The following is a 72,089-nucleotide window of genomic DNA, read 5'->3' on the forward strand; positions in this document are numbered from 1 at the left end:
CATGACCTGAGTTCCATCCATCAATGATGCCACATGATGACAGGAAAGGAATCCCAGGGGTTTTCCTCTGCCCTCTACAGGCACACTGTTGCATGTGAACACACACACAAAATAAATACAATATTTTAAAACAGTGAATTGGGTGGTGGTGGGCAGCAAATGGGTAAAAATGCTTTAGGTGCAGGCTTGATGATCTGAGTCCCATTCCTAGAGTTGTAATAAAGGTGAAAGAGAAGAACTAACACCACACGATTGTCCTCTGGCTTCTACATATCCATCCATGCACACATACACACTTCAACACTCACATACACACATGTGATGTACACACACACACACACACACACGTGGAACACAATATTTAAAGTTTAAAAAAATTAACTGATTTAATGGAAAACTATTAAAATGAAGAAGTTCATAATTATTTCATCTTGTGTCTTAGAGACTGTATTAATAGAAATCTCTACCTCTAACTTTCTTTGTAAAAGTTTCCAATTTACTGCTGGGCGGTAGTGGCACACGCCTTTAATCCCAGCACTTGGGAGGCAGAGACAGGTGGATTTCTGAGTTCGAGGTCAGCCTGGTCTACAAAGTGAGTTCCAGGACAGCCAGGGCTATACAGAGAAACCCTGTCTCGAAAAACCAACCAACCAACCAACCAACCAAAAATTTCCAATTTACTTTTCCAATTTACATCACATATTCCTGCAACATACGTGCACCTCTATCATTCATATATATATATATATATATATATATATATATATATACATACACACACATATGTATACATATAATTATATAGTCAGTCTATGCACATGTATACACAGATCCATACTTCATGTTCCACCTCTGTGGTGGTTTGAATATGCTTGACAATGGGCACTATTAGGAGATGTGGCCTTGTAGAATAGGTGCAGCCTTGTTGGCTGAAGTGTGTCACTATATAGGCAGGCTTTGAGGGTTCCTAGTGCTCAGAGTGGAAGGGACCCTCCTCTGTGGACGGTAGTCTCTTTCTGGATACCTTCTGATTAAGATGTAGAATTCTCAGCTCCTCTGGTACCATGTTTGCCTGGACGCTGTCATGCTTCTCACCATGATAATGTACTAAAAACTCTGAAATTGTAAGTAAGCCCCGATTAAATGTTTTGTTTATAAGAGTTGCCTTGGAGCCGGGGCGTGGTGACGCATGCCTTTAATCCCAGCACTTATGAGGCAGAGACAGCCAGATTTCTGAGTTCCAGGCCAGCCTGGTCTACAGAGTGAGTTCCAGGACAGCCAGGGCTACAGAGAAACCCTGTCTCAAAAACCAAAAAAAAAAAAAAAAAAAAAAAAAAGAGTTGCCTTGGTCATGGTGTCTCTTCACAGCAATACAACCCAAACTAAGACCACCTCTTATCCCTCCACCTCCACCAAATACCCAATAAAGACAGCTACTGGAGTCTTGGAATTTTAAATGCTACTGGTCTAAAGAGTAGATTCATTGGCTTGTCAGCAGGCACTGAGAGCTTAATGCTGTGGTCACTAACAGGTCTCAAGAAGGCAGTACCTAATAGACTGATCCAGCAGGTGCTGGCAATCTGATAACACTGGGGTGCTGCTTTTAAGGGAGAGCCAGAAGCATTCAAGAATGTGGGGGTATCTTGAATCCGTTTGGGAGAGACCATGAGCCACGATAGAAGATAGATGAGGAAAGGCTGGACGCTTTGGAGCTTGATATCAAGATTGGAAATGGTTTGTTTTTTCTTGGCAAAAAGTAAATTTGGGGCAGACACTGGTAAATGGACTTACAACTACTTCATTCAGCTTTACAAAGATTTTTTTTTTTTTTTTTTTGGTTTTTGAGACAGGGTTTCTCTGTGTAGCCCTGGCTATCCTGGAACTCACTTTGTAGACCAGGCTGGCCTTGGACTCATAAATCCGCCTGCCTCTGCCTCCCGAGTGCTGGGATTAAAGGCGTGCGCCACCACGCCTGGCAATTTTTTCAAGAGAAAGATTATTATCTGGAGTTCACTTGAAGACTTAGAACGTTTCCACAAAGCTGATTTTCAGATGTATTAACAAAGTTTGTTTTAAAATAAAAGCAAACCACATTTCTCTGTGTGCACATGTATGTACACCTGTGAGAGTCAGATGATAACTTCCAGGAGCTGGTCAGTTCTCGCCTTGCACTGAGGTCTGGCTGTCAGGCTTGGTAACACGAGACTTTACCTGCTGAGCCAACTTGCTGGCCCAGGGGACTACTGATGTCATGTCTTAATCCTGACAATGCAATGTGTGAAATGTCTCTGGGCCGATGTGTTGAAATTAAAAGGCTTTCTTCTAATAACCTCATGTAATTTGACAAGAAAAACTTGCCAAAATTAATTTAATGAAGGATTTGAAGTTTTCCAAGAGTGGTCAACACCCCTGTGCTGCTCTGGAGTGCAGCAGCATCAATTTTCCTAAAACATGTTTGGAAAAGTCAGGTGAAAACATACTAGGTGAGGTACAATAAAGTAAACGTGACAGAAAAATAAGGTACAAACAGTGCTTAGTAAGTAACCCCAGACATATATACTGAATATATATGAAGAGTCAGGAGCTTGTGAATTGGTTAGTTTTTAGAGATCAAATACGAACAATTTTGTTTCCTTTTGCGTAGAAGTCTTATTAGTGTTTCTACTGCCGTGATAATCACACTGACCAAAAGCAACCTGAGAAGGAAAGGGATTACTTCAGGCAGGAGGGACTGATGCAGAACTTAAGGAGGTTGCTGCTTACTGACCTATTCAGCCTTTTAAAATAGATATAAACCATTAAGGACCAAGTGCCCTAGGAGTGGCACTGCCCACAATGAGCTAGGCACTCCACACCTATCCAAAGGCTTGCCCACAAGCCAGTCTGGTTGGGGAAGGGGTATTTTTAAATTTGAGGATCCCTGTTTTTAAAATGACTATAGTTTCTAGTTGGCAAACTAACCAGGGCATAATTTTTTGCTTAAAATAACTTCCTTTACCGACTGGCAATCTATTAAAAGCTTTGTCAGTTAAAAAATTTACAGAAAAGGTCTGTGTGCGAAGTGGCTACAATGCACCAAGAACGTTAATGCTACTCTAATGCTACTTTAAGAATTAAGCCTTACACCGAGTGGCTAGGAAGAGCAACAAAGTTTCAGATATGAGTAGTGCTTCAAAGTTATTTTAATTTGTATTATGATCTAGGCTTGGATAGAGGGTACCCAGTGCTTCAGACTCAAGAGTAACAACTGACAAGGTAGTTTGTAAGTAAAAGGTCAGTGTCCCTTATAAATTTTCCATGCTCCAAATCCTGGAGCCTGTGTGAACAAAGAGATCGAAGATGTGTTTAAGGATACTGAGGTATCATCTTAGTGTATGTATTCCAGTGGCCCAATGTCACAGAGATCTTAAGGAAAAGTAGGGTCCGGATGAAATGGCTCAGTAGGTAAAGGGGCTTGCCACCAACTGGGACCTTCTTTCATAAATACAAAGTAAAAGCAATTTTACGTGTATGGGTGGTATGCCTGTCCATGTACCACATACATGCTTGGTATTCTCCTAGAGGTCCCAAGATTGGGAGTTACAGATTGTGAGCCGCCATATGGATACTGGGAGTTAAGCATCTTCTGGAAGAGCAGCTAGTACTTCTAGCCATCTCTTCTGTCTCTTTGGGTTTTTAAATTAAGACACAAAGGTAGATCAGTTTTCATTTTATAGGCAACTGGTTTCCCTCAGAGGATAATAGGTAGGTCTGACACTTTGACATGACCCAGTGAGGCCAATGCTGGGCTTCTGGTTTCCACACCCGTTTCTGCCTGTAGACAAGCAGAAGCTATTTTCTATTTTTGAGTGTTAAGACTAGCCAATTTTGTGTTCAAGCTACAAGAGAGTATCTGTAGCAATGCCAATTTTCTGCAGAGAATGTAGCCATTCTCGTCTTTTCTTCCTCCCATGTACTCTTTCCTACCCATGCTTATCTTGCTCCAAGACTTCAAGTAGGTGATGAGTCCATGGACTCAAAAGTACACCGCTATGATGGTAGGTGGTTTTGTGAAATAAAAACAACTTGGCTGCAAATGGTGGCACACACCTAAGATAGCACTTAGAAAGCTTCAAAGCAAGTCTGGACTACAAGTATTCCAGGAAAGGGTTATCTACTAAGACCTTGTCAAAAACACACCCCCTAACACTGATAAAGGCCACCAAGTTGTTTGATTTTAATTTCTTTGAGGCAGTACTGAACCATCACTATTCCCCCAAAACCTGGAAGGCTCCAGCAGCTGGGATATGCCTATACTTCAAGGAAGTAGACACACAAAGACAGGCACTCTTTGACAGATGCTTTAGAGATCAAGAGCTTACTGCTCTTGCAGAGGACCCAAGTTCAGTCTTCAACTACCATGTTGCTCAGTCAACCTTCACTTACAAGCACAGATGAACGTGTGTACACCTTCTTGTCTTTAGACAGCATCTCACCATTGTAGCATGGAATTCAGAGGTTCATCTGGAATGCTGAGATTAAAGGTGCGCAGCACCACACCCAGCTTAATGTATTTAACGAAGTATCAAGATTACTCTCCAGAACTCACTCAATTTGATATTATCTAGGACCATCAACAAGAGAAATTACTTCATAACCGGACAAGAACTTTCCACCAACAGTACCCAAGGCATTTACTTAACATTGCATTAACAACTTTACCTGTGTTCATGTAGGTAACGTAAATGCAGCGGGTAACACAAACATGCAAATGCAAGGACTTGTTATATGAAGGTGTTTAGTGGGACAAGACAGGAAGACATGTTTAAAACAAAAAAACACCCCCGAGGGATGGTGCACACCTTTAATCCTACCACTTGGGAGGCAGAGGCAGGCGGATTTCTGAGTTCAAGGACAGCCTGGTCTATAAGTAAGTTCCAGGACAGCCAGGGTTACACAGAGAAACCCCCAAAAGAAAAACAAAAACCCCAAAAACCTCCAAGCTTTTAGGTTTTGGTCTATCTCACTCCAACTGCCTAAGATGCTAATAAGTACTTATGTATTTAAAATGTAAAAAGTACTTTTAGCTCACAAGGGCCCAGCAAGTCTCAATGCCCACATGGTGTCTCACAACAATCAGTAGCCCCTTGATTAATTAGTTGCATTAATTAACATGTGGTAGTCACATGCAGGCAAAACATCCACACATGAAAAAAAGGATGCATTCATGCGTAGGCCAACAAGTCCATGCCTGAAACACGGAACTGCAGCAAATTACAATGTCTTTTACAATTTCCTAGAGATCACAAATGCTTATCTAGTTTGATACACTCAGCATAGCTTATATATATATATATCTTCTCAGAGAAAAGCCTTTAACAAGTTGTCTTTCAAAAACTATAAACTGGAACTTTGCACATCATAGGCTGTTGATCTGACTGAACACTCCAGGATTAGCCACTACAGTGGTAAGCAGGGCAGGGGCAGGCCAACAAAGACTCCGACACATTTCAATTTGCCAAGCTGTGACTGTTTATTAACTGACCAGATTACAAAAATACAATGGGTGACACCTGAAAGGGAAAAAACACACGAGTTAGAGACTGTCTTCCAAGCCGCACATCAGCACCCCCCCGTAAAGGAGCACACTTCCATTAAAGACACATTTCCCCAAAGTAAAATGTAATGTCTGGTCGGGCGTGGGGGCACACGCACGCCTTTAATCCCAGCACTTGGAAGGCAGAGGCAGGCGGATTTGAGTTATACAGACAAACCCCCTCTCAAAAAACACAAAACAAAAAACACTTAACAATATACCCAATCCGCACTCAACAGAAAAGCCGTCAATCAAGTTTTGAATTCAAAACTAGGTGAGTCTACACATAGTTTTGCGATTGCCAGAAATAGATTCTGTCTCAAAAAACAACACTAACTTCTTACCTTAGTTCATCCGTCTAATAAGCCTGTTTATCTGGTCTTCCCTGTTGCCAGCATCTCCACCTTCTACAAAGTGAGTTGTCTTTTTCTTCATCCCACCTCGTGGGGAAGATAACTTGAAGGGCCACAGGAAGTTATTTGCTTCCTTGAAGCGTTTCCCGACTGTATAGATCTCATGAATTAGATCCTCCATGCAGATGATGCCAAACTTACCTGAAAAAAAATTGAGTCCAAGATCAAGTTTTTAAAAGTATTCCAAACACAATTATGGGCAGAACCATCAAACAAAGACAAGCCAGGTGTGGTAGCACATGCCTTTAATCTATCAGGTGGGAGCCAGATGAAGGCAATCTGAATTCCAGATTACAGACAAACCTTGTCTCAAAATTAAGGATGCAGAGCCTTTAAGGATGTATGTCAAGATTTGTCCGAAGTGAAGCCAGGCTGGGAGAAATGGCTCAGGAGAGGGAAGTGCTTGCTGCTTAAGAATGACAGGAGTTCAGATCCAATGACCCAAGCTCCAACCTAAAGGCTTGTTTGTAATCCCAGCATATAAACAGAAGGGACAGTCAGCTAGGCTGGAATGCAACTCTGGGTTCTGGGGAGAACCTAGCCACCGTGTGGTGGGGTCATTAAGGAAGACACATGACATTTGGGCCACCACCCACACGTATACAAAATAAAAGTAAAAAAATAAATTTAAAGTCTGGCCAGAAAACATGACCTTGGACTAGTATCAATCCCTCCCTGAAAAATCATTACCTACCAAGAGACCGAGCAATCAAGGAATTATCTGTCAAGGCAATCCGCTTCTTGTTGATTTTGCCGTAGCCTCGCTTGTAGATGAGCTCGTTTACTGACTTCAGGTTGGGGTACCTGCACCAGGAAAACCAGGTAAGTTAGAATACAGCCCAAGTGTCTAACATTCATCTCATCATAAAAGCCAACCGACTAGACAGAAAACTCACCCCCATGCAATGTATGGCTCCACAATCCGCAGCATGTTAATTGAAGCCTTGTTGAGCTTAACAAAGGTGCCATTGAAGATCTGTCGAAGACGAAGGAGCTGCAGAACCTTACGAACCTTTGGGCTTACTCCATTGATACTGCCAGAGAAAAAAAATAGATCCATACAGCTTTTATTGTAATTTTAAGTAATACAAAACTTAGTCACCACATAGTATGTGTGTGTAATCTCAACACGCTATCACTACTAGCTTGCCTTCTCTTGATTCCTGTTTTATCATAAAAGATGACTGAATGATACTAAGTAAACTGTTTTTAAGCTCTTAGACAACTACAGGACACTGAAATGCAGTCAGAGCAAGCAGCTTAGGCACAGGTTTCACAAACAACTTCCCGCCCCCCGTAATTCTCGGCCCCCTTCCTAAGGGCAGGCACAATACAGCCATTGCTGCCAGAACACGATGCAAAGTGAACTCACCCTCGAATTCTGATGACAAAGGCCAGCTTTGGTTCTGCGGGCACATAGAAGTTGCCAGCTTTCCTTGCCATCCTGGCCATCCGAATCTCAGTGCGGTACATCTGCCTGTACTCCTTGTGATAGTGCTTTGCCTTCTCATAGATGAGCTTCCTCCTTGCCTTTCGAAGCTGAAAAACCAATGGCCAGTCAGTCATAATTCTTGGCTCTGAAACAGAGCACAGCATCAGTTTTATACAAGGATGACTTGAGAATATCAAACCAGGAAGATCTCTCTTCAATCTCACCCCACGCTCAGTCCCAATAAGCTCCCTGGCCCACTAAAGACCTCCAAAGTTTACTTACTGTCTTCAGGGCAAACTTCTTCCTCAGGCGCTTCACCTTCAACTCTGCGAAATTCCTTCGCTTTTTCTTGAGGGTTTCTGGCACAGCGGGAACCTTTTTCTTGAGAGTTTTTGGCCCAGCAGGAACCTTTTTCTTAAGGGTTCCTGGCACAGTGGCAACCTTCTTTTTCTTCTCTCTGTTGTTTGTAGAGAATTACTAGTAGGTCAAAAAACTTCCTGGTGATGTATCACACACACTAGGTGCTCAGAACTACGTTAAAACTGTCACCCACTCAAACCGGCAGCATCTAGCATCTCCGTCGTTCCCGAAAGCTCTACTGGAGATGCAGCGTTCATGCCCACAACCTTCACGTTATACACACCTTACTTAAAGGTAAACATGTATGACATTAAAGAGATTTATGCCTAACCCCAGCCATCAGTCCTGGCCTGTGAATTGTTACAAGTTGTCAAGTCACACTGAAAAAACTGTACTGCACACTTTTTGGGTTCCAGGACTCACTGATCCTCGATCAAGTCTCAAGCTCCATATGCAGGAGGCTGCCGGTAAGCAGCCGGCTAAGATAACTTTAGCTACAAAGGATCTCGTTCCATGATTCCGCGGAATACATTCTACCGAAGAACGGACCTCCGCCCAAGTAGCCGGATCCGCAGTCTGCCCTCAGTTTGCTCCTGGTACTGCCAAGGCCTCCGCGCGGAGGCCCCCCGCACTCCCTCCTAGTACCACACGGCGTCACAAACACCCAGACAGGCAGGCAGTGGTTCCAGGCTACACTCAGATACAGGAAAAGTGAGACAAAATGCCTCTAGTTTGGGGGATGGAGAAGGATTCTGGGGGAGAGAAGAATCGACTTACGGAACAGCCTCCATGGTTCCAGCCGGAAAAGAAGAGAGAAAGGTGGCGCATGCGCACTGTCTCCTTAAAGGTCTCAGGGCGCGAAGCCCCACGCCTTATAGCTGTCCTGAGATAAGCCGGAAAATAATCTAGAATTGAGATTTTTGCACTTTGCTGGCGCAAAATGAACAGCTTGGCTTAGTCACGGCCAGCCAACTTTATGGTAAAACTCATCGGAAAACAAATGCACTGAATACATTTTTTTTTTTTTTTTTTTTTTTTTTAATGAATAGAGTGGGGACACCTCGTCAGCTCTGGGCTTAATTTCTCCAGGTTGCGTTGACAACCCTAGGGTCAGGCTCTGCGGAATTCGTTGGACCCAAAAGGCATGTTCAGGGATGTGAACTACAAGTCCCAGCATGCGTCGCTGCATAACCCGCGGGGCTGGAGGGCGACGTTGACCGACACTCTGGGCAGCCTTCGCGGCGGTGATTCCCATTAGGCTCACTAGAGTATGAGGCTTCACGTCCTCAGCGGCTAGCTGAGCTATGAAATCACTGTCTGTCACCTCCTCCGGCTCTCTGCGGCCCGTGGCCACGCAGCCCTGCTCCCCCACCTCGGCTGCGCTGCCGAGGTCCTTTTTCCGCCCGACTGCCGGGCTGTCTTCCGCAGCGCCTGATCATCGGCCGCCAGGTCCACAGTCCCTCGGTTGGCGAAAGCAGCGAGACCGGGAAGAGTGATGACCCGAAGGTCCGAGGAGGATGGGGGGGTTCGCTGCTGCGGGACCCGGCAGGCGCAAGCCACGGCGACCCTCAGCAGGGGGCGTGAGCCGCGAAGAGTGGCACGACGAGGGCGGGAGCCTTCGGCCGCGGTCGTGGAAGAGGGGCTGCCCCGCGCGGTGGGGCGGCCGGCGGGAGGGCGAGCGGGGAGGGGAGGCTGGGCCGGGGGCGGGGTGCGACCGGGGGCGGGGAGGGCCGAGCTGAGGGAGGGCCGATGCCACTGCAGCGGCCGGCGCTTCCCGGCGGTGGGTTATATAGCGCGGAGTGTGGAGCTACCTCAGAGCCGGCTGGGAACGCTCAGACGCTGCGGGGCCCCGTGCCCGAGTGACAGCGGCGCGAGTGCAGGGCAGGGGACCCGAGTCGCGCTGGCAGCTCGAGCGGTTGGCAGCCCTCGCGTGCGCCCCGCAAGTCGGCCCTTCCCGGCGCTGCCCGCACCCTCCCGCAACTTGAGTCAAGTTGACAACTCCCGCGTCCCGACGCATCCGCTCGGCGCACCCCTGTCCTAGGAAGACGGGGAGCCGCTGCAGCAGCGCCGGGGACGTTCGGGCGGCGGCGGCTTGGCCATGAGGGCAGCGCGCGTCGCCTAACTCGCGGCTGTCACCGCCGCTGCAGCGGGACTGGACGGACGGACGGACGCTGTGGGACAAACAGGCGGCCGCCAGCAGGAGGCGCCGAGCCGGGAGCAGCGGCAGGCACAGCCCGTGGCCACTGCGCCGAGCCCGGGCGGAACTGGCCCCGCGCAATTCAGCCCCGCAGCACCTCGGGGGCGGACTCCGGGCGCAGCCTTCGCGTCCGGATCGCGGTGACAAGCGCCTCCGGGGCCAGGAGCTGGGCTGTCTGGCGCAGGGAGAGTGAGGACACGGTGCTGGGCTGCTGCGGGACCCGGGGCGTCGCGATGAACATCGTAGTGGAGTTCTTCGTGGTCACTTTCAAAGTGCTGTGGGCGTTCGTGCTGGCCGCGGCGCGCTGGCTGGTGCGGCCCAAGGAGAAGAGCGTGGCCGGCCAGGTGTGCCTCATCACGGGCGCGGGCAGCGGCCTGGGCCGCCTCTTTGCTCTCGAGTTCGCCCGGCGCCGGGCGCTGCTGGTTCTCTGGGACATCAACACGCAGAGCAATGAGGAGACCGCAGGCATGGTTCGCCACATCTACCGGGACCTGGAGGCGGCCGACGCTGCTGCTCTGCAAGGTAATGCCTGTGTATTGTTGAGTCAAACATCTCCCCAGCCCGGAGGGTCTCCACTGCCTAGTGTCATGGGCAGCCTCGCTCTCCCGGAAAGGAACACCCCGCTGGTCTTCTGGAAGGCGAGTGGAATTTGCCCCTTGATAAGAGAGCAAGGTTTTCTGTGTTAGAAGACTGAAAGCGTGCAAAACATAGGAGATCCTGTTTCTTCGGTCCCAAGCTGAGGTTTCCTAAACTCTGCGAGTAGTGTAAGACAGGGGGAACTTGCTACCGCAGGTTTGGGTCCAAAAGTAATTTCTCAGTCTGATTTGCATGTGGCATGATGGGAAGATAGAGAGTCTTGAGAAGTTGTTTCCACAGTGGACTGAAACAGTTATCTGTTTCTGTGAGGTCTGAGCTGCTTAGACTTGGGCGCTATAGATCCTTTCACTATAACTTTAGCTCCTGGAAAATAATTACATTGTTTCCCCAGCCTTAAGTAAGTGCTTTAGTTACTAACCCTGAGTAAATATGAGTGCTTCCCTTCCTCTTGAGAAAGTGCTTTCTCTCGCCCCCCCCCGCCCCCCCCCCGCCTTTTGCAAAATTTCTCTCATGATTTGGAGGCACCCCAATCTACATCTTATGTGTTTAACAATTAGTTTGCGCCTGAAACTTTTTTAAAGCCTAAGTAGAGATCATGACCCACTATAGATACTGTTCTAGGAAAATTGGTGGCTAAATTGACTTGGGCTCCATTCTCCCATATACCTGTCATTTGTTACCAAACTTACCAGAAGCTGTGTGTTTTATGTAAGGTTCAAAATGTTACATTTTCAAAGCTAGTGTGGAGAGGCAACAAATTTGGGCATTTGTGCTCCCTACCCAATCTTAAAAGCAATGCTTTAGAGAAGAGATTTTGATTTCGATGCTGTTTGGACTCTAATGTGGTACACTTGCATATTATTAACCTCTAAACTTTATCTGTGAGATTAATTCTTAGGGGAATCAGTTTAAAATTAAACCAGTGACTTGCATTCTTTCATTAGAAACTGCTCATTCATTGCTTGGCTTTGAATGAGTTTAGATTGTTGCTTACAGTTTGGATTTGTGAGCCTTAAAGTGAATTTCTGTTTTGAGAGCAGAGCTCTCTCTGGCCACCAGCTTCCTCCCCACCCCCATCTGCAATGTGTGTTATTCTCTGGGCTGAGATCAGTTCTTTGCAGGTGTCTAGCTCCAGCAAGTTGATCCCATGTGGTCTACTTGTATTGGACTTGCCACAATTACATGACTTTCCCCTAAGCAAGGTTGTCCAGTAAATTGCTGTAATTCCCAAAGACTTTCAGGGGAGGAAGGCAGCTGTAAGCTGAATTATTGGCAGGCATTACAGTGTTAGAAATTTGAAGCTCACTGTAGTATTTTGCTTTGTATGATTTCTCTCCTACTGACTGCCTTGTGGCTCACTTTCTGCAACCCTTCTTTCTTTCATTCTCCCCTCATCCGGACTTCTGAGGACAGCTGGAAAAGGTGAGGAGGAAATCCTGCCCCCGTGTAACTTACAGGTTTTTACCTACACTTGTGACGTGGGGAAGAGAGAGAATGTCTACCTGACAGCTGAAAGGGTCCGCAAGGAGGTTGGCGAGGTCTCGGTCCTGGTCAATAATGCTGGTGTGGTTTCTGGACATCACCTTCTGGAATGTCCTGATGAGCTCATTGAAAGAACCATGATGGTCAACTGCCACGCACACTTCTGGGTAAATATAAACATCTTTGTTTTTGTTCCCTGGACCCTCCTCAATGAAAAGGCTGGGAAGAGGAGCACATGCCAGCATGGAAGCCATCTCAGTCTTCTGCATGAGATGCCTGTCTAATGAGCTGTCCCCACATGCTGGGTTACAATGTCTGATGAGAATTTTAAACTGCTCCTCTTTCAGTATTTCTTAAGAAGGCAGAAATTGACTATGGGAACTAGTTTGAAAGATTGCTGTAAAAATAACAAGAGGGAGTATAAACCCTAGTTTTGTTTATTTAGCTTTCTGTTGAGTTTATAAAACCCTGGTTCTTATGAATTCGTAAAGTCAGGGGTTAGGCTTCCAAACTACTGCTCAGCCACATTTTAGAAAGTCCTAGACATCTGAGATCAGCATCTGTGGTTCATTGGGAGTGATTAGGCCACCCTGGCAGCTACTTACCATCCACCAGCCATCCACACTGTTCAGGTGGTGGGCATCTCAGAACTTTGTAGGCTCACCCTCTCTTGAATGAGGAGTCATCTTGAAAGGACAGGGGACTTAGGAGGTCTGGCGAGCCATGAACTATGCAAAAGGCAAACTATGTTTGCCTTTAGCTCTTGGAGCTCCTGCAGCATCCAGGGGTGGGGAGGGTCTTCTGTTGCCAGAGGGCTACCATAACACCAGCGTTTTAGCTAGATTGTCAGTCAAGGTAGATGTGAAGTTTCCCCTTTAATTCTGTGCATGCAGTGTTGATCCATTTTATACTTTTTCCTTTTTATTATTTTCCCTTTACTTATATAGACAGAAAAGTAATCCAGTAAAAGGGATAGGGAGGACTGGGGTAGCTCACTGGCAGAGTGCTAACCGAATATGTGCATGCCTTGGGTTACATTCCTAGCACCGAGGGGCAGAGGAAGAGAAGGTAGAGGATAGCATTATACTCTCATAGGCAGAGACATCATCTCATAGAAGTCAACAAAGAACTGTTTCTCCTAAATAGGTCACATTAAACCTCATTAATTTTTAAGCTACTGCTTAAAAACTTAATCTGGCTTTGGAAGTGTTCAGACGTCACTTATCCAGTATCAGGCCTCTTCTCTGGTCCTGCGTGAAGCTTATCCTAATGTTTTATTTGGAAACGCAAGCTTTATATAGTTTATTTCCAAGCTTCTAGAAATAAACATATGAATAAGCTGAGGTCTCTGGTCAAGGCTTTTTTTTTTTTTTTTAAATGAATAAGATCACCATACACAGGAGGGACAAGCACACGTGTACTCGGTGTGCGGTAGATGAATTGAGCAACAGACAAGCTTTTTGCTGCTGCAAGAACAGTCATTATGTGTCACAGCCAACTGAATGGACCTGACAGGACAACTTGTCAACAATACTATATGTTTATAATTCTGAATAATAGGTCTGGCCCTTGCTTGGGCCAGTGGTGGCCACACACACCCTTAACCTCAGCACTCAGGAGACAGAGGCAGCTGAATCTATGAGTCAAGGTTAGTCTGCTAACACAGTGAATTCCAGGGCTACAATAGCAGGACCCTGTCTCCAAAACAAACAAGTCTCGGGGAGAGTATTGCTTCCATTTTTGAGATGTGGTTGAGCTGCCATGCTGATTCCAGTTGACTTGTCAGTCTTAAAAACCTATGCAACCATTAGAAGGTTAGTATGAGCCAGAGACACGGATTTTTATTTCCTCAACCTTTGTCTGAGATGGTGCGAGGTTTCCTAACTATAAACTTTTACCCTCACAAAGTTCCCTCAAGTTTCACCATCTTGACTGTTCTGTGCAAAATTATTTTGATAACTTATAAAAATGTAAATATATCCAGGTTTTTTAAAAAAAAAATCTATTTTATGTATAGGAGTACACTGCAGCTGTCTTTAGATACTCCAGAAGAGGGCATCAGATCCCATTACAGATGGTTGTGAGCTACCCACGTGGTTGCTGGGAATTGAACTCAGGACCTCAGGAAGAACAATCAGTGCTCTTAACCACTGAGCCATCTCTCCAGCCCCTATATCCAGGTTTTTAAAGAAGCCATATAGCCTTCAGTTCAATACCATAGAGCAGTAGCAAATCTTCTCTAGACATTCTATGAAATAAGTGCTGATTTAGAGTGTTAAGAAAAAAAATCTACAGCCTCCTGTGAATGGATGCAGGTTGTACAAGTTCGTCGTTGGGTCTTTTCCTAACATAAGGAAGGACTTGCATCAATTCTTACTCTGGATCGTGTACCAAGGGTGAGCTGCACCTTCCTACCCTCGTCACTGAGCTTTGAGAAGTTGCTTAACCACACAATTTAGGGAGTTCTTGGAAGCCTGGTTCCTAATGACATCACTTTGTATTAAACTATGGGAGGCTCCTGAATTCTCCAGCTGTTTTTCCCCTAAGCATCTAAACTTAAGATTTTATTTTCAATATTGAGTCAGAAAATTCATTTTAGCATTGGAATTTCTGACTTTTTGCCAAGACTTAAGAAACCTTTGGAGAAGTTGAGCGTTAGCAGCTAGAACATAAAAGGCTGTTTTTCCTTTTGAAGGTGGTTGCCCTAGGGTTAGGCGGTATTGCCGAGCACCGCTCCAATTCACCTTCCCTTCTAGTTTCTCTTAGTTGAAAATGCTAGTGGTATGTTTTCAAAGATGTGTTGCCTTGGCTTCCACCATTGTTTCAGAAGAGAATGACCAGTGTGTCTTTTGACTGTGCCTGGTGGGGAAGAGAAGTTACCCTAGTTAAATCGTGGATCCACTGAGCAGAGAATGCGTTCAACTATTTGGACAGGTCATCTTGAGACAGACTTTTAAGTAGCAGTCAGTGTCTGTTTTCATAGAATAACAACGTGCGTGTTGATCCTGACTCATAGTTCAAGTCCTGTTTATTTAGCATGAACTAGAATAGCATGCAACTTCCACTCTGGAGGTGCCATGCAGGCTCCAGCTACTGCTTTTATGCCCCCCTCTTACTGCCCAGAACTCCCTCTTCCTTCCTTCCCTCCTTCTCCTCTTAAGGTCTATTTCAAGATGGTGATGTAAGCTTCCCTCCCCACCCCTGCCTTTACTGATATTCTTGAATTTGGGAACTGTAAGGAGCCTTAGAACTGTCTTATTCAACACCCTGTCTTCTGGTTCCTGCACATGCAGGTAAACACTTTACTCCTAAGCTACACCACAGCCTCAACCCTTACTTGCCAGTGAAGCTGCACTTAAATGAATGCTATAAAACTTTTTGTTGTTTTTTCCATTTCCACTAACTTTTTGTGGCATATTTTGTCCTTTGGTGCATAGGAAGTGCTTTTGGGGATAACTACATAGCAAAGTTGATGACAAACTGTCTGGTGGCAGTTTGTTATACCTGAACTCCTCCACACAGACAACACATACACACATATACACACACACCACACATACACACCACACACACACCACACACACACACACACAAACACACCACACACACACACACCACAAAACAACACATACACACATACACACACCCCTGGAGCTGTATTCTTAGTTAATAAATATTTGATCAGATGTAATGTGCTTCTGCTTAAATATTTAGAAGATAACCTATTCAGCAAGCACTCACTTGGGTCCATGCTGTGAATTCTGGATAGGGAAACATCATGCTGGACTAACTCAAGCTGTCAAGTCTTCAAGTCAGAGTTGGCTTCCATTCATTATTTGTGTCTCCCTTTGTTTACTACCCTCTTGTCCTGCCCCCTGTATACTCACCTTTCCTTAGTGCACTGTGCCTGCTACTTGGTGTAAGGCTCAGGCTTTTTTAAAAGAGAGCTGTTGTAGGCCACTGTGAATTAGACTCAGACCGAATGCAGGGCAGCCATCATTCATTTTCCCTGTGACTCAGGCCTCCAGAAGAGAACCTGTATTTTCAGTGGCTTGAGTCCTTCTGAGCCAAGTGCACTTGGCAGACTTGGAAGGCTTTTTGGCTGCCTGTCATATTTGGCACAGTCTCCTGGTCAGCATTGACATTAACTTTTAAAGTCCTTTTGTGCCTAACAGATCTTGCAGGAACCTTCTCCTGGTCGAGATAGTCAGGAAATGAATAATAAATGCAAGGTAGGCTTTAGTGAACTGTGGAACCAGACCACCGAGGACAAGTGCGCATTTGCATGGAAGTCATTGTCTCAGCAAGAGGCAAGAACCTGAAAACACACCTCTATTCTACCAAGTGACCCAGAAGCAGGCCTGCATACGCTGACTGCACTCTCGCACTTCCCCAAAATAGTTAACTTAGCTTTACTTACTGTTTTTCTGGAGCAGGAGTAGAATCTGTTTGTTTCTGAGCCAGAGTTTATCTGTAGGTTCCTTTTGACCAATGGACTGTGTTTGGCTTTTATCAAAATGGCAAACTGATCCCTGATTACCCAAAAGGGGAACGCAAAAGTGTTCACCCCAGGCCTTTTATGTGCAGAAGGAATCTTCCGTGGTAAAGGACTAAATCTGTCAGATAGCTAGTCAGTAATTTACTTCTATTGATATGGTAGTCAGACAAGATAATTGGTAGTTAATTAATAGACCACTTAACTTAAAAGGTTTCACGGTTTTAAAATACTAATTACTGAATTCAGCATTTATCTATATCCAAACGTCTAAAGTCTATTTAGTTAAAATCCATCCAAGAAAAGTAAAAGCCCACCAGCTAGACCAGAATAAGGCAGCACTTAAAGACATTAGCGTGCTACCATGGTACCTAATATCTCAAGAATAGACCCTGATCATTAACATTTTGAGTTCTTATAAGATTTACTGGTTTTCAATCTTACATATGTATTCCTGTATTCTCAGACTAGAGAAATATAGTTTAGCTTAAATTCTCTTAGGCTTAGAATTTAAATTTTTTATTTCTAAAGTACTCATAAAATTTTTTGTCTAATGCTTTCTTCTCTGTACTATAATATTACAGAACTCTAGATCCTTTATGTAATACTGCTTTCCTGTTTTAGGATAGCTGCTGAAAATGAGGAGTTTGTAGCATGTTTTTGACAGTGTGCCAGAACTGGCTCTCTGCCTCCATGCACATTCTGTGTGTAAGAGTGTGTGAGCATAGGAGCACTGGCTAAGGGTGGGGGCTGAGCAGAGGTCAGAGCTGACACACCTTGTCAGATTCTGTGGTAGTTGAAAACTGATGAAACATCTCTCTAGATTGGCAACTGCTTGGAGATATATGGGACTGGACTGTGTACACGGAATGAGATCGCATGCTCAATGAAACTTGAATTTCTATATATGAAACATTACATGTGGGGCCCAAATCTATTGCTCCTGAACGTCACAATTTACAACATGATATAATGTCCTTTGAATCAGTGGTGTAAGCAAGGAACAAGATGTTATGTCATACATAAAAAATGTCACTTCATCTTTAATGAATGTGTGGTAATATGTGCCTGGTTGTCAGACTCGTTTAGGAAGCACTAGGTAACATGTGCCTTAAATTCTCAATTGTCTGGGCAGTTAGCAGTGCTCCTTCGGTGCCTGGTGCAGAGGGAAGCCTGTATTATCACAGAATGTGCCCTTGACTACCTCCTTGAAATGCAAGGGAATCCACCCTTCCACCACCTTAGCTCTCCGGCTCCTTAGTGTTGTGTGTTCACACCATTCTCCCTGTGCCTCTATCTAACTGGGTGATCTGCTTCAGTTGCCTAACTGTGATTCTAGGCCATTTGCAAACTTGTGCTGTTCTCTTAGCTGCTGACCTCTCCTGTTCCACTGATAGTAAGCTAACTCCCTCTTTTTTAAACCACTGGCTGACTCACCAAGCTTGGCAGCAGTTGTCTCTCCTGTGCTCATTCACTGGTCACCAAGTTCTTTTCAGATAAATCTGTACTTCCTCTGTCATTATTTCTCACCTGGACTCTAATGAGCCTCTGGACTTCTTTCCCTATGTCTATTCTTTGCTGCCCAATCCAGGGTTATCTAACTAGTATTGAGTTTGAAATGTGCTTACTTAAAATCTTGTGTGACCATATTGCTCACAGTCAGAAATCAGAGGTCATTTGCATGGTGTCTTGAACCTTCCAAAACCAATTTCTACCTATCTTCCCAGTTTAGTAGCTATTATGTCCTCTGGTATGGTCTCAACCTCAGTTGGACTAGACACCTCACTACCCTGAGAGAGCACTGTCACAGGTTAGTTAGATGCCAGTCTGAGCTGCAGAGTGATTCCTTGGCTCAGAGGTAGGCAGACACACCATGATTGTGCAAGAGAAACAGATCCAGATGTTTCCACATGGGTCAAATGGTGTCTTTCTCTATAAGGATGGCAGGCCCTGATGGACAGTCCCCGGTTCTTGGTTCAAGGGATGACCTTGTTGTTTGCTCATGGAGTGACTTGTGCTGGTTATCTCAATTTCTTGAAGCAAAGTTGATACTTGTTTTCTGTCTCTGGGAATTTCTATACCCAGGTCTTTATTCATTATCTGTCCAAATAGGTATGTCAGTGGAGCATTCTTTAGCCCGTGCTAATGCTAACCAATACTGAGTAGCTTTTTCCTAAAGGCTGAATGGAGAGTGCCCAGTCCATTGCAGGACCGGCCGGCCCCTAGGGCAGGGAGAAGAGCTACAAATGTAGTTCAACATTCAGCTGCCCACATCCTCTCAGTTTATTCTTTTCCCTTAAATTTGTTGTTGCTCCAATTGTCTGGGAGCCGTTCAAGATCTTTGACAAATTCCAGTGGATTGATTCAGTGACCTTAGTGAATTAATTTAGTGGCAGAAAACTACTTGGAAGTACTTTTAACAACCTGACTTGAGAATTGGAAGAACTTTAAGGAGGAATCCTTTTTATTTAAGGCTTTTCTTGGGATAAGGAAAATTAGTAATCACAGAGTTCCCTAAGTTTCTGCTTCAGTTCTTTCAGAAACTAAAATGACTGCTGGCGAGCGAGCGAGCGAGCAAGCAAGGCAAGCAGCAGGTTTGCCTGCGCTCAGATCCTTGCTCTGGTTGAGCGTGCAGAGGACGGGCCTCACTAATTTCCTTGCTTGCTTTCCTTCTGTCTAATGATAAGTAGTGGGCAGGGGACTGGTGCACAGAGCCATGCCTCGAGAAAGTCCATCTGACTGGAAGTCCTGAGAAACAAGAGCACCTCTCCATAGAAATGTGCAAGCCACACTGACCATGTGATGAAGTCGAAACACAGGCAAAATGATTGTATAAAATTACCTTTGTATGTGTGCTTAGTACGAAAACCTTAAATTAACTGTTTAATCTTAGATCCCATCCCTAAGACACTTCAATCTGCATATGCAAATGTAGAAAACTTCTAAATCCTTCTGGTGGTGCCAGGCATTTTGGATTAGGGAAACAACCTATACCCAAGATGTTTTTAGACGCCCCCCCCCCCCCGCCCGAACTGTACTTTGCTTAAGTTTCCACTAGGGGGTGTCATGGCAGGGCAGATTTATGTCTTATTTCCTACAAACATAACAGATTTTCCCTAGGAGAAAGGACCCTTTGTTACTAATCTTTAGAGTATGGCAGGAAAAAAAAAAAACAGTAACAACAGTCTAGAGTAGAGGTCTACTGCCTGCCTCACTGGAGTTTGTTAAGTCCAATGTCTGGGCCTGTAGTTCCCAGATTTAGACTGAAATGTGTTAATCTCATTTAGTTTAATTAGTGATTTCTTATCTCAAGGTAATGCAGTAAGTTAGTTCTTCAAAGTCTTGCCCTTCTCACTTCTGTCAGCCCACATAGGAGCTCCTTTCAGACTGAGCCTTTCACAACAGTGTAATTAGAAAATAGCTCAAGGATGGATGCCTGGCGCTCTCTCTCTCTCTCTCTCTCTCTCTCTCTCTCTCTCTCTCTGGACATATGAAGTAGGTTGGTAGCATGAGAAAATGTCCCCATGTTTCCACTTAACCCTGCTGGTAGAGCATGGCCTCAGGGCTCAGTCCCACTGCTCATGACATACCTGGCCGACCAGTCAGTGACCCGGATCTCTGAGTTTATGCAGGCATTCACCTCCCCACTAAGAGAAGGCTCTCCCACACTGGAATGCTGGCCTGCTTTACTTGATGAGCATGGCCTGATTGTGAATCCCTTCCCTCCTTTTCACGACATTAGTAAGTTCTCTCAAAACTCAAGTTCACACCTGCTGAGTCCCATTGTCCTAAAAGCTCTGAAACTAAAATTGCAAGGACAGGGGAAAGTGAGTCTCTGGTAATGATCCCAGAAGTGCCAGCCCTAGACTGAAGGCTGCCACGAGATTAACTAGAAAGAGCAGTTACTGGGGAGCCGAGTGCTCCGGCCTCCGCCCCTTCCTCCACAAGGCGCTTAGTGCGCAAGCGCATTCCCATTTGCAAACAAAACCCTACTTGGTGTGTGAAGCTTTTTCCAAGATCACACAAATGGAGTTTTGCTGCTTGCCTAAAATGTGAATTTCTTGCTTTTCCTTCAAATACTGTAGTACTGGCATTTTTGAATATTAATGAAGTTTGGCTTCTTAGTGTTATTCTAAGCGATGAGGCTCAAAATAACACTTCCCAAATCAGTGTAACTGGGAAAATATTTGTAGTGTAAGTTACATAAACACGTGGGTATTTTGAGGACAAGTGAAACTTACAATTCAAAGCCTTGGTTTTCCCACCTGCAAGTTGTAATTAGCATACTGCCCCCTACTGATTTCTCAAGGACTTTTAAATGGGATGCTTATGAGTGCTCATGGGAAGAAACATGAAGGATACAGTCAGTTGTTTTAAATACTTCTGTATGGACTTGTAGCAAAGTATTTTTAAACCTGAATTCAAGTATTTTGGTTCATATTTAAAAGTTGTTTTCAGTTCTCAGGCCTAAAGGACTGAAGAAAATAATTAGAAAAGAGGCACTGCTGTGAAGGTTTCTGCTGTCCCAGCATCCTCTGGGATTCTGGAAGAAATGGAGACTGTGAAACAACTGCTCAGCAGCCTGAGCCAAAGGCTTCCTCTGGTGTTCCCATTACTGGATTCTAACCCAGAGTATGGGCTGGTGCTATATGGAGGGCAGGGAGGAATGGCAGCTATACAGAGTTAGAACCAAGAACTTGAAGAAAGAAACAAGAAGCAACCCCAGCCAAAAATAAATAGCACTCAACCAAAACAGCCTACAAATATATTCGTAATGAGCCTCTGTCCGTGCCCAGCCTTTCTATATGGCATCTAAACTAGCAGTGTCCACAAACACTGGTCTTCCAATTGAGTCTGGCCACAACTTTGAGTTAAGTAGCACCAATATCCCTTCATGGTGGGCAAAGCAGCAGTCTTAGGGAGATCATGAGACTTCAGGTCTTATACAAGGAAGGCAGGTGGTAGGACCCAGAACCTCAATTGAGAGCAGCAAGTCAGAGCGTGTGAAGTAGCTACCCCGACTAAATGTTCAAAGCTCTCGTACAGAAAGTAGATTTTCCTGTGACTTACAGTTTTTGCTCTGTGGTATAATGTAAAAATCTTCAAATGGGATTTTTTTTCCCTTTATTAGCATGGTAAATTTAGTAATAATCGATTAACCCTAGCTAATATCCTTAGAAAGTTTGCTCTATAAATTAGACATGCATATAAAATCCAAGCTTGAAGAATCAATGTCAGCATCTGGAATTGTATTCTGGAGTCTGACTCTAGGCCTTTCTTTGCATTTCTGTGATTTCCCATTGTCTATCGTGGAGGTGGCCAGCATCCTGGAGAGTCAGTATGGTTGCATTCTTCATCACCCAGCTTCAGTCCTTCACTTCCTGGCTTACAGCAGCATTGCTAACTGAACCCAAGAGGGCAACACGTGAAAGGGGCTCTTCACGTGGGCATATGAACAAAGCCCTGTAAGTGCTTGGTACAGAATTTTAATCACCATGGGTTGAGTTTGTTTCCTTAGCTCCTGGGAAATGTAAAAGCCTTTATTCTGTTCTATAAGCATCTTATGGGATAAAGATTCCACATCTCTGTAATCGCAGTTTCCACCAGCTGACACCATTGTTCAAGCATCGGGTGGTACAGAGGCAAGCTCTTCTTAGGTGGAGCTTTCTCATGGGTTCATCAGGGCACAAGCTGTGCTAGACTTGCTCCAAGGAAAACTAGAACGTGGAAGAGGCTCTTATGGAGCTCAGAGGACAACCTGAAGTCTCTGTCCTCTCTCACCTTGTTGAATATGCCAGCTGGGTGGCATGTGAGCTTGTCAGGCTACTTCAGCCTTTGTCTTGCCATAGGAGTTCAGGGATTACAGACACACTACTGTGCCCAGCTTTACTTAGGGTCTGATGATTCAAACTAACATCTTCACCTTCAACACAGCAAGCAGTGTTATCTACTGAGTCCACCCACCCAAGAGTCATTTACTGTCTGTTTTTCAGATAAAGTCTTACTATATGGCCTAGATTGGCCTGGAGTTCAGTATCTTCAACTCAGCCCTTGAGTGCTGAGACTCCAGAAAAACACTAATACACCTAGCTAGGGAGGGAGGGAGGGAGGGAGGGAGGGAGGGAGGTAGGGAGGTTGGTTGGTTGGTTGGTTGGTTGGTTTGTTTGTTTATGGTTTAGCTTTAGAGTCTGAAAGAGTAAGTCCAGGGTGTCCTTGTCCCCTTTCTCTCCAAGTCACTGTTGACCACCATTATAAGCTTTGTGGCAAAAAAATGAAAAGCTGTGTTCTTTTTGCTTAGAACTGAACTGAACTTGACCATAGTTTGCTAGCTGGAGCCCTAGCTCCTAGCCCAGGACATGGCACCATGTTATCTTTAGTATTGGTCTTTGGTGAGGGATGTGGCTCAGTAGTAAAACATTTACCTAGTGTGCATGGAATTGAACTTGAACACCACACACACAACACCATACACACACAGAGACACAGACAAATACCCATACCCATACCACACACACACAAACCACACACACCACATATACACACACAGGCAAATATCCATACCCATACCACACACACACACACACAACTTTATTGTTCTGTTCCCAGCTGTATCATCAGCATTGTTGTCTGTCATAGAGATTCCTTACCTATTAGTAAAGTGGTAGCATAAAGCTATAGAAACTAAAAGTATTGAGTACCAATTCATAGATGTAACAGTGCAGAATGTATCCCTAACATTAGGAGAAAACTCATTCTGGTTGTATTTAGTACTTGCTTTACTCGTTCCTCAGAGAACAGCTTCCAAGAGGCATCTTCGCCTTCATGGGGCACACACAACCTTTGGAAACATTTTTCCTGTGAGTTTGCTGAAGTTGGCATCTAGTGAAGAGAGGAGAGGCATCCTAACACGACCCTTTCTGTGGCCCTGAGTATGAGATGGTCTGTGTTATAGCACCGCATCCCTACTGTTACTTACTGCAGTCACTTGGGGAGTAAGCCCCCGTGGGATGCCGGGGACACCGGTGGGAGATGGCCTGGGCATCAGGAGAAAGCCTACCAGATGGTTCTAGTATAGAGCAGGATTTGAGAACCACTCTTTTATAGGAAAAGGTGGTATCTATAATTCTGAAAGTTCCGTAAGATAAACAAGTGCTTTTTTTTGGTTTTTCCGAGACAGGGTTTCTCTGTGTAGCCCTGGCTGTCCTGGAACTCGCTCTGTAGACCAGGCTGACCTAGAACTCAGAAATCCGCCTGCCTCTGCCTCCCAAGTGCTGGGATTAAAGCACCACGCCCGGCCCGTTTTAAGTGCTTATTTTTGTTCTGTTTTTAGCAGCACCTAACTAGCACAAGTACCATAGGTGTTTCACAAATTAACCCCTTGATTATACTTACCCCGTGAAAGAGAATTCTTTTTAAAGACTGGCTGTAAACACATTAGAAAACAGTGAAGAATTTGAACTATTTTGAGTTACAAAGGCTGATGGTCAGGGAGCAAACAGGGACAAAGACAGACATCCTGCTGCTTGCAGTGGCTAAGATGGCAAGCCTGTGCTTGTGGCTTCTGGATGTGGTTCCTGGTTCCTAGGCAGAGCCACATTGTCTGCCCGTCAGACAGACCTGTCTTTTTATGGATTCTGGGAAGGGGTACAATTGGGAGATACAGGCATTGGCAACAGCCTGCGACTCACTAGGTGAATGGCTGCAATTTTCTGAGTTATTTTCATTATTCCATGAGTTATTAAATAGATGAGGGGCCCACGCCTGAGAGCCCTTGGACCTCTCCTTTGATCATCTAGGGAGTAGTGGGAAGTGGAGAACCAGCCTTTCCAAACCCATGTTCATCATTTCTTTTAACACATGGGACTGCCACAGACTCAAGTACAAAAGAAAAAGTGGCAAGTATTTCTCACACAGAGAGTTTGTACTTTTAATAGATAATAAGGTATGAGCGCATGTTAAACTGTATGAAAAGGTACAGCCATGACAACAAATAAATATTTAATGGGTTGATGAGCAGATGCTGGCAGCTGCAATAATAGAGTGGATTCCTTATGGAGTCATTTACGAGAGGCTTAGGCAAGGAGCGCTGTAGCTTGAGGGTTGTGTGTGAGTGCTTGAAGCTAGAGTGATGAAGGAATGTGTGAATATAAAGTATAAATTCTGGAGATCTCCCATTGTATCACAAATGAGTCTATCAAGCTACAGAGGGAAGGTAAGGAACTGGCACTTGTGGGTTCTGGATCCCAACAGATGGAGTGTTAAGTCACATCCTTCCTGGTCCCTCTGCAGATCAATCCCTAAACTGTAAGCGACTCTTGGTATCACATCTTACTTATGCCCTGGGCTAGAGTCACTCATCTCTAACAGTGGGAAGACAAGTTAATGAAGCATTTATTTTTGCTGAATAACTCATGGTGCCATCATCGAGGTGTTCATTTTGAAAAGCTGAGCTTTTATTAGCTTCTTGGTTGCAGGGCAACTGTAGGAGTTGTGTGCATGTGTGTCAAGTATTAACTGCTGATGCTGTTCAAATTTAAGCCATTGCTTGTAGCTTCACAGTCATGTTTTAAAAGCTAGGCACTGCAATACTGGTACAAATGTAACTCTCGTGACACATGCTTTAGTCCCTCTTCTGTATTTAAAGCAAACGTTGTGTCTCAGTTTAATGGAAATTAAGATGTACATTTTGCCCGGGCAGTGGTGGCACACACCTTTAATCCCAGCACTTGGGAGGCAGAAGCAGGCGTATTTCTGAATTTTAGGCCAGCCTGGTCTACAGAGTGAGTTCCAGGAGAGCCAGGGCTATACAAAGAAACCCTGTCTCAAAAACAAAAAAAGAAAAAAAAAAAGTATATTTTGTTAAGGCTAAGAGAATAGTACTTCCAGGCTCTAGTGCCTTGCATAATTATTCAGAGACCTTTCTGCCTCTAACAATTAGGACAGGGAACACAGACTCTCATGCAGGTACATGAACAGCAGGGTCTGTCAACTGCATTTAAAAGAATTAATCAGTAAATTCCTAGCAAATATATTTTATCTCTCAATGAAAGGTATTTTTGTAATAAAAATTGCTTTTATCAAGTAACACTTGTCTATGGCCAAAGTTATAAAGTTTGATCATTCTATTTATTAAGCAGATACCTTCAAGTCTGTAAAATTCATAGAATTCAGCCATTTATTTCAACAGACAGAGTGTAGCGTGCCACCATTTGTACTCTTTGACTGTATTAGTGACTTATCCTATTAGTCTTCCTCACATAATTAGCTACATTTCTGGTGCCTTAAAAAGTTTTCCCCACTTTGGTTCCTGAGTTTGGGGTTGAAGGCAAGACCCTGAGAGGAAGAGAGAGACTATGTCATGGGGTAGGTGAGTCATGAAAACATGGCCATGAGGGCTAGCCAGTTAGAGTTAAGAGCAGCCCAGGTGGAACATGGTAAGTCATAACTTGGGGTTACTGATGGGGAAGTAGACATAATAGCATAGAGGGCAGATATCTATCCAGATTTAGCTCTGATTAAGGCTTATTATAAATAATAATAATAAAAAGTTTGCCCCAAGGGCTGGGAAGAAGGCTTGCTAGGTAAAGTGCTTTTGAGGACCCACATTCAAAGGCCAGGTGTGGCCCACATTTCTAATCCCAGCATTAGAAAGATGGAGCCAAGTAGATGCCTGAAGCTCACTGGCTGCCTAGCCTAGCCTTATTCATGGAACCCAGGCCACACACACACACACTCACACGTACACACACTTGTACACATACACACAGAGTTTTCACTGTTGACTCAGAACTTTTCCAGGAGCAGTGACCAAGGCCTCCCAGGAATGCCATCAGATACCAGATTCCATGATAGTTTTGTAAACAAGAAGAATGTTCTTTTGTTGGGCCTGATAAGGACTCTGGTAACAACGCAGTAGAATGAGCAAAAAACAAAAACAAAAACAAAAAAAACCCAAAAACAGGAAAAGCATTAGCTATTGTTAGGACTTAGCATTTCTGTGTGAAGTCTGTGCTCAGTGGGTTCTTCGTGGCACTCTTCATTTCCCTCTTCCTCTTCCTCTTTATTTTTTTCCTCCCTGAAGTGTATATCATGCTGTCATTTGGAGATCTAAAAAACCCTTAACTATATATGTCAGCGCTATTAATCCATTTTCTACCATAATATACCTCACAATCCAGTTTTGAAATGAGTTTCTACTCTTCTTTGAATATTCAACTAAGAGACAAATACTTTGAGAAAAAAAAAATTTAAGATGGCTTTTCTGAAATTGTTCTTAGAATGGTCTGGCAATTGTACAAAAAATATAATGTGAAATCATTTTTTTCTTGAGAGAAATTAATTTTCCCCTTAGTGTCTGTGAACCTGAAGTAGCTCAGATCTGTGAAGTATATTCTGAGTGTCTAGCCTGTACCTCCATGGTCGGATGCCTCCCCAATCTCAGAAGTCAGATTCTGCTGGGTCCCACATTTCTTCTCAGTGTCTTTGGTTGAGCCTAACTTGTCCTGACACTGCAGCTGCAGGCTGCATGCTGCCCAGACTGTCAATAAGAGCACCAAGAGCAATCTGGACAGCGGGCTGTTGAAAGTTAATATGGTGTAACTGCGGCTTTCAGAGATTCCTCAAGCTGTGGCATGCTGAGTACAGCCACTTGCCCCTCTGTCAGGAAGGCCCTGCTCAGAGTGTAAATGGGTCCTTTACAGTTCCTTGCCAAGTGCCCAGAGCTCTGCAGGGGAGCCCTGAGGAGCTGTACAGTTTCGTGAGATGCCAGTGTTCATTCAGCAGGGCTTGTTTGATTGCTTTCTTTCCCTTCCTTTTAATCATCCACAATTCCTTAGCTGCCAACAAGTTGTGGTATTTGAGGCTTGTGATAAAATTAATCAGAGAATATTGAAGCTCTGTCTTTACACTTTACGGTATGAGCCAATTATTAAAGAGCTTTCATTTTTTTACAAATGAGTGTGTATTTGGGATTAGGGTAGGGGAGGTGGACAAACACTAAACAGAAACAGACCTGGTATCTTTGCAACTGTAACACACTCAACTCCCTTGTTTCATATAAGAGTTGTTGGTATTGTGGTCCACTGGGACCAGCAGGAACATTAGATTTGCTCCTGGTTTTGTTTATGGACATATAAACAAGAAGATAGAAGCAGACAACAGTTGTCTAAGTTAAGTCAGGATTTAGCAAGCCTTATCAGGTACCATGGGCATCAGTCAGCTAACGAGTCCAACCAGCCATACTGCCTGAAAGACCCATCTAGATTCTCTGTCTCTACAGATGACTCAACACATGCTTGATGGTCAGTGGACTCTCTGAGATCAGACAGGGAGCACACGCTTGGGTTCATGCCTGAAGTCACTTAGGTATAAGGCCCCGATTTGCCTTGTTTGTACCCATAATGACTCTTTGAGACAAAGGTAGAGAGTGAACCTCAGCTTGAACTGACTGGTGTCATGGCAACTAGAACTTCACCTTTTGCTGGTCTCCACCTCACACATGCTACAACATTTGTGCACATTAATAATTCATTACAAAGTGCCAGGTTTCTTTGTGCTGTCAAGCTGTGTCAAGGACAGAATACACTGTGCTATCTCAGGTGCCATCTAGCAGAATGTAGAGGGCAAGAACTATTAGAAGGGGAAACCAGTCGGCTTACTTTTGAGAAAGACATGTTTTCTAGTCACCCATTTTCAGTAGTTTTCTTACAAAGTTAGAGTTTCTTACAAAGTTTATTTACTAGTGTGCCTCATTCCTCAGGTAAGTTTGCTTGAGGTAAGATGTCATTGTCCATATCCATTCAGGCAGCAAGGAAATGGTTAACAACCATTTCGAAGTCACATGTGCTGACTTCAGCGGGAGCACAGGCTGAATGCACCTGATTGGATTTGCCTCTGAGTTGTCCCTGCTTAGCAAAGGGAGGCCTGGTAAGAGTTTTATACAAGTGACAGGACACCTACAGGCTGACTGTGTGGCCTCAGGTGTCTTCACCTCTTAGTGTCAACAACCGCATGATTGTAATGGGCATCATCAGGAGTAGTGATTTCTAGCTTCACCTACAATAGGACTCTTTCTAAGCAAAAAATACACAAAGGCCCATTCCGTTTCCCTCACGCAGAGCTCTGCGCTTGTTAGGTGAAGAAAGCATATGCTTTAAATTGAACATTGGCCCGCTGTTACTTTAAAGATTAAAATAAAAAAGGTTCATATCTGAACAACACTCCTCCCATATCATACTACTAGCCACTCAAATAATTCTCTCCAATAGTGTGTTTGTAGTGCACACATAAAGACATTAATTACCTGGCCATATTTGGACTGCTTTATTTCTGCCCACCTCCCTTAAACACAATGTAGCTTCACTTTTTGAACAACATTGCAGGTGGGTGGGATGGACCAGGGACACCAGAGCAAAATTAGACCCAGATCATATTGTTTTTATACTGTGTAGCAACTGTCTTATTTGCAAGGTAAACTTTTAACTGGCTTACATTTGATGCACAGGTAAATATAGAATTCTGCTCAAAGACCAGAATGCAGGCATGGGATCAATTCCTGTCTCACTAATTGCTGCTTGGCCAGTTCATTACATAGGATCTGCAAATAATAGATGCTGAGGAAATGCTTATTCCTTGGACACATTAATGTCACCAGACTTCTTTTTTTTTAAGATTTATTTATTATTATATCTAAGTACACTGTAACTGTCTTCAGACACACAAGAAGAGGGCTTCAGATCTCTTTACAGATGGTTGTGAACCACCATGTGGTTGCTGGGATTTGAACTCAGGACCTTCAGAAGAGCAGTCTTAACCACTGAGCCATCTCTTACCAGACTCCTTTCTGAAAGGAGGAAAGAACATTAATCAGATTCAGAACTTTGCAACAAATTATAGTTGAAACCTAGTTACAAATTTGTCAATATGCTGTCACCTGCCTTTGGTCTGTGCTGGGGGCCTGGGGTAGTTGTTTATCCTGTAGACAGGATCCTAGTTCATGATCCTTGTCTGAATCTCACCTCTGGTATCTAGGTCTTCAGTCTGCAGCCCACCATAGCCGCTTAAACAAGAGGATCTGATTGAGATTTTCCTGATGTTTTTGACTGTGTACAGTTTCGTAGAATATAATGCCAAGTCCTTGTACAGTACTACAGTAAGAACTTCTAAAACAAAAAGTTAAAAGGGCACTAAATTTATCCCTTTCCTAGTGTCTTTCAACACTAGGCAAACTTAATATAGACAATCCCTCTAGCTCAGAATGGTCTGACTTAGGCTCCTTTTACTTCTGATGATTTGAAATGATAATATGTTCAGAAGGAACTGTGCCTTGAATTCTGATCTTTGTAATTGCTCTGCCCCTGTGCCCAGCTGACACACGTGCTCTGAGCACACTAGAAGTGAGCTAAGATAAGCAGGAGTGTTCAGTAGATATGGTATAGCAAATGTCCTTTCAACTTACAGTGAGTTTATTGGTAGGCTCATAAATCCTTGGAAGTGACCTCAGATGAACATGAAGAATACATTTTCCTGGAGCTGGGGAAATGATCAGTTGGCAAGTGCTTGCTGTGCAAGCGTAGGTTTTGGGTTTGGGTCCCCAGCACCCTCCTAAAGGTCAACTACAGTGGTGTGAATCTGCTGCTGTTAGGGTACAGGGACATGGATGGAGTTCACCATTCAGCCTGTAGCCAGTCAGTAAGATCTGGGTAAGTAAGAGGCCCTGTCTCAAACACAAAGATGGAAAAGCAATAGAGGATGACACCTGATGATGACCTCTGGCCTCTGTGTGCACGCTGTGCACCTTAACCACCCCTTCACTGACGCCCATGTATACATACAGAGAACATTCACACGTATATAAAGTTTTTAAATGAGCAAAGCAGAAATACAAGCTTAGGCTTTTTTTTAAATCTAATCTATAAATACTAATCTTAACTAGATATTTAGAAGATGTAGAACTCTTAAGACTTTATACTATTTTCTACCTTAGTTTGGAATGTATATGCTCCTCTAAAACTACTTTATTTCAGCTCTATGACATAGCAACCACATGTAAATTTTAGAGCCTATAAATGACCTGAAGTTCTTTTGAGGTATCAGACTGAGCAAAGTAGTATTAGAATCATAACTGCCCTGCTCCTATTTACAAAGAAACACAATGGAACCAAAATGTTGATGTTTCCGACAGCAGTTGTGTGCTGGCCCTGTGCAGTATGAGAGGGTCAACCCCAGTATGTGCAAGGCTGACTGATAGATGTCTCTGGGCTTGTTGGGACAGTCAGACAAGTAACTATAAAACAAGCAGAATCAAAATACTAAAATATATAATGATATGTTAAAGTGAACGATATAAACTACCACTTTGAGAAAATGAAATAAAGTTAAGCTGGTCTAGAATACTTTTAGAAAGCATGGCCTGGCTGTACTTGAGTGATGTGCATGCTATATAGTGCTCTGGTTTCAATCTCTGATAGCACATACACAAAGATGAAAATATCTTCCAGAAAGAATTATCTGTATTTTAAAAATTATTAAAGACATTATTAGAGATTCCAGGGATATAAAGTCTTTAAAACTAAATAAATAAGTAATGAATATTATGTGTTGGTTTATGTAGACAGGGGCAAGGGCAGCTGAGAATGAGTTGGGCATGGGTTCCAAGCGGGATGGGGTGCTCTGTGACAGTTCGAGAGACAGGCTGGGGAAGACCTTGAGATGCTTGACCGACACTCATTTGGCAACGGCTCCATGAACTCAAGTGTGGGAAGCTTCAGAATTAACAGCACCACTGCTTTCGATCTTGTACACACGAGTTATCCAAACATGAGAAATCTATGCTCAGGGTTGATACTTTCGCCAGGAAAGTGTCTGAAATGGAACGCAGTTCTTCTTCAAGTAGGCTGTGTAGTGTTTTGTCTTTTAACTTCATAAATCCTAGGGACCAGCATTGGCAATAGACCACAGCTCAACAGTAGACAGATTGCTCTTTGCTGCTTTCTTTTAAGAAGCAGGTTATAAAACTGTTGGGAGCCTGCTGGGATGGTTTATAAATCATCTTAAGCAATTCAAAGGATTTTTGTTTAAATAAAGTCCTGTGTCTTGAAGAGACAGGAGTTTAGTAAGAAGCCTGTGCCACCCTTGACTCTGCCACCCTGAGCGGATAGACTTGGAGTGTGATCCCCCAGAGTGCCCAGGTACCCAACAGTACCACATTTACAGCCTGGCACTAATATTTCACTGAAATGGTGGTCTGTGCTTTATAAGTTTTATGTTCTAAAATACCTTACCTCCTGCTAGTCCACTTTGACTGTAAACCTTGGGTGCCAAGTCAGACTACAAGGATGGCTCTTCATTCATGGGAGTGTCACCATGGAAACATTGCCATGAAGAAATCAACACTGTGGGGCGCCTGCTGGTAGGTAGACTGGCGGTTGCTCACAGACCAGAACATAGCTAAGTCATGGCATGAGCAGAAAAAGGCCTCTGATCCAGCAGTGGTTCGGATTCGTCTGCCGCTGTCGCTTGAAAAGTGATAAAGAGCCTTCTCCTAATGACTTTCTTTTCATATCTGGACACTCGACTCTCTTGGGTTACAGCTTTGTTGGTCACGGCTTATAATAGGCCCAGCGGGGCAATGATACGGTGCTAAGTTAACCAGACACTTAAAGGAGCGTCTCCTTTTGATAGATGTAGGATGTTTCTAAATGAACTGGGAAATGTAATTTTTACGGCGCAGAGACTGTTCTGTGATCCTGGGTTTTAGAGGAGATGTTGACATATCAGTCCTAAAACCTATATCTTACTTCTTTCAGACCACTAAGGCCTTTCTTCCAACGATGCTAGAGATTAATCATGGCCACATTGTGACGGTCGCGAGCTCCCTGGGACTGTTCAGCACTGCTGGAGTTGAGGTTTGTCAGCTCAAAGGCATTTTTCTCATTCATGCAGCTTATTTTCGGTGAGCACATCACAAGAAGACCTGCTGCCACACATTCTTGTCAGCTAACGGTGCTTCCCTCTAACACAGGACAGCACAGTTCTCACAGGGCCGCTTTCCTTAGCAGCTTTGCTGATGGTTAAGATACAGGGTCAAGATGGGCCCATGGAGTGAGGATAGATAAGTGAGGTCAAAGGCTCACATTCTTTTTTGGTCAACCAGCCAAAAGTGAACTGCCTGCTGCTAGCTCATTAAGTGAGCTTATGGCCAGCGGCAGGTGCTGTGCACTGGTATAGAACTGGCTTTCTTAATCCCTTCTTAACTGTCCAGATTATACAACATTGTTCCGAAAATTGTTCTAGAAAATTAAAAACATCACTTCTTGCAAATATTTCTTATCATATGTTCTTAGGTTCTAGTTCAAGTTCAGAAGATGTGGTACTATTGCCATTTTAGCTTCGGATCAGAATAGCTTATATCCCCAGTTAGACTTGTTTTTGTTCTTCTTGCATTAATGTAAACAAACAGGTTTTTCAGTCTCCTCCACTAAACAAAAGACCATTTGTAATTTTCCAAGCACTTCAAAGGGAAGCTCCCTCATTTTTTCATTCCACTCTTTTAGCTGTCATAGAGCCCTTTTCAGTGATTTCCTCCAAAGAAACATGATACTTAGTTGATGTGGCAAAAAGTATTCTTATGTTTTTGTCATTGCCTGGAAAGTGTTGTTTCTGCTTTGAACCACATCAGAGAGATGTATACCCTTTAAGACACCTTCCTTCTCTTTGCTTCCTTACCTATAACCTTTTATAATAAACATCTAGCCAGACAGGACCAAGAAGCTGCAGATTGGATGGGAACATAGGCAGAGACTCACTAACCCTTTCTGTTCTCTCTTCTTTTGCTCAGGATTACTGTGCCAGTAAATTTGGAGTTGTGGGTTTTCACGAGTCTCTGAGCCATGAGCTAAAGGCTGCTGAAAAGGATGGAATTAAAACAACTCTGGTTTGCCCTTACCTTGTAGACACGGGCATGTTCAGAGGCTGCCGAATCAGGTCAGTGGGAACCCATCTTCTACTGATACAACAGAGTAACATCAGAATGATGTGTGGAGCTCATCTTCAGTCAGCCAGTCTTGCACATGAACTGTCAGTAGACACTTTAACTGCTTTAGCCAAGTGTGGCAGCACACATCTGGAATCAATAGCACTTCTTGGGGCAGGAGCAGGGGCAGGGAAATTGTCACAAGTCGAAAACCAGACTAGTCTACAAGATGAGTTCTAGGCCAACTAGGGCTACAAAATGAGACCTAGCTAAAAGAGAAGGGCAGCTAACCTGTAGTTCCCCCATTCAGGTTTGTGACAAGGCTGTGTAAGATCACAAGTGAAGGTTTGAAGCCAAGCTGACTCAAGCTTGCTGGGATTACTTCAGAATATCTGGCAGAATGGGTTTCTCTCCGTCTTCAAGGAGGACCGACAAATGTCCAGGATTTCTCTTAGATGCTGTGTCTGTCCTTATGGTCATTTGATTTCTCTACTGTTATGATGGTTACAGCGGAAAGTCCTTAATGTGACTTTAATCTGGATATGAAATAATGTCACCCATACAAAGGATTAACATGTCATCTTAAAGAGACTGTCACGCTCCAGATTTGAAAGCTTTTTCCCCCCCAGAAATTGTGTATAGCTAGATTCAACTTGATTAAGACAAATATGTTTAGATTTACTAACAGTGAAGTGGAATTCCCCTCACACTTGGGAGGAGGCATATGAGAATCTAAATACATCAACACTGGGTTTTACTGGAGGACTATAACTGTGACTCAGCAGGGACACTTGTGAAGACTTGCTTGGGTGAATTTGCAAGACAAAGGACAATGATCAGGACTGCTGGTTTGTTGGGGACTGTTCTTTAGACTTAATGAGTGGAGCTAGGGACGGAGAATGGTTGAGTCATCCCACTCTCCAGCTGGCAGTAAGTCGAGACTGAGACTTTAGCTCTAGGGCCTGGGATGTGGCTCAGGATTGGGCATATGCTTAGCATGTGCAAGGCCTGGGTTTGATTCCAGTTCCAACAGGAAAATGAAGAGAGAAATGGAATTGAAATCTATGTCTGCCTAGTATCCTTTGCAGATGCCTGTGTGCTTCTGGTGTGTTAGTTTGGTTCTGGGTAGGAGCCGTTGGTCCTGTTTTCCACTTAGCATAGTGGCAGGCCCAAAGTCTGGAAGCTATGAAAAGCAATCGGTAGGAAAAAGATGTGCCATTGTTATGTACTTAGCAGACGTTTCAGTGAATTAGAAAGTGGTCCTTTACCTCAGAGACTCCTTAGAATACAGCTTAACATCCTCAGCCAGCATTGTGAGAGGTGGGTCCCTGACAGTCTCACACTAGACAGTGCTGCTTGGTTGCTCCTGCTCTGTCTCAGGCACACCTAATACAGCAAGCTGTGCTGCTGCTGGAGTTTAGTGTTTATGATAACAAGTACCTTTCTAGTCAAGGAGAAGAATCGGAGTCATTTGAAGTTTATCTTTTAAGGCATCTCAACAGCCTGATCTCGTTTTTACAGGAAAGCCAACTACTTTTGCTTATTTTTCTCCTAATTGGTTTACTAGATAATACAAATGGGGTTTGTTTATAGTAGGAAAACGTGAGTCAAAACAAAAATACCAGAAAAGAAACAAAGTGTTCCAAAAATCTCATCCCTCAGTTGATGTCACAGTATTCTGGAGTGTTGTCAGTCTTCTATACTGTGTTAATTCTAAATTTCATTTTTGAATGTAAATTTTCAGAAAAGAAATTGAGCCCTTTTTGCCCCCCTTGAAGCCTGATTACTGTGTGAAGCAGGCTATGAGGGCCATCCTCACTGACCAGCCCATGGTCTGCACCCCCCGCCTCATGTACATCGTGACATTCATGAAGAGGTGAGTGAGGGCCCGGCCCTGCCTGCCTGCTGCCAGACCCCAGGGAACATGTGGCCTGCCATTTACTAACTGCTCTTTCCTTTGCAGCATCCTTCCTTTTGAAGCCGTCGTGTGCATGTATCGATTTCTAGGAGCGGACAAGTGTATGTATCCCTTTATTGCTCAAAGAAAACAAGCCACAAACAACAATGAAGCAAAAAATGGAATCTAAGAGTGTTTTTGTACGGAGTGCCGTTTCTATCAGGATAGGTGGTCCGTGCGCATCAATCAGTACTGACGGTCTGGATTCTAACCCCATGCCGACTCTTTTTTTTTTTTTCTAATCAACTTTTTAAAAAATAAAGTGTAAATTAACTGACTAGTGTGCTTGAAAACTGTGAGCTTGGGTTTTTGCCAATGGGGTCTTTTCTAGACAGGGCCCTAAAAATGAGTCCAATATTTAGACAAACACTATGTTACATCATTATTTTTTTAATGAACATAAAGTCTAGAAATGATGACTACAGTGTGTTTCACGTGGGTCCCCACAGAATTGATTCATTCATTATCGTGGAAGCCCAGCCAGCATTCAAGGACCGACAGTGTAGTGCTCTGTTGTGTTCTCGGTTCTTCTCCTGCAAGCCTGGGTGGCTTGCTTATGGTGTCTGTGGATTTTTTGATGTCAGTTTGAGATCAGCGTAGTCTGAGCATCACAATGAAGGCCACCAGTCTCTTTCTTAAACTTACAGTGACTAAATATTGGGTGATTTTCAAATTCAGTCTCTGAAATACTAAATTAAATGTTTAGAGACCTGGTTAATCCACGTTTGTACATTTTCTACCTGTGAATCTTGCTGCATATAGAAAGTGCCCTTTCCTCACGGAGCTGCAAACTTGTGTTAGGGGAGGAAGTGGGGGATCTTGTCTACAGGACACAGCAGCTCCACAGAGATAATGGGAATTTCTGATTAAAAAGTCCCCGTACTTGTGCCAACTTTAATTAGCTTGGGGAGCAAATCTTATATGGAGTGTTGTGGAAGGGTGGAAAGATTTCTTTGAAAAGTTTATTCACATTGTAGAACAGCAAATGACATTTTTACAGTATTTTTTTGTAAAGCAAACTATTTTGTGCCTTGAATTTGGTATATGTGTATTAGTGAAACATTGTAAAAGTGAATTTCTACCTCTGTATCTATGTGTACCATCCTCTTGTAAATTACTATGAACTACTATGTGATTGCTTCTGTTTGTTCGTTCTAGGATGTCTTTTTTAAATAGTGACCAATGTTTAAGGCTGTTAAAATAAGCCAACTTTTACAAATCGGGATGTTTTCTAAAGAACTGATTAAATACGTACATAACTGAGTTTGTGGTTATTAGCTATCAACCTCATTATAAGGCAAAGCATTCTGAGGTCTTCCCCTGCCTATCTTATCCTGCTTACTCAAAGAAAATGTTTGAATGGGGTCATAATTAGGGTGGGTTTTGCATACTCCAATCTCTAGTCTCACCATCTGCCTATAGTAGGTTCTTCACCAAGAGCTTGTTTAGAAATGGGAAGAGAGAACAACCCCACTGCCTGTATTAGTGTGGGTGTCTCTGTTACTCCACTGCCTGTATTAGGGTGTGTGTCTCTGTTACCCCATTGCCTGTATCAGTGTGGGTGTCTCTGTTACTCCACTGTCTGTTTTAGTGTGGGTGTCTCTGTTACCCCACTGCCTGTATTAGTGTGGTTGTCTCTGTTATTCCACTGCCTGTATTAGTGTGGGTGTCTCTGTTATCCCACTGCCTGTATTAGTGTGGGTGTCTCTGTTATCCCACTGCCTGTATTAGTGTGGTTGTCTCTGTTACCCCACTGCCTGTATTAGTGTGGGTGTCTCTGTTATCCCACTGCCTGTATTAGTGTGGGTGTCTCTGTTACCCCACTGCCTGTATTAGTGTGGGTGTCTCTGTTATCCCACTGCCTGTATTAGTGTGGGCGTCTCTTACTCCACTGCCTGTATTAGTGTGGTTGTCTCTGTTACCCCACTGCCTGTATTAGTGTGGGTGTCTCTGTTACCCCACTGCCTGTATTAGTGTGGGTGTCTTCTGTTACCCCACTGCCTGTATTAGTGTGGGTGTCTCTGTTCAGGGATCTCACATTCTGGAAGGGGCCTGGCTCACTGCTGATCTTTATTATGCGTTTGGACTTCTCATTAGGAATGACAACCAACCATGCCTTGAGGCAGTGTAAGACTGAATTTACCACCTGCTGCTTGATTTTCAATTATGGGTTTAAATAAGCACTTGAAGTAATGTTCTAACAATGTTGTGTAGGTCAGCTATTTTCAAGTTATCTAGGTCTTTTCCCACTTAGGCTAGGATATACAAAACCATTCTAGAGAAATCTGTTAATTTAATAGTCTGTTTCGTCAGCCTTAAAGCCAACAAGAATCCTCATTACATTTAATTTTGTTTTCATGTGTTGGAGTCTAATCTGTTTCTATTTTTGTTTGGTTTGGCCCTTATAAAATGGTCCATCTCCAAGTTCAATAAACCTAATTTGTTTAGCTTTTTGTCTTTCATTTCCATATCCCATCCTAGTTTCCTTATTTCTGGGATCACTTGAGTTGTCCACCTGTCTTCCTCAAGGTTATATCCAGTTTGGAAGGGACAGTGTTGAGGCAGGGTGAGGACTACAGAGCCCCGCGAGCGAGCTGTTCTCCTCACCTGGCACCAGATTAGTAGTGCCTTCCTAGTGTGCATTTGTGCGGCTCTGTTGTACTTCCTCAGCATGGAATCGCTTCCACTGAAGCCTCCATACTTGCATTGATCATTGCAGCCATTGCAAGGTTGTTGCTCTGGCTGGCTGATTATCTGTCCCCAGACCCCACCCAACCCCCATTCCCCATGTCCCCTTCACCCAGCTTTCACCTTGAAAGTAATGCTGACTCTAGTGGTCTCTTTAGAAAAAGAGCTGGCTCATATGAGTGCCTAGGGCCACAGGGCTCAAGGCTGACCCCTGAGGAGTCCCAATTCTGTCCCTAGCCAGCACTGGCCCTGTCTTTTCTAATTTTTCAACCAGTTTAATGATAATCATATTGAGTAAGACTCAGAAATCAGAAGTTTCAAAGCTGACAAAGATAAATTCCAACTATTGTCATCCTCTTGATCTACAGGGTTTGCTGCTCTAACACGTAAGATTGGCATGACATGATGGAACTCCATAAAGCCAGGCACTGTGTGTGTGTGTGTGTGTGTAAGTATCCTGTTTTCTGTGTGTGTATAAGTAAGTATCCTGTTTCTGTGTGTGTGTGTGTGTGTGTGTGTGTGTGTGTAAGTATCCTGTTTCTGTGTGTGTATGTGTGTGTGTGTGTGTGTGTGTGTGTGTAAGTATCCTGTTTCTGTGTGTGTATGTGTGTGTGTGTGTGTGTGTGTGTGTGTATAAGTATCCTGTTTCTTTGTAAGGCTATATATACCTTTCTAGTTTTTCCCAAGTTGAAAAAAGTGGCGGGCCTTTTTCAGATTGTTTCCAACTAGCAGAAATTGTTCTAAATTGATGCTGGCCTGCGGCAGGGTCTGGGGAAGCAGGTAGGTCCTTTCTATGCCAGAGTTATTGCCTGCACTGTACCTGCTTACAGAGATGAGTGAGGAAAATCAAAGCTGTAAGGGCCAGAAGTAGCCAGGATTTGGGGTCGGGAGTACAGAGGCCACGTGTGTCCACAGAACCGATCCACCAGCCATCTGCACCGGGATGTGCATGGTTTGCAGTTAATTTCATTGCTGCTACCTTTGTTTATACACACCATGCATGAAGCCTCAGACTCTAGTGAGGTCTCAGAAAGATGGGGTGGGGGAATGTGGCAGCCGACATAGGGTTGGCTGCTATCCCAGGGAAGTCCCAGAAGTTAAATTATATTCATTGTGGCTAAAGCAGAACATAGGGGGAAAATGGCCCCTACTCTCTAAGGAGATTCTATTTTGAGAATAGCCAGCATCCTGGATGAGAACAAGCTCCTTTTGATATAGGAAGAAAGCAAAATAATCGAACTAATGGAATCCACCAGAATTCTGTGGATTCCTGAGACACCGGAAGCCAGAAGCTACTGGGCAGCTGCTTCCAATAGCCAGGCTGATGGCTACCCACTATAAGACGGGGAGCAGTGAAGACAGAGCTCTTGGGCTGAACTACACAAGATTTAACTTGCCAGTTCTCAGGACTGAAGAGCAGCATGCTACCCACAAGGAATCAGCACATCTTCAGTGGAAAAAGCAGACTCCACACAGCTTTAGCAAACTTAGGTTGGGGTGGGCCAGACAATGTATGCCTTTAGCCTCAGCTACATAGAAGAGAGGCTGGCGCAGGAGGAGCAAAAACATTGAAGACTGCTTGGGCTTCAGAGCAAGTTCAGAGCCATTCTGTACAGCTTAGTAAGATTGTGTCTCCATAGAAAATGATTGAGACATGGCTCCGTGGTAGAGCAGCCTTAGCATGTACACAGCTTTGGGTTCAGACCCCAGTACTGGGAGGAGTGAAGGACATTCTTGTTACAGCGTGATCTTCACTGGCCTGTAGCTGGGCATGGAGAAGGAGTTTGACACTGTGATTATAGACTTAGAAGCTGTGAAATAGTCAGACCCAGGTAGGAGAAGGGCAAGACAGATCCAAGGGTGGCAGTAAGAGAATAAGAAGATATGCAGAGACTCAGCTTGGACACAGCTGAGAGAGCCTCAGCAGGTCATAATGACAACTTGTCATTCAGAAGAATTTCCTCTCCCAAGGTGAAACCCAACTAGAAACAATGCCACCCTGCCTGAACCCTAGCCTGAGTCACACTGCAGAAAATTTAGTTTGTCCTAAGAATAAGAGACTGTGTGGCCAGCCCTGGGGGGGAGGGGGGGCAGCACAAGGTGAAGAGCAGTGTTAACAGATAGCACACGGTGTGTTTAATCTTCCACTAGGGTTTCTAGTAACTGAATCCATTGCTAAAACAGCAAAGGACATTTTCTTGCTAAGTGAAACCTGGAAGCTGTTGTTCTCTGGCAATTTTGCTTTCTTGGCCTCAGAAGCAAAAACTGCTTAAATGTGCAGGCAATGTTTCATGATAACCCTGGGGGAAAACAAAATACAGTTCAGGAGTCATCAAATGGAAACATGGTAGCTCAAATACATTCTCTTTGTGTGACAAAACATGAAATGGGACCAGCTTCTATCAATCTGTTCACAGCAATGAGTTCCTATCTGATCCTTGAAGCATTAAACTCGCCAGAGGCCAAGAGCTGCTAAAGCCAGGACCCAGATCAAGATGGATGTGCCTGCCCTCCAGAGAATGCCAAGACAGTCTGAGGCCTCAGTTCAGCTCCTACGTACTCTTAACTCTTCCTGGGTTTACAGTTATTTAGGGTTGGCAAACATTTCATGGCTTGTCTCTCTGAAGATGCTGAAAGACACATGACCCCTCCTTCCAGAAAGCCTTTCTTCCCAGGTCATTTCTCGTTTACCTTGCTCTGTTTCCATGGAGAGCTTAACATAATGCCTTACTTCCAGGAAGGAGCACCTAACAACCTTTTTAGCTGTGGCTGTTGAAATCTTTGTTACCATGAGCCAAAAGCTAGATTCTTTGATTAGCAAGAAAAACAAAGCATTGTCAGCCCAGATTCAAAGCTTGAGGTTTTGCTGTCAAGGTGATTGAAACCATGCTGCTGGGAAGATGTATGTGCCTAGCAACCAAGAAAAATGTCCCCATCCCTTGCTCATGCATCCTGGGTGGTCCACCTAGGCTCCACCTCAGGCCTCCCATCCCCCTAGGGAAGAGCCCCTTCATCCCAGCACCCCACCTCCCCACTAAGAGCTGCACTCTTAAGCCCATTCATCCCATCCAGGACCTGAGTGGTCCAGATGGCTACTGAGCGGGTGGTCATCCTGGCCCATCATGGGCAAGTTATGTGTGTCAGCTGCACAGCATCCTGAAGAGTTGCTGTGCAGAAACAAACTGAAACATGTCCTCTGAAAGGATGCAGTGAAGTTTTAGAAATTCCCATATGAGGAAATAGGGCATCTTCAGATGAAACCAAGATGAGACAGTTTTGATCCGAGTGGCCCTAAATTCGGTCATTGGTATCCTTACCAAAAGGACCTTGGAAGGTGAGGGGTGTGACCCAATGGTGCTTATGGTGCTTGCCTGGTATATAAAAAACAAAAAAACATGGGTACTGTCCCTATCTCAGCATCAAACAGGACATGGTACACACCTACAATCTCCAGTGGAGTCAGAAGGATCAGAAATTCAAGACCAATCTCTACTTCATAGTGAGTTCAAGGCCAACCTGGAGTGGTAGGGAGGAGTAGGGAAAAGTGACACAGAGGCAGAGACAGTGACACTTAACTTTTACACCAAGTTCTAGGGGCTAGGAGAAGGGTGTGTAGGAGTCTCCCTTAGCATAAAGAGCCAACCCCACTAAAACTTTGATTCCAGGTGGTCAGCTTCCACACTTATAAAGGGGTAGATTTCTGTTACTTCAATTTTACAGTGCTGGGAATGGCACTCAGGACATCCCATGTGGAGGCATGTACCTATTACTGAGCTAACCCTCAGTCTGACTCCTCTCTTATTAAACCACTCAGATTGAAATACTCCTATTGCATTCTCAATAAGCTTAGCATCTACTGTCAGTTTGAACTCATATCCTACTTTGCTAATCCCTGACCAAATGGTCTGGGCCTTTGTCTTAACGTTCTTCTGCCTCAGTTCCTTCTGGAACTTGCTATACAGTCAAGGCTGGCCCTGGCCTTCTGGTCCTCAGGCCTCCACCTCCAGAGTGGTAAGGATGATAAACCTTCATCATCAGAGCAAGAGATTTTGAGCAGCTGGGTGGAGTGGGGCCCTTCTTGACTTCCAGCCACTGAGGAGGCAAAGGCAGGAGGAGCTCTGTGAATTTGAAGCCAGCCCAGTTTATATAGCAAGTTCCAGGACTTGACTGTCTACACGGAGAGAGACTGTATCAAATCAATCAGTCAATAAAATAAATATGATCTATCCAGACTTTTGTAATGGAGGTTTGTTGAATCAAATCATTGGCCACTGCAGGTGGATTCTCTCCCCCAGAGTAGCATGGTAGTTAAAATTCCCTTCGCCCCTAAGAGAAACCACCAAACTCTGTAAGCACCTAATCTCCATTAGCAGAAATTCAGATATGATTGAAAGAGGCACCTTGTGCATAAGAAGACAAGCTCTTGCCACATCACAAACTCTTGACTTCTAGGAGCTCTTTGCTGGGAGCTGAAGACAAAGACCACATATATTTGGGGTGGCATTTAATTTTGTATGTGTATGTACATATACAACATGGTTCATAAATCCAAATTGTTTTATTGTACTCTGGATATTGTGCTGGAATCAATTGCTGTAAGTAAGGGTTTGGCCTCTCTTATTTATCTCAGAGGCTTGGTCCTAGCACTGCATAGAGTCAAGGACACAGGAGATATTCCACAAAGGTTGGCCTGGGCTCCTCTATGGGATTCAGATGCCTAGCGTCCATGATCTAGAAATTGAATTGTGTAAACATCTGCCTTAAAGGGACTTCCAGCATCTTCTGCTTATGAACCCATGTGTTTTCTCCTGCTCTGTTGCTTCCAAAGAGCCGCTAGAAGAAACTAGGTTTCGGAGGCCTTGGCCCTTACGTCTGTCCTGGACACAGAGTTATAGAAAGCCAGAGAAGCTGTCAAAGCCTTTCCAAGGTCAGTCAGACTCAGATCAAACAGGGAGAGCCTCCCCAAGCCCTCATGATACCTGGCATTTCAGAGAATAAAACAGAAATTAGGCAGGGTTTTAAAGAGGCAGGCACCAAGGCAGGCAGAGAGGAACCTATCAGCACCACTCTCCACAGGAAGGGACAATGAGAAGCGTATCTCTGTCAGGAAGACAGAATGGAAGCCAGTGTTGTCTGCAGCACACTGCTGCATTTCCTCCTTGCTCTCTCAGCCTTTCGTGCGGGCTGGGTACTCTCAAGTTTTTTGAGACAGAAGGCAGGATGCTGAAGGTTTTGGGAAAGCCTCCAGCTTTCCTCTTGAGGACTCAAGCCCAAGTCACTGTCCTCACATTCCTGGAGGCCTAAGAGCCAGGAAACGCACAACATGGCCAGGGAGTGAAGAAATGAATGTGGCTGTCCTAGAAGGAGCTGGAGGAGCAAATGCTGCAGCCCTGGGGAGATTCCCTAACCACAGTTCCTCCAGCTGCTCAACTTCCTGTCCTCTGGTGCCTGGATTGCGTCTTCGGAGACCTTCCCCTGGCCAGCTGAAAACCCAGGAACCATGTTCCTTACCTGCAACACATAAAGCAGGGATTGCAAAGCCCTAGAACATAACTTTGGGGAACAAGTTTCTCTCAAGCCTCAGAGGGTTTATTTCAGTAAGCCACAGAGGAAAAATTTAAAAAGTTTGTTTGATTGAGGCCTTTCTCTTTATCCTCCACAAGGGAGTGTCAGTTTGGAATGACTTATCTTAGAAAGGAAGAGGTACTCTATGAATTAAGAAGACACTAAGTGACTTGAGAGATAGGTGAGATGTCAACTAAAAAGAACAAAATTCTGGAGCAGAGACTATTAGTGCCTGTTAGCCTACTAAGTTCCTGCCTGTCAACCTACTAGGTGCTCCTTGGTTGCAAAGGTTGCAGGCCCAGGTATATCTGCAGTCTTTCTGCTTCTAGCATTTTCTCTCTGTTCTTTGTTTTACACCTCTAAAACCTATAGTGAGAAAAAAAAAAACCCACAGAAATATTATGGGAATGTTTTTCTTTTACTCTAAGGTGTGGAATATGGGGCTCCTTCAGATTGTCCATAGCAGCTGACTATGATTTGCCTCATGTTCTAGCAGCAGTGTCATTTTGCCAGCTGCAGTTTCCATGATTGTGTGGTTTGAATTCTGGGGACTTTTCAGGATACATAAATAGGGCCCCAAGTGGCAGGGCAGGTTGTTGGTTGATTGCTATTGGTCAAGGCTTGTTGAGTAGTCATTCTCAAAGAAGAAACAACAACGAGAAGAAATTAGGTATCTTGATGGTAAAGATCAAACCTGTCCCAAGGAACTCAATACCCCTAATCAGCAGGAGGCAGTCTGGTGACTATGCCACCCCTTTCCCCTCCATCCTTTTTTCTCTCCTACCTACTGTAAAGGGGTTGAAAGATTAGAAAATGGTGGAGAGGGATGGAAGAAAAAAGAAACCACAAAGTAGGAAACACCAGGTTCAAAAGCCTCCTCCTGGAAGGCAGGAAGATGAAAAGGGGTGGAGGGAGGAGGAGAAAGGGGGGAGTGGGAAGAAGAGAAGAAGGAAAAGGAAGACAAGGAGGATATCTACATTTTGAACTTCAAATGAAACCTATTCAAGGGGCACACTCCAATAATAAAATAGCTATGGAAAAGACTAGAATGCTCCATGTTGGAGGAAGAGAAGGTGGAATAGCCCTTCAAATTTACAAATGAGCCAGGCATGGTGGTATATGCCTATAATCCCAGCATTTAGAACACGAAACAGAAGGATCTTAAGATCAAGACTAGCCTGAACTATATATAGGGAAATATGGTTTCAAAAGGATAAAAATAAAACCAGAAATTCCATGTGAACCAACTCCTATGTATATACCCCCTCAAAATTGAAAGTCATCTCAATGTATACACTCGTGGGTTTGTTGTAGCGGGTTGAATACAACCCCTAAAGATGAAAGCAACCCAAAGAAAGCACAAGAGACACACTCAGAACTTTAACCCAAAAGGGTAAAGAAAGAAAGGCCAGACCCTGCCAGAGACACATCTTCCTTCTGGCCCACCTCTGGAGCAGACCCCCTCCCACACCCAGAGACAGCTTGACTCCCAGGAGCTCCAACACAACCAGGCTCACAGGCTCACAGGAAGGACAGGATCCAGTCAGAGACAGCAAGGTCAGTTAACACCTGGGATAACCAGATGTCAATAGGTAAGCCAAGCACAAGAACATATGCAACAGAAACCAATGCCATCTGGCACCATAAGAACCCAGTTCTTTCACCACAGCATGCCCTTGGATATACTAACACACCTGAAAAGCAAGACTCCGACCTAAAAATCTCATCTCATGAAGATGATAGAAGACCTTAAAGTGGACATGAATAACTCCTTAAAGAAATATAGGGGAACACAGATAAACAGATAGAAGCCCTTAAAGAGGAAACATGTAAATCTCTTAAAGAAATACAGGAAAACAGAATCAAACAGGTGAAAGAATTGAACAAAACCTTCCAGGATCTAAAAATGAAAATAGAAACAATAAAGAAATCACTAAGGGAGGCAACCCTGGAGATTGAAAACCTAGGGAAGAGATCAAAAAGTCATAGATACAAGCATCACCAACAGAATACAAGAGACAGAAGAATCCCAGACATAGAAGATACCATAGAAATCATTGACACAACAGTCAAAGAAAATACAAAAAGCAAAAAGCTACTATCTCAAAACATTCAAGAAATTCAGGACAATAAAAAAACCAAACCTAAGAATAATAGGTATAGAAGAGAGTAAAGATCCCAAATTCAAAGGGCCAGTAGACATCTTCAACAAAGTCATAGAAGAAAACTTCCCTAACCTAAAGAGAGAGATGGTCATAATCATACAAGAAGCCTACAGAACACCAAATAGATTGGACCAGAAAAGAAATTTCTCCTGTCACATGATAATGAAAACACTAAATGCACAGAACAAAGATAGAATATTAAAAGCGGTAAGGGAAAAAGGCCAAGTAACATATAGAGGCAGAACTATCAGAATCATACCAGATTTCTCAATAGAGCTCTAAAAGCAGATCTTGGACAGATGTCATAAGGATCCTAAGACAACACAAATGCCAGCCCAGGCTACTATACTCAGCAAAACTCTCAATCACCATAAATGGAGAAACCAAAATATTCCATGACAAAACCAGATTTAAAAAATATCTTTCCATTAATCCATCCCTACAAAGGATAATAGAAGGAAAAGTCCAACTCAAGGAGGGAAACTACATTGAAGAAAAAATAGGAAATAAATCTTCTCACAACAAATCCGAAAGAAGAGAGCTACACAAATAAAATACCACCACTAACACAGAAATAATAGGAACTGAAAATAATTGGTCTTTAACATCTCTCGACATCAATGGACTCAATTCCCCAATCAAAAGACATAGGGCAACAGATTGGATACATAAACAGGGCCCAGCATTTTATTGCATACAGGAAACACAAACCAGTGACAAAGACAGACATACCTCAGAATAAAAGGCTGGAAAAAATGTTCGAAGTGAATGGTCCCAAGAAACAAGCTGGAATGGTTATTCTAATATCCAGTAAAATAGACTTTCAACCAAAAGTTATCAAAAGAGATGGGGAAGGACATTTCATATTCATCAAAGGAAAAAATCCACCATGATGAACTCTCAATTCTGAACATCTATGCCCCAAATGCAAGAGCACCCACATTTGTAAAAGAAACGTTACTAAAGCTTAAAACACACATTGGTCCTCACACAATATGAATGAGAGACACCCCACTTTCACTAATAGACAGATCATGGAAACAGAAAATAAACAGAGACAGAGTGAAACTAGCAGAAGATATGAACCAAAATGGATTTAACAGATATCTATAGAACACTTCACCCTAAAACAAAATAGCTTCTTCTCAGCACCTCATGGTACCTTCTCTAAAACTGACCATATAATCAGACAAAAAAACAAGCCTCAACAGATATAAGAAGATTAAAATAATCCCATGCATTCTACCAGAACACTGAAGAACATTGAAGGCTAGTCTTCAGTAACAACAAAACCAACAGAAAGCCCATAGATTCATGGAACATGAATAACTCTCTACTCAATGATAACTTGGTCAGGGAAGAAACAAAGAAAGAATTTCTAGAATTTAACAAAAATGAAGGCACAGCACACCCAAACTTATGGAACACAATGAAAGCAGTGCTAAGAGGAAAATTCATAGTACTGAGTATCTTCATAAAGAAACTAGAGAGAGCATACAGTAGCAGCTTAACAGCACACTTGAAAGTTCTAGACCAAAAAGAAGCAAATACACCCATGAGGAGTAGATGGCAGGAAATAAACTCAGAGCTGAAATTAACCAAGTAGAAACAAAGAGAACTATACAAATATTCAACAAAACTAAGAGCTAGTTCTTTCAGAAAATCAACAAGATAGATAAGCCCCTAGACAAACTAACTAAAGAGCCCAGAAAGAGTATCCAAATTAACAAAATCAGAAATGAAAAGGGAGACATAACAACAGAAACTAAAGAAATTTAAAAAATCATCAGATCCTATTACAAAAGCCTATACTCAACACAACTGGAAAATCTAGATGAAATAAATGGTTTTCTAGACAGATACCAGGTACCAAAATTGAGTCAGGACCAGATAAACTATACAAACAGTTCCATAACCCCTAAGGAAATAGAAGAAGTCATTAAAAGTCTCCCAACCAAAAAAGCTCAGGGCCAGATGGTTTTAGTTAGAATTCTGAGACCTTCAAAGAAGACCTAATACCAATACTTCTCAAACTATTCCACAAAATAGAAACAGAAGGAATACTGCATAATTCATCCTATGAAGTCATAGTTACATTTATACCTAAGCCACACAAAGACCCAACAAAGAAAGAGAACTTCAGTCCAATTTCCCTTGTGAGTATTATTGATACAAAAATACTCAATAAAATTCTCTGAAAACAAATCCAAAAACAAATTAAAATGATCATTCACCATGATCAAGTAGGCTTCATCTCAGGGATGCAGGATGGTTCAGTATATGGAAATTCATCAATGTACTCCACTATATAAATAAACTCAAAGAAAAAAATCATATGATCATCTATCTCATTAGATGTGGATAAAGCCTTTGACAAAATATAGCACCCCTTCATGTTGGAAATATCAGGGACTCAAGGCACATATCTAAATATAGTGAAATCAATATACAGCAAACCAACAGCCAGCATCAAATTAAATGGACCGAAACGAAGCAATCCCACTAAAATCAGGGACAAGGCAAGGGTGACTACTTTCTCTTTATTTATTCAATGTCATTCTCAAAATTCTGGCTAGAACAATTAGACAACAAAAGGAGATCAAAGGGATACAATCTGGAAAGGAAGAAGTCAAATATCACTATGTGCAGATGATATGATAGTATACATAAGCAACCCCCAAAATTCTATCAGAGAACTCCTACACCTGATAAACAACTTCTGCAAAGTGGCTGGATATAAAGTTAATTCAAACAAATCAGCCTTTCTCTCTACACAAAAGATAAAAGGGCTGAGAAAGAAATTGAGGAAACAACACAATAGTCACAAAAATTATAAAATATCTTGGCATAACTCTAACCAAGCAAGTGAAGGGTCTGTGTGACAAGAACTTCAAGTCCCTGAAGAAAGAAATTGATGAAGACCTCAAAAGATGGAATGATCTCCCATGCTCAAAGATCAGCAGAATTAACATAGTAAAAATGGCCATCTCACCAAAAGCAATCTACAGATTCAATGTAATCCCCATCAAAATTCCAACTCAATTCTTCACAGAGATAGAAAGAGCAATTCTCAAATTTATCTGGAATAACAAAAAAAAAAAAAAAAAAAAAAACCAGGACAGGACAGTGGAAACTATTCTCAACAATAAAAGAACTTCTGGAAGAATCAACATCCCTGACCTCAAGCTGTACTACAGAGCAATAGTGATAAAAACCACATGGTACTGGTACAGTGATAGAGAGGTAGATCAATGGAATATGATTGAAGACCCAGGAAGGAACCCACACACCTATGGTCACTTGATCTTTGACAAAGGATCTAAAACCATCCAGTGGGAAAAAAAGACAGCATTTCCAACAAATGGTGCTGGCTCAACTGGTGGTTATCATGTAGAAGAATGCGAATTGATCCATTCTTATCTCCTTGTACAAAGCTCAAGTCTAAGTGGATCAAGGAACTCCACATAAAACCAGAGACACTGAATCTAATAAAGAAGAAAGTGGGAAAGAGCCTCAAACACATGGGCACAAGGAAAAATATTCTGAACAAACACCAATGGCCCAGGCTCTGAGATCAACAATTGACAAATAAGACCTCATGAAACTGAAAAGCTTCTGTAAGGCAAAGGACACTGTCAATGGGACAAAATGGCATCCTACAGATTGGGAAAAGATCTTCACCAACCCTACATCCAATAAAGGACTAATATACAAAATATACAACGAATTCAAGAAGTTAGACTCCAGAAAACCAAATAACCTGATTTAAAAATGAAGTACAGACCTAAACAAAGAAGTGTCAACTGAGGAATCTGAAATGGCCAAGAAGCACCTAGAGAAATGTTCAATATTCTTAGTCACCAGGGAAATGCAAATCAAAGTGACCCTGAGATTCCACCTCACACCAGTCAGAATGGCTAAGATCAAAAACTCAGGTGACAACAGATGCCTACAAAGATGTGGAAAAAGAGGAGCACGCCTCCATTGATGATGGATTGCAAGCTGGTAAAACTACTTTGGAAAACAATCTGGCAGTTCCTCAAAAAATTGGAAATAGCTTTACCTGAAGATACAGCTATACCACTACTGAGCATATACCCAAAGATGCTCCAACATATAACAAGGAAATGTGCTCCACTATGTTCATAGCAGCCTTATTTATAATAGCCAGGTGCTGGAAACCACCCAGATTTCCCTCAACAGAGGAATGGATACAGAAAATGTGGTACATTTACACAATGGAGTTCTACTCAGCTATTAAAAACAACTACTTCATGAAACTCACAAGTAAATAGACAGAACTAGAAAATATCATTCAAAGTGTGGAGGCTTCAAGCCCATTTAGAAGGGGAAATAAAATAATCATGGAAGGCAGAAAGAAGGAGGGACATGGTTGGGAGAGGGGAAGGGAGGGGAAGAGGGGGTCAGGACCAGGTATGGGAAGAGACAGGAGAGAAGTCCAGAGGGCCAGGAGAACTAATAGAAACAAGCAGCAGTGAGGGGTGGGGAATTTGGAGAACCACTAGGAATTCCCAGACCCCAGTGATTCCAGAGGCTCCCAGGGCACAATGGGGATGACATTAGCTGAAATGCCCAACAGTGGGGAGGTGGAACTTGAAGAAACCACCTCCAGTAGATAAACATTGCCCCCAGTGGGCCCACCCATTCATCTCAAAATTTTTAACCCAGAATTATCCCTGTCTAAAGGAAATGCAGGGACAAAAATGGAGCAGAGTCTGAAGGAAAGGTCATCCAGAGACTGCCCCAGCTTGGGATCCATCCCATCCACAGCCACCGAACGCCAACACTATTGCTTAAGATGTGCTTGCAGACAGAAGCATGGTATGGCTGTCCTCTGAGAGGCTCTGCTAGCATCTGGCTAAGACAGAAGCAGATACTCCCAGTCAGCCATTGGAATTAACCCCGGGGACCCCAATGGAAGAGTTAGAGGAAGGATTGAAGGAGCTGAAGGGGATTGCAACCAAATAGGAAGAACAATAGTATCAATTAACCAGACCCCTCAGGGCTCCTGGGGACTAAACCACAAACTGAAGAGTATAAATGTGTGGGTTCATGGCTCCCACCACTTATGTAGCAGAGGACTGTCTCATCTGGCATCAATGAGAGTGGAGGCACTTGGTCCTGTAGAGGCTTGTTGCCCCAGCAAAGGGGGATGTTAGTGGGGTGAGGTAGGAATGGGTGGGTGGGTTGAGGAACACCCTCTTGGAGGCAAAGTGGTACAGGATGGGGTGGGGGCTCATGGAAGGGGGATAACATTTTAAGTGTAAATAAATAAAATGATTAATAAATGAAAAAAGAAAGAAAGGCGGGCCAGAGAGATGGCTCAGTGGGTAAAGTTTACCACAAAAGCATGAAGAGTGAAGACCTTATTTGTATCCCCATTTGAAAGGCCAGTCAGCTCAAAAAGCCAGGTACTGCATCTCATGCCTCTGGGTGGTGGAGTCGGAAAGATCTCCAGGCTTTGCTGGCCAGCTGCTGTTTACAAATCTGTGAGTTTCCGGTTCTGTAAGAGACCCTGCCTCAAAAAATCAGTGGGGAAGAATGATAGAGGAAGACATCTGACACTGGCCTCAGGGCTCACAGATGCACACAAATCACACAAACGCAGGCATGCATACAAATATACCACACACATATATACACATATGCACACAAATACACCACACACACACACACACACAGACACAGACACACACACACACAGACACACACACAAGCACGTATGCGTACGAAAGGAAGTTGTTATTCAGGCATGCTTAATGTATATTTGTGGTCCCAACTATTTGGGAGACTGAAGCAGAAGAATCCCTTGAGTTCCATAGTCTGAAGGCAGCCTGGGCAACATAACAAGACCTTATCTCAAATCATCATGGTCACTACCACTATCATATATACATACATACATGCATACATACATACATACATACATACATACATACTCTGACAAGAATGAACCACAAGGGCCTTTGTGGACTGCATAAAATAGATCAGTCACAAAAGGCCCAATGATATCATGATTTCATTTATATGCAACCACTGAGGTAGAATAAGAGCTGTGAAAGCTGGTGGAGGGGAAAGCAAGTTGTTTACTGGGTACAACATTCCAATGTGAAAGTTGGAGAATAAATGGATCCATGATGACATGTATCTTAAGCTGTTAAGATGGTAAATGTTACCAAGGTGATAGTGATAAAATGTGAATTTTACTATATCTCTTTTTCTTTTCCTTTCTTTCTTTCTTTCTTTCTTTCTTTCTTTCTTTCTTTCTTTCTTTCTTTCTTTCTTTCTTTCTTTCCTTTCTTTCTTTCTTTCTTTCTTTCTTTCTTTCTTTCTTTCTTTCTTTCTTTCTTTCTTCCTTTCTCTTAGGGACTGAATACAGGTCCTTGTGTATATTAAATGCATAGTCTAGCATTGTTCTCGTCTCTTTGTCAAATATTGTTTTTTACTTTAAGGGATAAGGATTTCTATGTTGCCTAGGATGGTCCTAATCTCCATACTTATGTGATCCTCCTGCCTCAACAAAAACTGTAGGTAGCCACCAGTACATTTGGCCACCAGAGTGACTTTGTCCAAATTCTTGTGGACATAGCCACAGATATGCATAAAATTCTAGACTAGCTTGGCTTGTTTAGGACATTTAAGAGAGTGGATTTCCATCTGTAAGTAACCATAGCTCATGTTTTCCAAGACCTATCTAGGACATGGAAGGAAGAAATCACAGGACAAACACATAGCTTGCAAGCCAGTGCTATTGCAGGCACTGAGGATGACAAGAACATGTCAGTGTTCTCAGCTCAGCTCAAAACATTCCACAGGAATCATCTCTCTGGTGACCATGGTGACCTTGCAGCATCTGACCTGGCTTACTGAGGCTTCTCCAGTCATTTTCTCAGTCACTCTCAGATTCACCCAGACATAATGTCAAGTACCATAGGCAACATTTCCCCATCCAGGCCCCTTGGAACAGTAGCCTGGCAGGGTATTATTCAAACCATGTTTAAGTGCCAGAGACTGCTCCCAGTGACAATACCACTGGCCTCTGCTCTGAGAGGCACTCAGTTCTGTCAGCCTTCACACCTCACAGTTTGACTCTGGCTGCATCAGGTGTCTTCCTGAGTCAGGCTCCAGTTGGTTTCCTTCCTACTGTAGTACTTGGCACTCAGTAGACCCTCAGGACAGAGCAGCTACTGTACCATGTATCTTCCTGCTAACGTTCAGGAAGGTACTTCCCCATGGGAATGAGCTGGCTGGCTCCTGGCAGATGGAAGTGGAGCTTTATTCTACAAAATCCTCCTGATTTTCCTCTCCACAGCAAATGCCCTGAGGTATGATGAGTAGCTGCAAGGCTGGCATCTGGAGCTTGTAGGCAGTCTGCAGAGTCCAGTGTGGTGCCTCAATAGTCAAGTGGTAACCTTAGGGCAGGGACTGAGGCCACACATAGTCACAGACCCTCCATTCCAGTCCAGAATTTAATGCTGATAATTCCTAGCAGGAGCCAGGGACACCTCTTCTCAATAACGCCCATAAGCCTGAGCAATGCAGCCCAGGCACAGAGCACAGCGCGTCCCTCTTGCTACTGCGATGGAAGCCTGTACATTGGCTTCTGAGAACACGCAAGAGTGCAGCTGCTCTGGCAATCATTTGGAAGTCCAGGGTTACTACTGATGTCCCAGGTAGTAATGGTCATGGGGTGAAACTTTCTATGGTTTTTTTGTTTTTTATGCTATGCTTTTTTTCTTGTAAATTTTAAAAATTTATTTTTTATGGTGCTGGAGATTAAACATGCTAGGTTCTACCCCTGAGCTACATACCCAGCCTACCTTGTCAGTCGTGTATGTGCTCATGTTTACATGGGAGAGACTCATGTTAGTTGTCTCTAACGCAGGTACGCATATGTAAAATCAGCCCTTGGGATTCTAAGACAATTTGAGTACATAATAAGAACCTTTCCCAAAATAAATAAACAAAAAGCAAAGATAAATAAGATAGGTATTCAAACAAAAACATATACATGAATGTCCATAGAAGCCCTAGTCCAGATGTTTAAGAAGACAATCCAAGTGGACACCAAAGGGCGAACGGATAACAAATGTGGAATATCCATACAATGGAGTGTTATTTGACCACTAAAAAGGAACGGAGTGCTATATATAACAAGACAAGCTTTGAAAACATTGTGTGAAGTGAAAGAAGCCAGTCATAACATACCAGATAAATGACTTCACTTTTATGAAATGTCCAGGAGAGGCTAATGTATAGGCACAGAAAGATCAGTAGGTGCTTTAGTCTGCGGGTATGAGTGGTAGTTAAACGAGACTGAGTCTGCCTTTGGGGTGGGGAAGGGACCTGAAACTGATCATGATGGGGTTGTATATAACTCTAGATACTGAAAGATGTTAAACCACACATTTCAAGATGGTAATTTTTATGATGTGTAAATTATATTCCAATAGAGCTCTTAAAAATACATGAAAAAACAAATGAACATGTTTAATAAATGTTTAAAAATACATCTAACATTTATTTACTGTGTGTATTTGTATTTGTGTGTCTGTGCATGCGCACTCCTTCATGTATGCATGCATGCATGCATACATACATACATACATACATACATACCTGTGCACACATACATTCTTGGGTATGGGGGTCTGGAGTTGGGTTTTTCCTTCCATCACATGGTCCTGGTGATTGAATTTAGGTCAGCAGGCTTGGTGGCAGTGCCTTTACCTGTAGCAAGTGTCTTGCTAGCCCTTAATAAACTTTTAATAGTCAAAGATTATCATTAATGGGTGAGAATGTTCATACAATACACCAAGGGCTTTGCCATGCCACTATTTAAGGTTTGCTAACATCTCATTTCAAGTGTGCAAACCAAGAAGCTGGATTATACCTGGGGAGACCTGGATCCAGTGGGGAGACACACAGGTGGCTTCAGTATTCCTTAAAACCTATAGTGAATGATTGTAGAAAGGAAGTGAAGGAGACACAGTTAATAGATACCAGACACCTGTTAACAGCTCAATGCTGCCCATGCTCTTAGTATATAGTGGAAGCTTCCAAGCTTTCTGGAAAAATGTGGACACTCTTTAATGTTGGGAATCCAGGCATTAGTGAGGAAGGGAGTGGTCAGACATCAAAATGAAGAACGTTCCGATGTGCAGCGCTTTAAGCACAAAGGACCAAGTTGCTCATACAGACAAACATGTCGGCTGGAAAAGTTTCCATGCAGCCACCAAGCATTTGGGTGTGGACAGTCACAGGATATTTAGCCAGGCATGGTGGTGCACACTTTTAATCCCAGATCTCAGGAGGCAGAGGCAGGCGAATCTCTAAGTTCAAGGTCATCCTGGTTTACAGAGCAAGTTTCAGGGCAGAGAGAGCTACACAGAGAAACCCTGTCTTGAAAAAAACAAAATAAAACAGGAACGATCCCTGCTGTCTGGGCAAGAGGCAACACAAGATGAAGGCGCTGGAGGAAGGCAGTCCTGCCATTGCAGGCAACTACAGAGCAGTAAAAGAGGCTTTGTGGGGAGTTGGGGCATGGAGCACCTGCCGAGCTCTGGGCTTGATCCCCAGGACCTCAGAATGAAAACTAAGCACTTCTCCTTGTAGGGCTGTGGAAGCTATGCATCCCTTTCTTCCTTTTAAAAATTACCAGACTAGCTCTGCTCACGAGTGCAGGAGATGGAACTGCAGCTTAGAAAATTCTGCAAAGAATGGTCAGTGAGTCTGTTTCACTGTCTCATTCAGCCTGACTGACAATTAGCAACCAGAGACATCATGTCTCTCATCATCTATCAAAGTCTGAAAGGGCTCTCTGGAGTGTGTAGGGAAGGACAGCCCCATCACTGCAGGTGCAAGGATCCCACCTCTCACTCTGCAAAGGTGAATGCACCCATCCACTCCTAGAACACACACACACACACACACACACACACACCACACACACGCACATACCACACACACACACATACACACACTCACACACACATATATACACACACATACATACACACCACACACACACATACAACCCCCCCCACATATATACACACCACACACATACAACCCATACATACATACACAACACACACATACACACACTCACACACATACATACACACCACACACACACATACAACCCATACATACACACACACCACACACACACATACAACCCATACATACACATACACACATACACACACACTCACACACACACAGAAGGGTTTCAATGTGCACCACAGAGGATGTAGCAAGACTCTCTCTCTCTCTCTCTCTCTCTCTCTCTCTCTCTCTCTCTTGTATGACTGGGTAGATAAAATGCAAGTAACCTATCCATCACAAGGAGAATGAACCCACTGTGGCACGCTCATTTAAAAAGCTGAGAAAGAAGGAAGGACATGTTTGTATATAAACCAACGTACTCCTGAATACCAAAGCAAATGGTCAGAGGCTACTTTATATGATGTCATTTATTTATGATCCAGAAGATGTAGAGCTGTTTGTTGACAATGAATGAACATAGTAAATAAATGTATATGAGTGGTAAGCACCTGCTCCAAACTGTTCAGACTCATGGAGGCAAAAGCAAGATCGGGTGAGGGTGAGAGCACAAGGGCTTCCACTGCCAAGCACCTGACTTATTTTTTTATTTTATTTTATTTTATTTTATTTTTTTTATTTTATTTTATTTTATTTTATTTTATTTTATTTTATTTTTGAAGCAGGGTTTCTCTGTGGAGCCCTGGCTGTCCTGGAACTTGCTCTGTAAACCTGACTGACCTTGAACTCAGAGATCCTCTTGGTAAAATGCCTTGCTTTTTTTTTTTTTTTTTAATGGTTTTAGAGCTTTATTGTAGAAAGGCAGGGGGAAAGAGAGAAGGTAGAAAGAGGGAGAGAGGCCGGCCATGGCCACGTGGAGAGATGGGGGAAGGGAGAGAGAGAAGGAGGGCTAGAGAGTAAGAAAGGTGAGAGCTTAAAAAGCAATGCTTTTAAATAAACAGTAAAGGGCAGTGTTGGAAGTCTTTTATCTTTTCTTTGCATGGTTGAAATATTCCATAGAAATTTTCTAAAAGTAGAAAGGAAAAAGAAAAAAATGAAGAAAGGGAGGAAAGGAAGGAAGAAGGAGGGAGAAGGGAGGGAGGGAAGAAGAAGGGAGGGAGGAAGGAGGGAAGGAGGGGGAAAAGGAGTGAGGAGAGAGGAAAGGAGGGAGGGAGGGAGAAAGATAGAACAGTTCAGGCAAGAAGACCCTTCTATGGACTCCCGCACAGCATAAGCAAGGCCTCCCAGGCTCCATAGCAAGACCTTATCTTAAAGACGCAAAATAAAATAAATAAAAGCAAGGAGTGAAAGATGTGGAAATCTCTTGTGTTTGCCTTCTAAAGCTCTTAAGGGGGAAAAGTTTTCTGGAATGGCAAAGTAGAGATAAAGTTCTCGAGTTCATGAGGTTTGGAGAAACCCGTGCACCCTACTCACTGGCACAGCAGAAAAATACTTCCAGATATGGGAAGCACACAAAAGAAAGAGGTCCCTGCCCTTGCCCTGCCAAGCCAGCTTCTTAGGACTGGAGTGTAGGAGAGACCTGTGCCAGAAGCTAGTGTGTATCTTCCCTCAGCGTGGCAGGGAGGCCGTCTGTGTGTTCTGGGCTCCAGGACAACCTCCAGCATGAGTTCTGCATTCTGAATGTGGAGCTAAACAAAGCCATTAGAGAGATGTAGGTTCTACCTGGGTATCACTCGACAGCTAAGAGCTGTGGTCGGTCCCACTAGGGTAATAGGTAGGGTTGAATGTGAGGAGCAGGTCATGACCAGAATTAGGTAATCAATAAACACATCAAAACTATGTAAGGGGAGGACGGGGAGGGAGGGAGAGAGAGAGAGAGAGGGAGGGAGGGAGGGAGGGAGAGAGAGAGAGAGAGACCTTAGAACAGATGTGTCCCTTAGGCAGTGGATTCCAGCCCCTTCATGGAGACTCTGTTGTGGTGATTCCTCTTGTCTGTGAATGTCTCAGGATAAATAGATCCTTCCACGCTGCCTCAGTTTCCCAGGTGAAAACTGCAAGCTGCTGGGGTCAGTCTAATTGTTTTCTCTCTGCACAAGCAGCGCCTGCTGACCTTGGTTCAGATGGGAGTGGGAACACTTTTCTCCGTGGTTTCACAGTGATCTGTGTATATTGGGCATTTCCAGTGTTTGTATGTCAGTATTTAAGAATTTAATATATGAGCCTCATGATTCCAGTTTAAAATGTGTAACTGAGTAATTGTTTAGATTTGTGATTTTACTAGATTTGTAAACAATACTGGAATGTTTATGAGTACTTGAGATGTTCTGTATTTTAAAGTGTAATTTTTTTTTGTTTTGTTTTGTTTTGTTTTCGAGACAGGGTTTCTCTGTGTAGCCCTGGCTGTCCTGGAACTCACTTTGTAGACCAGGCTGGCCTCGAACTCAGAAATCTGCCTGCCTCTACCTCCCGAGTTCTGGGATTAAAGGCGTGCGCCACCTCGCCCGGCTAAAGTGTAATTTATTATCCTTATTAGAATTGTTTAACTGTTTGGGAATGTTCTGATTGTTCAGCATTTGAAATTAAAAACTCAAATGTGCCAGGCGTGGTGGCACACGCCTTTAATCCCAGCACTCAGAAGGCAGAGGCAGGTGGATTTCTGAGTTCGAGGCCAGCCTGGTCTACAAAGTGAGTTCTATACAGAGAAACCCTGTCTCGAAAAAAACAGAGAGAGAGAGAGAGAGAGAGAGAGAGAGAGAGAGAGAGAGAGAGAGAATAAACAGCTATTTTCCTCAATGTATTTCTTAAGTAAATTGAAGACAACTTTTGTGTATGCAAATGCATACATTTATGTATGGCACATATGTGGAAATGTCAGATGACCAACCTGAGGCTTACCAATGATTGGCTAGATTGACTAGCCCCAGGGTTCCCCTTGAATCTGTCTCCCCAGCATGGGGGTTACAAGACGACATGCCCCACCCTCATTCTCTCATGAAAAGCAATTTGCCTACTGAGCCACTTTCCTAGCCCTAAACACAATGTCTAAAATCTATTCTCAAATAGGATTTCTTCTTTTGCATACAGAGCTCCTCTCAAGGAACATTTAAAAACAAAACAAAACAAAGTAGCAGCAGCAACAACCACAAAGCAGCTCACAGCAGCATAGCACCCTCTAACTGTGGCAGAGGGATCTCTCAGGGCCCCTGAGTGAGAAGTAAGCATCATCCAAACTGCTCACAGCCATCAAGGCACAAGCACAGGAAAGAGCTCCATGGAACTTCACTTCTGTCCTCCTGCCTGCCCTGCTCTCCAATTCCCGAGTTCAAGCAATCCTCCTACCTCAGCCTCCTGAGTAGCCAGGACTATAAGTACCTTGCAGTCTATAGAAATGTTTCATCTCACATCTTTTAATTATAATATGCAAAACAGTGAGAAAAAAAAAAGGTTCCTAGTAGCCAAGATGGGGTATTGTACCCGACTGCCTCTTGCGATTTCTGAGGGTGCTGCACTCACATTCACAAGCACACCCAGTTGGTAGCGCAGGGATTGCCTCAGCAACCACACAAACACCGATCTTACTCAGACAGCGAGAGTTTATTGAGCACAGGCTCCAGGACTGGTTGACCAGGGCCACGGTCCAGATTTGAGAACTGAACCATGACATTGAGTTAGGATCTGTGCCAAGTTATTGCATCCATCAGGATTTAGGGATAGGGGGTTTCCTTAGGAACATGTCTTTGTTGTACACTTATCCTGTTTTCATTGGTTGGGTTATCAAACCATGGCAGGGGGCTTACCTTGTCTAATATTCATGTCTTGTCTACCAGGATGGAACTTGTCTAACATTCTTGTCTTAAATTGCCAACCAGGCTGTCAGTTACCTGAATATATGTCTCTCTCTGCCAAGGTGGATGTCAGTTTCCAGGGAGGTCTTGGAAACTTAAACTTCACTATATCACTATTCAACATGGAAGTCTTATTCCAAATAGTTTCTTAGATTGGTGCAGGTGTCTCTCTTACGTTGGGGGTCCATCCCAAGGACAACTTATGAAGGCAAATAGCCAGAAAAGCATAAACATAGGTGAAGGAAGTACTGTTGAGTGATTGGTTTGGGTTCAAGCTTATTATGGCTAATTCTACAAAGCAGTTCTACTGACTTCTATTGTGATTGCTTTTCAAGGGCACAGAACATAACAGAATATGTAGTCAACTTAAGCATGAGAAAGTTTCCTAGTTAACAGCAGAAGCAACCTAGTGACAGTATAAAATGAAAGGCTTAGATAGGTAACAATTAACTAGGCCCTAACACACACCCTGAAAAAAGACATAATTTTATTTTTAAAGACAAAAACGTACAATACAATGAATACTACCTAGTATTATCTTGTAGCTGTCAACTGATCCTTGTTCTCTCTCTCTCTCTCTCTCTCTGATTCTCTGATTTTCTTTTTTAAAGATTTATTTTATGTATATGAACACACTGTCTTTAGACATACCAGAAGAGGGCATTGGATCCCATTACAGATGTTTGTGAGCCACCGTGTGGTTGCTAGGAATGGAACTCAGGATATTTGGAAGAATCGTCAGGGCTCTTAATCACTGAGCCATCTCTGTAGCCCATCTCTCTTGGTTTTTCAAGATAGGGTTTTCTCTCTGTAATATCTCTGGATGTTCTGAAACTTACTCTGTAGACCACGTTGGCCTTGAACTAGCAAAGGTCCATCTACCTCTGCCTCCAGAATGCTGGGATTAAAGGTGTGTGCCACCATGCCCAACTTTCCTTTATTCCTCTTTAACTAGACCAACACTGTCTCCCTCCCTCCTTTTCTCACATTCCTCCTCTTTCTTAGTACCTCAGGGCATATGTTTCAAGAGCTCCAGTATGTGAATCTTCTGAACACACAGCCAAAATATTATATCACGACATTAATAATTTTCTGACATTATTTACATCAAAATCCACACTCCAGTGCATCCAGATAGTAGACTTTTTGTCCTTCTGAGCTTAGTTTATTTAATTTGCATTGTGTTTTTAGATATTAGGGCCATTTTTTCTTGGCAGGTTGGTATTATAGCAATCATAGTGCAGAGACTTATAACCTGTTAAAATGCTGAGAATCAGTAAGAGGTGAACGTTTAGCTCCAAACAGAGCATCTATATTTCCCCCTTCTCCGAGACTCAGGAATCATCATGTAAAGTGGGTAGAGGGACTTTAAGAGCCAGAGAATGGGAAGGCACACTGAAAGATGCTGTTCTGGCCAGATGCCGATCTGTATGATTAACCTGCATCAGATCAAGCCAACAAAATCAGCCAACATTCCAGCAGGCAGCTAAATGAACTCTGTGAACTGTATTAACAAGAAACAGTGGGCAGGAAGGTAGGAGGGCTATGGGGTGGGGGGATAGCTGGAGGTGGAATGATCAAGATACATTGTATACATGTTTGAAATTGACAACGAACAAATAAAAGTTATTCTTCTAAATGGGAGGAGCTGGGGAGATGGCTTAGCAGCTAAGAGTAATTACTGCTCTCCTGAGGGACTTGAATTTGAATCCCAGCACCCACACTGGTGGCTCACAACTGTCTGGAACTCCAGTTCTAGAGGGTCCAATACCTCTGGCCCTTTAGGCACCTGCACTTTATGTGAACATATCCACACAGACTCGTACACATGATTTAGAAGAACAAAAATGAAGAAATAAAGCTTTCCTAAGAAGGAAAAGGTAACCCCTGTGGGCTTGATAGGATAGCTGTATCCAAGACTGCCCTGTACAGGGGAATGTCTTTGGAGAATGCTAGCTTCTCTGCACAGCTATGTCAAACCCAAACCAACAGAAACTCCAGAAAATAAATAGCATCAGAGTGTGGAGAGCCGGGGACTCTCAGTATTGCTGGTGGGAATGCAAAATGCTGCAGCTTCCCCCTCTGAGAGCAGGCTGTCGAGTTATCACAGAACCCAGAAATTCTTATACATACCCCAAAGAATCTGAGGAGTGAAAATATTCAGAGCAGCCTTCCTTGTCTGAATGGTTGGTACTCTCTGTCGTCAATCTCAGTAGGACACATTGAAAGAAAACATCCCGAAGCAATTAGAAGTTCTACATTTTTATCCCGCTTTGTCTGGCCGGGAACACGAATCTCCCCTTGACCCAGCACACACATCCAGCATGTACACCCCTCCTGTCAGTTACCAGATCAGCCTCAAGGCACGTGGTGCCCGTGTTCAGTTACACACATAGCAGCTCACACTCAAGAGTGACACTGACGTCATCACCCTAGCTCACACCAAGCATGTATTTTACCTCTCTTCAGCTTTGGGAGGGGAGTGGGTAAGCCAGTGCGGAAAGTTATGTCAAGGAACAAAGAAAGAGTCCACTCAAGTAGCTCTTGTCACTGTCTTTTCCTAGTTTACCTCTCTGATACTGTGTCTGACCACAAAGCAGCTTGGGAGAAGGGAGGATTGATTTGGTTTATATCATCAAGAGGAGCCAAGACAGAAACATAGCCAAGACAAGAGTATGGAGGCGGGAACAGAAGTAGAGCCATGGAGGAGTGCTGCTCGCTTGCTTTGTCCCCGATCATGCTCAGCTACATTTTCTATGCAGCCCAGTCCTACCAGCCTAGGGATGACCCTGCCCACAGTGGACTGAATTCTCCTACTTCAATTAGCAGTTAAGAAAATGGCCCACAGCCAAACCCATAGGCAAATCTGACAGAGGCAAATCCTCAATGTTAAGATTCCCTCTTCCTAGGTGTGTCAAGCTGCTAACTTAAATGCTCTGTTTTTATCACTAATTATTATTGCTAATCTCATTGTACCTAATTTACGAATCGAACTTTAGCATAGATGTGCATGTATGAGTAAAAGCAGAACAATGCAAACAGAGCTCATGGACTATCTCCTCTGCAGCTAAGGGGAAAGATGCTATTACTCTTCCTAGCAGTACTACTAATGATCAACAGAAGGGACAACCCAAACACCTACCAATGAATGAATACATGGATTATCCATAGAAGGTATGAAATAATTGGAATACTATTTACCCAGAAAAAAAAATCAAGTACCTTCAATTGATACACTGTATCTCAAAGTATGTCAAGTGACTCAGGTGTGATACATAGCTGTAATCCCAGCAATGGGGAGGCCCCAGCAAGGGGGTCAGCCTCAGTCATCAGCTGCATAGGACACTTGAGGCCAGCCTGGGTAGCGCGAGACCCAGTCTCCAAAAAATAAAACAAATGAAAGGAGACTCACGCTCAGTCACAGACTGTCACACTCCGTACAAGTCCATGGTGTGAAACATCAGAGCAGGTCAGTTCACAGAGAGAGAGAGTGGAGGAGTGTTTTCCAGGGAGCAGCGGGAGAGGAGCATGCATAGAATCCCCTTCTCCTGGGGCCCACCTGGGCTACGTGTACTCCACATTTCCAGCAGAGTCTCAAGAAAACAAGAGATGCCAGAGGATGTGGGGCGCGGGGTGGGGTCGGGGGATGTGAGGATGCTAGTCTGCTGCTTGGCCCCGCTTGGCCCTGCCTGGTGCTGCCGTGATTGACAGGCCTTTCTACCAGAGGAAAATGGAGGCACAGACAGCTTTCAGAGTATCTTAAGGGATCCAGAAAGAGACCTGGAATTCGGTCTCAGACAGTCCCAGGCTGGAGCTGAGGTTTCTCTCCCCAGAACACTGCCTGCATCTGGCTGTTCAGCCATCCTGCTTATCTTCCTCCTCTGCCACACCAAATCTTCAAAGTTTTATTTTTGCTTGCCTAATCCCATCACCTGTTGCCTGTCCTGGGGCTCTCTGATAGCCACTGCTTCCTTCTTCCCCACACCCAGTGCCCTCTGACGTTTATATTCTCTTACTCACTGAGAATGCAAGTGTGACCTAATGGGCGCCACCCTTGGGAAGCAGACAAATGAGTAGCAGGTGATATGCATTGAGTAAGTCCCTGGGAAAGGATTGTTCCAAGAGGTGATGGACAGCTAGATAAGCTCAGGAAGTCAGAGAAGACTTCCTGGAGGAGGCGGGGCCTGGACCGAGACCCAGCGACAGAAGAGATTTTGGGTCTTTGCTGTCCACATAATTACCTTATGAAGTGGAAAAGGCCATTTTGGCTCAGACTTGAAAGTTCCAGTGTGGTGGTGCACACCTTTAATGTCAGTGTTTAGGAGGCAGAGCCAAGGAGAACTCGGTGAGTTTGAGGCCAGCATGATCTACATTGCACATTCCAGGCAAATCAGGGCTCTACAGTGTGAGACTTTGTCTCAAATATACATACATACATACATACATACATACATACATACACACACACACACACACACACACATACAAGTTACCTTCGTTATAATTTAAAGTAACATTATATATGAGGAAGGAGAAACCCAAACTCTCTAGTGGTCAACAGTGAAATCTCAATGGAGCTGAAGAAACGGCTCAGCAGGTAAGAGCTCTTGCTGCTCTTGCAGAAGTCCTGGTTTCAGTTCCCAGCACCTCATCCGTCCACTCTGTCTACCTGTAACTCCAGATCCAGAGGGAATCGGATGCCCTCTTCTGTTCTCCATTGGTACTGCACCCACGTGTATCAACACATCATACACAGCATATAAACACGCATGCCTAATTTTAAAAAGTAAAGAAAAACACAAAAGCTAGAACAAAATAAATACATCAAGAGTAGTAAAGACAAAAAAATATGTATGTGGGGCTAGAGAGATAGTGCCACCTCTTCCAGAGAAGCCCGGTTCAATTCTTAGTCCCTACATAGCAGCTCACAACCATTGTAACTCCAGTTCCAAGGGGATTCAATATCCTTTTCTGGAATCCTTGAGCATAAGGCATACACATGGTGCACAGACATACATTCAGGCAAAACATCTATATAGAAGATAAAATTAAAACTTAAAAATCAGTATATCCATTGACACTTTTTTATTTCTTGGTTTTCAAGACAGGGCTTCTCCGTGTAACCCTGGCTGTCCTGGAACTCACCTTGTAGACCAAACTGGCCTCAAGCTGAGGGTTCCACCTGTCTTATAAATGCTGGGATTAAAATTGTGTGCCACCAATCTGGGTTTCATTGAGACTTTCTGTCTGTTGCTCGGAGGATGTAAATTGACCCAATATGATAGCATTCACATCCTTCAGCTCTATGCCTGTACTTCAAGGAAAATAGTTTTAGGAACTATCAAACAAATGTGATTACACACAGAAGCATTCATGATAGTATCGCCTATAATAATTGCAAATGATAGGTAACAACTCAGTGTGCCCAATAATAAATAGACGCTATTGAAGAAATGATGGCAAATTCATATACCAGAATATTATGTAGCTATGAAAGAGGGTGACATCTCTGCATGTAAGCACTGGGTGGTGATCCTGATGTGGAAAAGAGTGTGTGTGGGGGGGGGGAGGGGATCAGGTTATAAAATATCACTCTGTTTTTGTATTTGCTATAGCCTGAATATTTATTTTATTTTATTTTAGATTTATTTATATGAGTACATTGTAGCTATCTTCAGACACACCAGAAAAGGGCATCAGATCTCATTACAGATGGTTGTGAGCCACCACGTGGTTGCTGGGATTTGAACTCAGGACCTCTGAAAGAGCAGTCAGTGCTCTTAACTACTGAGTGATCTCTCCAGTCCCTAGCCTGAATATTCATATCCTTCACCCTCAAATGTATATGCTGAACCTCTCACCCCTGATGGGTGAGATGGGACTTCTGGGAGGTACCCTCACCGCCTCTACTGTATAGTTTGGCTCATGTGTCAAACTCTCAGTTCCTGGGCTGTGACACTTTGGGGAGACGGAAGAATTTTTAGAAGGGGAGGTCTGTGGAATGAAGTAGATTGTTACATCACATCCTTGAAGAAAATGTCGCAACCTCGGTCACTCCCCTTTGTTTCGATTTCTTAGCTACCCTGAGGTGAACCCTTTATTCCATTATACAGCCTCCCAGTTCCCTGTGCCACATAATCACAAAGGAAAATGGGCTAACTGACCATGGTCTGAACTGCACCCACCCTGAGCTAAGGTAAACCTTCCCTCTTTATCAGTTGTTTCTCTTGAGTATTTTGTCACAGTTACAGAAAGCTGATTAACACACCGTCTATGAGGAAGTGGGCCTCGCAGAATAGGCTTGTGGTTTTTTATTGGAAAAGCATTTTGGTTGGTCATAAGCCATCCAGTCTATGATCTTTTTTGTTACAGTAGCCCTAATAGGCTTAAATGGATGTATCTATAGACACAGAGAATTTCATTCTACTTTTATTTTTCTGCAACAAAATAAAATGCACATTGCATTCCATGTAGCTTGTGAGTGACCTGGCTGCTGGTGAGTCAGGTGGCTGCTTTGCTCTGTGGTACCTGGTGGCCCTGCCCATGACCTTAAATGCTGCAGCTGGGATGTGAATCTAAGGCCTGCTGCAGAAAATATCATCCCATCCCAGAGCAGGTCAGACCAAGCAGTAGACACACTTTGCCCCTTCTGTGACATCAGAGCAGAGGAGAGAGCTGTCCTCAGCAGCAGATCTCTGGAGTTAAGAGTCCCACCCTCATAATGACCCTGGCAGCATAGGTGCAGGGTTTCCCACCTGTCCTGAGGAGGATCGTCCAGCAGACATCAGTTCTTATAATGTCTGATCCCAGCGCAGCAATAAGGAACACGGTATCCCTGAATATCACCTCCCTAGGAGCAGAGTCCCAGAGTAGTGGGCTTTAGGCATCAGGCAATCTTTACACCCGGGCTAGGCGGATGTCTGAATAATACAGAACCAATCAGGATGGAGTTTGGAGGAAAGTCAGGAAGATCCCTAAGGACAGTCTCACTTCTACTTTAGGTTTGGATTTTTTTTGTTGTTTTTTTACTTGTTCACTTTGCATCCCACTCACTGCCCTTCCTGGTTAGCTCCTCCCACAGCCCTCCCCCCACCTCCCTCCCCTTCTCCTCTGAGCAGTTGGTGCCCCCTTGGGTATTCCCCCTCCCACCCCTGACTCTGGCACTTCAAGTCTCTGTGAGGCTAGACACTTCCTCTCTCACTGAGATCAGAGAAGGCAGTCCAGCTAGTAGGACATATCCCACATACAGACAGCAGCTTTTGGGATAGCCCCCACTTCAGTTGTCCAAGACCCATATGAAGACCCAGCTGCACATCTGGTACATATGTGCGAGGAGGCCTAGTTCCAGCCCAAATGTTCTTTGGTTGGTTGTTCAGACTCCGAGAGCCCCAAGAGTCCAGGTCAGTTGACTCTGTTGGTCTTTCTGTGGAGTTCCTATCCCTTTGGGGGCCTGCAGTCCTTCCTCCTATTCTTCCATAAGAGTCCCCAAGCTCCATCCACTGTTTGGCTGTGGGTGTCTGCATCTGTCTGAGTCAGCGGTTGGGTGGAGCCTCTCAGAGGGTAACATGCTCCTGTTTGTAAGCATAGTACAGTATCATTAATGGCGTTAGGATTGGTGTTTGCCCATGGGATGGGCCTCAAGCTGGGCCAGTTATTGGTTGGCCATTCCCTCAGTCTCTGCTCTATCTCTCATGCTTTTCTTGTAGACAGGATAAAATTTTGGTTTGAAAGTTTTGTGCGTGGGTTGGTAACTCTATCACTTCAGTGGGGTTCCTGTCTGTACAGGATGTGGCCTCTTCAGGTTCCATATCCCCAATGCAGTAAGTCACAGCCAAGGTCACCTCCATTGATTCTTGGGTGCCTCCCTTATCCAAGGTTTCAGTCTCATTCATGTTTGTATCTTAAATACTTAGTGTCCAAAGCTCCAGTGTTGAAGGCATGGTCTCCAACTTGTGGCCCTGTGGGACAGCAGTGGGACCTTGTGGACTGAAGCTGGTCACTGTTCCCTCCCTCAAGGTCCTCCTGCCTCACAAACCTGACCACACCCCTGTACACTCCTTCCGTCTGGGTGGTGCTGGGAAGAGCTGACAGACTACCCACTGTTCTTTTTTTTTTTTTTTTCCATTTTTTTATTAGGTATTTAGTTCATTTACATTTCCAATGCTATACCAAAAGTCCCCCATACCCACCCACCCCCAATCCCCTACCCACCCACTCCCCCTTTTTGGCCGTGGCGTTCCCCTGTACTGGGGCATATAAAGTTTGCCGTCCAATGGGCCTCTCTTTCCAGTGATGGCCGACTAGGCCATCTTTTGATACATATGCAGCTAGAGTCAAGAGCTCCGGGGTACTGGTTAGTTCATAATGTTGTTCCGCCTATAGGGTTGCAGATCCCTTTAGCTCCTTGGGTACTTTCTCTAGCTCCTCCATTGGGAGCCCTGTGATCCATCCATTAGCTGACTGTGAACATCCACTTCTGTGTTTGCTAGGCCCCGGCATAGTCTCACAAGAGACAGCTACATCTGGGTCCTTTCGATAAAATCTTGCTAGTGTATGCAATGGTGTCAGCGTTTGGATGCTGATTATGGGGTGGATCCCTGGATATGGAAGTCTCTACATGGACCATCCTTTCATCTCAGCTCCAAACTTTCTCTCTGTAACTCCTTCCAAGGGTGTTTTGTTCCCACTTCTAAGGAGGGGCATAGTGTCCACACTTCAGTCTTCATTTTTCTTGAGTTTCATGTGTTTAGGAAATTGTATCTTATATCTTGGGTATCCTAGGTTTTGGGCTAATATCCACTTATCAGTGAGTACATATTGTGTGAGTTCCTTTGTGAATGTGTTACCTCACTCAGGATGATGCCCTCCAGGTCCATCCATTTGGCTAGGAATTTCATAAATTCATTCTTTTTAATAGCTGAGTAGTACTCCATTGTGTAGATGTACCACATTTTCTGTATCCATTCCTCTGTTGAGGGGCATCTGGGTTCTTTCCAGCTTCTGGCTATTATAAATAAGGCTGCTATGAACATAGTGGAGCATGTGTCCTTCTTAACAGTTGGGGCATCTTCTGGATATATGCCCAGGAGAGGTATTGCTGGATCCTCCGGTAGTACTATGTCCAATTTCCTGAGGAACCGCCAGACTGATTTCCAGAGTGGTTGTACAAGCCTGCAATCCCACCAACAATGGAGGAGTGTTCCTCTTTCTCCACATCCACGCCAGCATCTGCTGTCACCTGAATTTTTGATCTTAGCCATTCTGACTGGTGTGAGGTGGAATCTCAGGGTTGTTTTGATTTGCATTTCCCTGATGATTAAGGATGTTGAACATTTTTTCAGGTGCTTCTCTGCCATTCGGTATTCCTCAGGTGAGAATTCTTTGTTCAGTTCTGAGCCCCATTTTTTAATGGGGTTATTTGATTTTCTGAAGTCCACCTTCTTGAGTTCTTTATATATGTTGGATATTAGTCCCCTATCTGATTTAGGATAGGTAAAGATCCTTTCCCAATCTGTTGGTGGTCTTTTTGTCTTATTGACGGTGTCTTTTGCCTTGCAGAAACTTTGGAGTTTCATTAGGTCCCATTTGTCAATTCTCGATCTTACAGCACAAACCATTGCTGTTCTGTTCAGGAATTTTTCCCCTGTGCCCATATCTTCAAGGCTTTTCCCCACTTTCTCCTCTATAAGTTTCAGTGTCTCTGGTTTTATGTGAAGTTCCTTGATCCACTTAGATTTGACCTTAGTACAAGGAGATAAGTATGGATCGATGCGCATTCTTCTACATGATAACAACCAGTTGTGCCAGCACCAATTGTTGAAAATGCTGTCTTTCTTCCACTGGATGGTTTTAGCTCCCTTGTCGAAGATCAAGTGACCATAGGTGTGTGGATTCATTTCTGGGTCTTCAATTCTATTCCATTGGTCTACTGGTCTGTCTCTATACCAGTACCATGCAGTTTTTATCACAATTGCTCTGTAGTAAAACTTTAGGTCAGGTATGGTGATTCCACCAGAGGTTCTTTTATCCTTGAGAAGACTTTTTGCTATCCTAGGTTTTTTGTTATTCCAGATGAATTTGCAAATTGCTCCTTCTAATTCGATGAAGAATTGAGTTGGAATTTTGATGGGGATTGCATTGAATCTGTAGATTGCTTTTGGCAAGATAGCCATTTTTACAATGTTGATCCTGCCAATCCATGAGCATGGGAGATCTTTCCATCTTCTGAGATCTTCTTTAATTTCTTTCTTCAGAGATTTGAAGTTTTTATCATATAGATCTTTCACTTCCTTAGTTAGAGTCACGCCAAGATATATTTTATATTATTTGTGACTATTGAGAAGGGTGTTGTTTCCCTAATTTCTTTCTCAGCCTGTTTATTCTTTGTATAGAGAAAGGCCATTGACTTGTTTGAGTTTATTTTATATCCAGCTACTTCACCGAAGCTGTTTATCAGGTTTAGGAGTTCTCTGGTAGAATTTTTAGGGTCACTTATATATACTATCATATCATCTGCAAAAAGTGATATTTTGACTTCCTCTTTTCCAATTTGTATCCCCTTGATCTCCTTTTGTTGTCGAATTGCTCTGGCTAATACTTCAAGTACTATGTTGAAAAGGTAGGGAGAAAGTGGGCAGCCTTTTCTAGTCCCTGATTTTAGTGGGATTGCTTCCAGCTTCTCTCCATTTACTTTGATGTTGGCTACTGGTTTGCTGTAGATTGCTTTTATCATATTTAGGTTTGGGCCTTGAATTCCTGATCTTTCCAACACTTTTATCATGAATGGGTGTTGGATCTTGTCAAATGCTTTTTCTGCATCTAATGAGATGATCATGTGGTTTTTGTCTTTGAGTTTGTTTATATAATGGATTACATTGATGGATTTTCGTATATTAAACCATCTCTGCATCCCTGGAATAAAACCTACTTGGTCAGGATGGATGATTGCTTTAATGTGTTCTTGGATTCGGTTAGCGAGAATTTTATTGAGGATTTTTGCATCGATATTCGTAAGAGAAATTGGTCTGAAGTTCTCTATCTTTGTTGGGTCTTTCTGTGGTTTAGGTATCAGAGTAATAGTGGCTTCATAAAATGAGTTGGGTAGAGTACCTTCTACTTCTATTTTGTGAAATAGTTTGTGCAGAACTGGAATTAGATCTTCTTTGAAGGTCTGATAGAACTCTGCACTAAACCCATCTGGTCCTGGGCTTTTTTTGGCTGGGAGACTATTAATAACTACTTCTATTTCTTTAGGTGATATGGGACTGTTTAGATGGTCAACTTGATCCTGATTCAACTTTGGTACCTGGTATCTGTCCAGAAACTTGTCCATTTCATCCAGGTTCTCCAGTTTTGTTGAGTATAACCTTTTGTAGAAGGATCTGATGGTGTTTTGGATTTCTTCAGGATCTATTGTTATGTCTCCCTTTTCATTTCTGATTTTGTTAATTAGGATGTTGTCCCTGTGCCCTTTAGTGAGTCTAGCTAAGGGTTTATCTATCTTGTTGATTTTCTCAAAGAACCAACTCCTCATTTGGTTAATTCTTTGATTAGTTTTTCTTGTTTCCACTTGGTTGATTTCACCCCTGAGTTTGATTATTTCCTCCCGTCTACTCCTCTTGGGTGAATTTGCTTCCTTTTTTTCTAGAGCTTTTAGATGTGTTGTCAAGCTGCTAGTATGTGCTGTCTCCCGTTTCTTCTTGAAGGCACTCAGAGCTATGAGTTTCCCTCTTAGAAATGCTTTCATTGTGTCCCATAGGTTTGGGTACGTTGTGGCTTCATTTTCATTAAACTCTAAAAAGTCTTTAGTTTCTTTCTTTATTCCTTCCTTGACCAAGGTATCATTGAGAAGAGTGTTGTTCAGTTTCCATGTGAATGTTGGCTTTCCATTATTTATGTTGTTATTGAAGATCAGTCTTAGGCCATGGTGGTCTGATAGGATACATGGGACAATTTTAATATTTTTGTATCTGTTGAGGCCTGTTTTGTGACCAATTATATGGTCAATTTTGGAGAAGGTCCCGTGAGGTGCTGAGAAGAAGGTATATCCTTTTGTTTTAGGATAAAATGTTCTGTAGATATCTGTCAGGTCCATTTGTTTCATAACTTCTGTTAGTTTCACTGTGTCCCTGTTTAGTTTCTGTTTCCACAATCTGTCCATTGATGAAAGTGGTGTGTTGAAGTCTCCCACTATTATTGTGTGAGGTGCAACGTGTGCTTTGAGCTTTACTAAAGTGTCTTTAATGAATGTGGCTGCCCTTGCATTTGGAGCGTAGATATTCAGAATTGAGAGTTCCTCTTGGAGGATTTTACCTTTG

General features: G+C 43.4%; 2 protein-coding genes across 2 annotated transcripts; one reads left to right on the forward strand and one right to left on the reverse strand.

The window, feature by feature from the left end:
* Nucleotides 1-5,487: 5,487 nt before the first annotated feature.
* Nucleotides 5,488-8,626, reverse strand: Rpl7 (ribosomal protein L7). The gene is made up of 7 exons (NM_011291.5): nt 8,558-8,626; nt 7,703-7,877; nt 7,361-7,527; nt 6,885-7,022; nt 6,683-6,792; nt 5,920-6,129; nt 5,488-5,552 (listed from the first exon to the last, which is right to left on the reverse strand). The coding sequence occupies exons 1-6, from the start codon at nt 8,569-8,571 to the stop codon at nt 5,921-5,923; spliced, it is 813 nt and encodes a 270-aa protein (NP_035421.2). The 5' UTR covers nt 8,572-8,626; the 3' UTR covers nt 5,488-5,552; nt 5,920.
* Nucleotides 8,627-10,074: 1,448 nt separating this feature from the next.
* On the forward strand, nt 10,075-36,743 carry Rdh10 (retinol dehydrogenase 10 (all-trans)). Its single transcript, NM_133832.3, has 6 exons — nt 10,075-10,499; nt 11,988-12,223; nt 32,358-32,456; nt 33,389-33,534; nt 35,268-35,399; nt 35,487-36,743. Exons 1-6 carry the CDS (start codon nt 10,211-10,213, stop codon nt 35,608-35,610), a joined length of 1,026 nt encoding a protein of 341 aa, NP_598593.1. The 5' UTR covers nt 10,075-10,210; the 3' UTR covers nt 35,611-36,743.
* The last annotated feature ends 35,346 nt before the right edge of the window (nt 36,744-72,089 follow it).

Source organism: Mus musculus, chromosome 1 (genome assembly GCF_000001635.26).
Source record: "Mus musculus strain C57BL/6J chromosome 1, GRCm38.p6 C57BL/6J".
NCBI classification, from domain to species: domain Eukaryota; kingdom Metazoa; phylum Chordata; class Mammalia; order Rodentia; family Muridae; genus Mus; species Mus musculus.

Excerpts from the sequence above, each read along its gene's own strand:
- Rpl7 (NM_011291.5), bottom strand. Across the intron at positions 7,023-7,360 it reads TTTGTCATCAGAATTCGAGG|TATCAATGGAGTAAGCCCAA; the intron begins GTGAGTTCACTT and ends TTTCTCTGGCAG. Across the intron at positions 6,793-6,884 it reads GAGCCATACATTGCATGGGG|GTACCCCAACCTGAAGTCAG; the intron begins GTGAGTTTTCTG and ends TTCCTGGTGCAG.
- Rdh10 (NM_133832.3), top strand. The coding sequence starts at position 10,211 with ATGAACATCGTAGTGGAGTTCTTCGTGGTCACTTTCAAAGTGCTGTGG. Across the intron at positions 12,224-32,357 it reads ACTGCCACGCACACTTCTGG|ACCACTAAGGCCTTTCTTCC; the intron begins GTAAATATAAAC and ends TACTTCTTTCAG. Across the intron at positions 33,535-35,267 it reads TTCAGAGGCTGCCGAATCAG|AAAAGAAATTGAGCCCTTTT; the intron begins GTCAGTGGGAAC and ends GTAAATTTTCAG.